Genomic DNA, 54,629 nt, shown 5'->3' on the forward strand with positions numbered 1-54,629 from the left:
AGCCATCTAGCAGAAAATGTCTCAAGGTACAAGAAAATGACCTACCTCTATAGACACTTCTACATCCACAGATCTGATGCAAAAACTCTTTGATCAACTAGGTGATAAAATAGATTCATTTCAAAAGAGAATGGAAGACAATTTTATGATTTTTAAAACTGATTAAACTGAGCAAATTAAAAATATTGAAGGTGCTGTTAACAAAACCTCTGAGGAGGTAAAGAAGTTAAACAATTAAGTGAAGATCCTGGACAGCAGAACAGCAGTGTTTGATAGAGAGTTGAAGAAACATCAAGATAACTTAGCCTTATTGGAACTAAGGGAGAAAGACTACAAGGAGTTAAGGAGACACAAGATGAAGATATTTGATATAGGGTGGTGGAGGCCTTAGCAGAACTCCTCCAGTGGGACATTCCAAGAGCTGACATGGAATTGGATAAAGTATACAGATTTTCCACCAGGTAGGCGACACAGAATAAGCTACCAAAAGATATCATAGTGTATTTTTTCAAAAAGTTGGTAAGAGATCAAATTCTACAACAACATTATTAGAAGAAACTGAAAATACAGGAAGCTGGAGTTACTATTTTAAAGGAGATACCACACTATTTTAAAGGAGATTATGTATTTTTAACTGACAAACTGAAACAGAAGATAATCCCATTTAGATGGGACAAATTGGAAGAAATTATTTTTTACTTTCAAACAACAGAGATTCAGGTTGAATTTGGTTCCAAAAGCAAAAGATTTTTTTGAAAGAGATACAAGAAAGATTTAGAAGAGTTTTCAGAAGAACCACAGTGGCCCTCATTGGAACAGAAAGTCGAGGAAGAACAAGAAGATGTGGACTCAGATAATAATTAAAACCCAAGTATGGATTACAAATGCATAACGTGGAATATAAATGAGGCAAATGCTCCTCAAAAACGACAGAAAATATTTCATTTTTTGAAAAAATTGAGAGCTGATAATGATAACTCATATCAGAAAAAAAGACATCAAGTATTTGGATTACAAAATTTGGGGGGGGGGGAATTGTCTCTTCAGATAATAAAAAGAAAAATGGGGTGGTATTTTATCTAAAACCAGCATTGAAACCAGAACTTGTAATATCTGACAATCATGGTAGATTTGTGGGGATGGTGACGTTAAATGGGATCAAAATTTTGGTGGTGGGAATCTATGCACCAAATGAGAAAAAGGGGAGGTTCTACAAATACTGTTAAAATATGATAGGTGTTGTAGAGAAAAATGGAAAATGAAACATCATTTTTCTTTGTTATTTTTAATCTTTGTTATTATTCTCTCTTTGTATTCTTTTTGCTTTATTTTTTCTTCTATTTCTCTGCCCTTTTTACTGGGCTTTTAATCTTATTAATAAAATAAAAAATATTTTTTTAAAAAAGGTAAGGTGGATGACAGCCAGAGACAGAGCTTTTTCAGTAGTAGCACCTTGCCTTTGGAACACACACACCATTGAGAACCCCCTGGCATGTACCTTCCTGTCCATTAGGTATCAGGCCTTTAATTAGGGACCCTATCTTTTTAAACTGCTTTTATTATCTGCTTCTAGCCTGAGTACAGTTTTATGAATTTCATTCTAGGCTCTTGAATGTTGTTTTACGCTGTTTTTATGGCTCTAGCATGCTTTTGCTTATTCTCATGATTTGCTTTATTATTACTAATTCTTGGTGTTGCTATCATTTTATTTTCTTTTTTAACTTTGGAACCTACTATGAGCAGATTTCTGGAAAGGCTGCATATAAATGTTCTAAATAAAATAACTAGTCCATAATCCATCTTTTCACAGCCTGTGATGATGGCCCCAGGTTAAATTAATTCAAAAGGAGATCAGAAAAATTAAAGGAAGGGAAATTGATCACAGTCTATTAGCCATGAAAGCTAAATGGAACTCCTGAATCTAGAAGCAGATTTTCACAATAGCAGCTGTTGGAGGACAAGGAGAGTTATCCCTGCTTGGCTTGTGGGCTTCCCAAAAGAATCTAGTTGCCCAGTGTGAGAAACAGGAAGCTAAACAAGATAGACCTTGGGTCTGATGAAGCAAGGTCCTTATGATGTTCTAATTATTACATTCTGGCCCAACTGAGCTTGCATTGCCCAGCTAAAGTCTCCCTTTCCTCCTAGCAAACACACACACAACTGCATAGCCTTTGTGGACAAACAAAGACATTGTCCCTCTTTGTTCACAGAACAAGGCAGCAGGTGTGGCCGGAAAACATTTCCTACCCTTTACACAGTATCTTGTCATCCAAAGTAAATATAAGGCTTAATGACATTTTGAGAGAAGAGAGGTGAGATATTTGCTTTCATATTCCATTCCCTTCGAAGCAGCGATAATATTTGATGAGAAACAAAGAATCAAGCAAACTAGATAATAATCACATGCGGTGAACAAATACCAGTCAGATCCTGGATTAAGTGACGTGACAAAAGTCATCAAAAGTAAAGTGATAGAACTTTGGCACTGAGAGTTTTATGCTTTCGGAAACTGGCACAGTGCGTAGCTATTTGACCTGTCTTGAGCTGATGACAGGTATTTTACAGCCCAGAGACAAAACGCAGCAGAAAGCCCTCCTGTGCATAGCCTATTGAAATGCAATAGCAAAGTACTCAAGTGGCTCCTTGTGATGCTGCAATGTTCTTCATGAATAACATTGGGGGGGGGGAATCAATCTCATCCTGCTTGCAACCCTTGTTTTCTTTTCAGTAGTGCACCCAATAGGTTTGCACTGATAATTTGTTTACAAATGAAAACATTTATGCCTGTTATGTTGGAGGCCTTCCTCAATGAGATGGCCAGAAGCCAATGGGAGAGCATGCTCAGAATTTAACGGGTTGCTTAGGTTGGTGGTAATTGTCGTTTTCCCAGGCTTCAGATCCAATGCTCATCAACCCAACAGGAAGTTATGCTGGGGAAGAAGAGCAAAAAGTCCAGTAGCACCTTTAAGACTAACCAACTTTATTTAGGCATAAGCTTTGGAGAACCACAACTCTCTTCATCAGATGCGTCTAACAAAGAGAGCTGTGGTTCATGAAAGCTTATGCCTCAATAAAGTTGGTTAATCTTCAAGGTGCTACCAGACTTTTTGCTGTTCTGCAACTACAGACTAACACCACTAACTCCTCTGGGGAAGAAGAGCAATTTACATGAAGGCTGGGCGCTAACCAGAGCCTCCCGTCTCTTTCATGAGCCATTCTCTGTGGCAAATTCTTTGCCATTCCCTGTTTCAGAAAAGTAAGGTTGGTGCACATCAGCAGTAGGGGTGTGTGTGCAAATGAACAGAAGGAGCTTGAAAGCAGCTGAAAACTGCATGCACACCAGTTTCAAAATTAATTTTACAAATTCTCCTGGTATACCAGGAATTAGGGAGAACTAGAACAGTGTAAAGCAAATTTCTAAAACAATAAAGTAGATTATGATTCATCTCAATACAGTGCTAACCAGCTGGAGATGACTACAGGAATTTGTTGTGGGTGGAAAGCAGAAGGCTTAGGTTTAGAATTTTAGACCTGCTCCTTTAAACAAAGTCATATTTACCCAACTGATGCTCAACTAAGATCCACTGACTACAGGATCCTATGATATGGCTATTACTAGGAAACTTATTCCAGGCACACTAAGTCAAGTAGTTTATTTTCTGCTAACTCCTCAGTACTTTAAGTACAAACTTCCTACAGATTGATAGATAAAATGCCAAAATAAATTATCGCCCTTGAAGGAGCTGTTATGGTCTAATGGACAAATGAAATGCATTTTTAAATAGAAATATATTTATCATTAATGGTTCCAAAGGAGTTATTGTTGACATTAGAGTAAATAAATGCTTTTTGTCAGGAGAGGATTGGGAGACCAAAATAGCCCTGGCGAAAATGCCAGCCTTTTCCTGGTGCCCCATCCCAATCACCTGACGGAGGGCCAAAGAGCTGGCCACATCGTAGTGTGGGGGAGGGAACAGGTAGCCCTCCAAGGCAGTTTCCTGGTGAAGCAAATTGCCAATCCATCTCGGCTTTTCATAATGTCTTTGCAAAATAAAAATCAAATGTATTTACTTTTAAAGGCTTTTGCACATATTTCAGCTACAGACTGCAAAATCTGCCAGGGGAAAAAAACCCCTAAGAGCAGGCACATCATTATTTGAGCAGTGGGGCCTCTCTGGAAGTGTGCTTACCATGTTCAAATGAACAATTTCCTCTGAAGAGTGAAGCTGGACTGGAAAACCAGTTCAGCAGCTTTGTAGCAGATACCAGATGAGTGCAGTACTAATTGGCTTCGTCCAGTACCTTCCATCTCCAGAGAAGTTTTGCAACTCTCTTGTTCTTTTTTATTTTTTTAAATAAATAAGTAAATAATAAGGTGATCAATTAAAATGTAAATGAATAAGATAAAGGATCAACATTTAACAGATTAGATTGAAGAATTTAAAATTTTGATCTATAAAAACATGCCATCTTGATTAGTTGCACAATTTTTTAAAATGTTTATATTTACTTTTTAATCTCATTGTTCTCCCACAGTGTGAACTCAATGGAACTTAAAGGTAAAGGTAGTCCTCTGTGCAAGCACCAAGTCATTACTGACCCATGGGGGGACATCGCATCACATTTTCTTGGCAGACTTTTTATGGGGTGGTTTGCCATTGCCTTCCCCAGTCATCTACGCTTTACCCCCAGGAAACTGAGTACTCATTTTACCGACCTCGGAAGGATGGAAGGCTGAGTCAACCATGAGCTGGCTACTTGAACCCAGCTTCTGCCAGGATCGAACTCAGGTCGTGAGCAGAGCTTGGGCTGCAGTACTGCTGATTACCACTCTGCACCACGGGGCTTACAAAATGAAAAAAAAAATTACATATATAATGTATAAAAATATAAATCACCTAAACAACGATCCATCCACCCCCAAAGACCATCATGAAGCAGCTAATGGGCCACAACATACCCAGACTTTAAATTATCTGCAAAAAGGAATAGAAAAATGTCCAGCCCAGATTTTACTCAGACAGGTTCAATTTCCTTCCTCTATTAAAAGGGGATAATAGATTGGAGGACTGGTCCATTGATGGCTACTAGCCATGAGGACTAAAGGAAACTTCCATATCCAGAAGCAGTAAAACTTTGAATACCAGTGCTAGAAGCAACATCGAGGGAAGACCTTAGCCTCCATGCCCTGTTTGTTGGCCATTCACAGCAACTGGTTGTCCACTGTGTGAACCTGGATCCTGGACTGGATTGACCACTGGCCTGATCCAGCAGAGCACTTCAGATTCAGAAGGTTCCTGGTTCAATCCCCATATCCAGAGACTCAAGAAGCAGGACTCTAGCAACTCTGGAAAGCTTCCTATGTAATTCAACCATCTTATTTAAAAATCAGGTCCTGTGGCCCAGGGATAGGTTAGGCTCTTTACATGCAGAAGGTCCTAAGCAAGCCCCTGCATCTACATTTTAACAGGTTTTGGACAGCAGGTTTTTTTAAAAAAAAGGTATTTAAGATGGTGATGTCTGTGACAAATATCGTGCTAGTACACTGACTAGTACATCCCCTGCTATGTGATAACAACAGTTATAAAATGCCATAATCATTTTAAAATCTTCTCACCCCCAAGATTGTCAGATAAAAAAGCTCTTACTGCATTCCCATACATCTCTCACCTTTTGAGAACTGCACACATATTTATGACAAAGGGGGAGGACGGGGGGAACAAAGGTTAAATATTTATTCATTGCTGAAAACTGAAATGAAAACTTGTTCCGGACATTTTATCAAGCGTACCTAACGTTTTATTGTTCTATCTTTTCTAGGTAAACACATCAATCAAGCAAACCAGTCTAACCTAGATCTCATGACATCAAAACCCCACAGCATCCTTTTGATTTGCTTCTATGCAAATGAGCATCAAAAGGCCTACCTGCACAATACTTATGGTTCCACCCCTTCACGTCCTCTTAGTTTAGAACAAGGTTAAGAAAAGGGAGGCAAGGATCCAGTTCCAGACACACGCAAGCCATTCCACATTACCAATTCAAGCTCCTGATAAATGTGATGTCCTTGGCCCTATCACCACTAAACACTTCCCCCCCACCCAAAAAACCCCACAGTTTTGGGAGGAAATTAAAAGCATAACAATAGTGGACTTGACTGAAGAATCTGAACCATTGCTAGCCAACACTTTTCACCCAGCAAAGTTAGGATCTCAGTAAGACCACATAAAAATAAAATAGGATGATTAACGCAGCAATACAATTACCAGATGAACAAAGCCAGATAGTTTTTGCTATAACAATAATAAACCCTCGAAATGGTCCTAAAAGAGCCATTCTTAACCGTCTCCCTCTCAAACCATTTAGATGTGCAGACTGTCTGAAAGACACTGGAGGGGGGATCTACCGACAGGGAAGGCGATCCTTCTCATATAGAAGTCCTGAGACATTTTAAAGGTAACCTGGAAATACACAGGTAGCCAGACCCAATGTATCTACATGACAAGAGTAGCTTTTTAAAAAATGTGCTTGGGGAGGAAAGAGTAACTGCTTCCCTCCTTTGCAATAAACCTGCCCCCCCCCCTCCAGCATTATAGGGAGCCAACTGCTATACTGTGCACAGTTTTGACTAGAGATGGGCACGAACAGCAATACGAACCAAAAAAAAGCCACAAACAGCCCAATCCACTGTTTGCGAGCAAGCTGTTCCTGAGGCCCCGTTCCCAGCGAACAGGTGTTTGTTCCAAGCCCTCTTCGTGGCATTCGTCAGCCATTCGTAAAGCCAGACAGTCTGGCGCCTCTCCTTTCCCCAGATCAAGTTCAGCTAAGTCCCAAGGGGGCCGTTCTGGCTCCCACAAACCTCTAACTACGAACATGCTCATGAACATGTCATGTCCGCCGATGTTCGTGAATCCCTGTTCATGGATGGCAACGAACAACAAACATCATGTTTGGGGTTTTTTTCCTATTCATGCCCATCTCTAGTTTTGACCTCCTCCACCATGTATCTGAATAAGCTGATCTGGACATAAGCTTTTTTACATCCCATTATCATTTACATCCCAATCTTCTTTTGGGAACAACTTATAATAAGCCTCTCAGGCAGGGACACAATTTCAGTTTTGGGGGAAGGGAAGATTACAAGGTTCTAATTCCCATCAATAGCCATATTCAAGCTTAAAATAAAACAGTATTTGTTTTCAAGCAACTGTGGCAGGCTATTCTGTAAAATAAACCTTACAATAATAAAAATGTAGGTGCTCCCAATGGATAATCACCTCCAGTACCCGCAAATCTCACAAACGTAGGGTGTATATTAAATGATACCATTTGTGTCCAGCAAGTTTGCTCCAAGATTCCCCCCCCCCCATTATAGGTCACTGGTCTTCAAGTGAGAAGGAAGATCTCTCACTGAACAAATCATACCTTGAGCTAAGGGCAGGGGGTCCAACCACCTTTATTTTTGTTTGTTTGGGTCTCTCTCTTAAAAGAACAGAGTTTCTTTAAGGATATAGTCTATAAAGCCCTGCACGAAGAGGGACACCTTCAAAACGCCTTTCTTCTATACAGCTATTAAAATATACGAGTCCTGCCTTCATTGACATAAATGGGCATATCCTATAAAGCATCTGAAAGGTGTTGAGGATTACAGTTTGAGATTTGATGCAAGTCTTGGGTCTGAAACTGAGGACTGCTAGTCGAGGTAAAATTCAATCTCTGCTGCTCCTTGTGTCATATCATAGCACTTCAGAATACCAGTAGAATATCAAGAGTTGGCTGTCACTTCTGTACTTCCTCCCCCTTTTATGTTGTATGTGGTTATAGCCACTGAATTCTGGAACTGCTGACAGGGGCTCTGTCTGTCCAAGATATATCTAAAGTACCTTTGGAGCTAAGGCAACAAAAGTGGTTGCCTGGTTTGCGTTTCTGATTGGGCCAATCTTGGCTCCCAAGCAGTCGCCCTCCCAAGCACTGGCCATTCTGAGAACTGCTTGGCAGTTAACAGTGTACCTTCAGAGCATTCTCTGGACCCAGCTTTCATGTTGTTAATTTCTGCTTACTTTCTCTTAGAAAACAGACTTACCCAGGAAAATCAATGACCACAGATATCTCACTCATCACCTACTGTGCATGAGAGCTCCAGCATGGTTGTGCAACCACCACAAATGTTAATTCCATTCTTCTAGCACTAGTCAAGCTTGTAGTCGTCATGAAAGATAATGCAGCCATGGTGAAGAAGTGCATGTTAAAGGCATTGTTGTACTTGTCGAAGTCACGTGAGCCACAGTTCCAGCAGATATAAGCATACAATTCCCTCCCTGTATTGAGGCATCAAGCACCATGGCATGCTCTACTTTGGACAGCAAGTGCTATGCAAAACATGGTGCAACAAACTGAGGAATTGCACTGGATCCCTTGTAAAGCACATGCAAGAGAATAATCTGATAGATTCAAAAGGCAGCTCCACTTGTGCTCTCATTTTATGCCCATGCTGAAAGGAACGATGGAATGGCAAGAAGAGGTCATTCAATGGTGGAGAGGATTCCTATTCAGCATAAGCAGTTTCAGAGTCTCTGGTTCCTCCTCTTCCTGGCTGCTTTGATACTGCTTACTGATCGTGCAAAACTCCCAGAACAATGTGCCTTCCTGGCGCGTTTTCCTGTCATAACTCCGGTTATTGCGGGAAATCGTGCCAGGAAGGCGCGTCATTCTGGGAGTTTTGCGCGATCGGGTAAGCAGTGTGAAAACAGCCCCTGTCATATGACAGTGTTGTCTTGTGACTCCCTGCCATGTTCTTGTAGCTCAGTGGTTCCCATGCTGCTGCCTGGGGTTAAAAGTTGGTCCTTGGTTTGGAAAAGTTACAGACCACTACTTTTGAAGGGTGGTATAAGAGTGTGATAGGTTTGAAACTGGTTTCAATTTGCAGTCTAGAGATGCCTTGATTATGATGATGTGAATAAATATACCACCAGCATTAGATCCCTTTTATCAATGGATGCCAGCTGTAGAAGCTCTTTGAAATATTAATGGCCACTCACAAAGCAGATATGAACCATTGATACAATAAGGCAATCTCTGCATTCCACTCTAGCATAGCTTACCTTTCAAGATATAGTTTAGTTTGAAGAAGATAACTTTATGGCTGGCATGCAAACCTAGTATTAGCATGTGATACTCAGTTATTATATTCTCTTTGAGTTACAGCTTACATTTAATCTTTATACATACAAATATATATCAACAGGAGATCTTCACATGAAGCATCCCTGCTGTGTACTCTTGGAATAGTTACAAAAACAGCATTAAGAGTCCAGCCAAACCTAACCTACTTAAGAATCAAAGCAGGAATCTACTAACAAAACCTAGTTACCTTATGGCAGTTGCTCAGATGTACTGTAGCCATTTTTTGCTCAATAACTGGCAGAGTCAAGCACTAAATGATTTTTTCCTGGACTGCATCAATCCATGATACACGAGAGAAAGAGGTTGAAGGCTTAAACGGTTCCTCACAAAGAATCTCCCTGCATAGAGAAAACAAGCAACGGCAACCTTTTCAAGCCTCCTCCAAGACACGCTAATTTTCTGACAAAGGAGTTTATTGCCTTAAAAGGAGCAAACATGCAACTTCTCCCCCTCCCCAAATTATAAGTGCTGCAATCTATTCAAAACTTTAGTATCTGATTTTTATATTAAATAACACGCTAAAAGGAAAGGGCAATTTCAAATAATCCATGGTCATATTCCTTGATAGATGCTCAATTAGCACACTAAACAGAAGACTAGGCTGAATCCCTCTCTTCAACATGTTCATTTTATATATGAAGGGAGTTTTATTTTGGAGGATCATTTAAACATGCAGAGCCTGTAGTTTTAAGTGATACAGATTAGGAATAATTTTTGCCAAACCTGTTTAGGATTGTATTATTCAGTCTAAAATGTATAATACATTCAGTGACAATGTAAATGTATAACATTAATAACACTGAACTCTTTAATAACGTTACAGGCATTATAGCAGATTAACTGTGGACATTAGTCATATTTCAAAAAATAGACATATTTAAAATATGTTGTATGTTATAATGTACTGGCCTGCTCACTCCCCCACTGTGAGGCAAATTTTCCCTCCCAAACTGACGAGGTTGTTTGCTGGGACTGGGAAGCCTCTGGTAGCATATATCTGGGTGTAACTTAGAATTCCTTTTGTCCCATGCTTAAAAATGTATATATATATACACGGCTTATAGTGGTAAGCGGCAGTACTGCAGCCCAAGCTCTGCTCATGACCCGAGTTCGATCCTGGCAGAAGCCAGGTTCCAGTCACCAGCTCAAGATTGACTCAGCCTTCCATCCTTCCAAGGTCGGTAAAATGAGAACCCAGTTTCCTGGGGGTAAAGTGTAGATGACTGGGAAAGCCAATGGCAAACCACCCGTAAAAAGTCTGCCAAGAAAACATCATGATGTGATGTCCCCCCTTGGGTCAGTAATGACTTGGTGCTTGCACAGGGAACTACCTTTACCTTTTAAAATATCCCAGCCCAGAATTAAGTAGGGGAAAAGCAGGTGCCCATGTCTTCTTTAAAATGAAATGGCACTCGAGGCTAAGTAAAGTTCAAAAAGAAAACAGCAGGTTTATTTGACAGGCAGTTTTGGTATGTAGGTAGGCAGGGAAAGGAAAGCTGAGGTAAATGTTGTTTGTTGAACAGAATACTTCACAGGCACAATAGCCTTCTTAAAGCTTAGTTTCAGTAGTTACAGATCTTAGAAGTGAAAGGTTGGTAGTTTCAGACTTTTACTTAAACAAAGTTCCTTCATAGATTTCACTTCACAGCTTAGGTGTTCTGATTTCAACACAACACTCGTTTCCTTTTACTCCAGATCTAGGGTACTCTACAGAGCCAAAAAACCCTTTCCAGACACTGGGCAGGAATTATTCTTCTACTAAAGACATAACCCTGTTCTCTTGGCTGAAAGGGAGTCTCCTTTTACTACCCACTTCCTCTGCCAACCACATGCTCCCAGGTCTACCTTGTCTGAGTAAAATTAGTGCTGGCTTCCCCACTTTAGTTCATCAAGTAAAAGCTTTTCATTAATATTAAGCAGTCTCAGTTAGGGCAAATTTTCTCTTTTCCCCTCACACAGAATCTCTGTCTGACCCTCCCTGGTCAGATTCCAAGTTTCGACTCTCTCCTGACAATCCTGTCAGTTCCAATTTGTTACCTTCTCACTGGCCAGTCACAGAGAGGGGGGAAGCAGCATGCCAATCATCCTCCCTTCAGGCAGTTGTTTTAACCCTTTACCTTCCATCTTCTGGATTTAGCATTTAAAACCCATTCCATCACATATGTCTACATACAACAGGAAATTTCATGGATTTTTTTCAGTCCTCTGATTTCCAATTTTTGACACTGGAGATACTAGAAAAACCTCTGAAGAAAAATGATTTTTCCAAAGTTTCTCTGGGCATCTGTGTCTATGAAAACCATAAATTTTAGTAGGGAATGCAGCTACAAAGCTATTGACAAGATAGGAAGGAAAATATCCTCCCAGTACCTAAAATAATTTAATGGTGACTAGTTTGTCTCCCCATGCAATTCAGTAAATTCAGCATATCTTCAAAACTGTCAATGGCCTGGTACTGGGGTATCTGGAGACCTGCCTGTTCCCAGTTTGTTCAAGACACCCTGCCCTGTTTCTCCCAGTTCTATAGGTGAGACGGGAAGGTATCGACATTCTTTTGGAACTCTGTCTCCTTTCTCCTAGTACTAACTATTCCATTTTAGGCACAAGTGAAAGCAGTTTTACTTATCTGGGCTTTTGGTATCTCAGCTTGCTTTTCTGCTGTTTCTAATCTTAAGAAGATCACTACTAGATCAGACCAAGGTCCATCTATAGCAGCACTCTGTTTCCCACCAAGTCCAATTGCAGGATGAACCAGTTGGCCAGACCCTAGAATAACTAGAAAGCAGGACATGGAGACTAAACACTACCCCATTCCTCCCCCCCTCCCCGCCCCCGCACACACACACAAGAACACTGCTCTAAACAGAGGTTCTACTTAGCTATTGGCCATGACTGGAAACATCCTCCATGAAATTGTCTGATGTCCTTTTTAAAGGCCTGGTCTGCCCTTACATCAGAATATGGTGTTAATGAGGTAGCAGAGCGCTGAAGTGATTACATCACTACAGAATGCTGGACAGAGATTTACATTAATTTTCTGAAATTGTCAAACCAGCACAAGTTTGTAGGGGACTACACTAGAACTTCATTATGGTTCCCCCCCCCCAAGATGTTTTTACTTTGGAAGGGAGGCATTAAAAATGTGACTCTCACACCTGCTGTTTGAAGTGGTGCAGCCCATGCTACTACCTTATGCTGCTGTAAGTGTACACCAGGTGTAAGCTAATGGCCATCTCATAGCAGTGAGTTCTACAACTTAATTACTGTGTGTGTGAGATTCTCTCTTTGTTCAGAGTTTGCCAACCATCAACTTCATTGGGAACAAATATTTATAATGACCGAAATAAAATGTTCTGTTTTCTCCATACCATGCACAATTTTAATCTTCATTGATTTTTGCTGTGCTGTTATCTAAGATTTTAGTGATATTTATTATGTTTTTAAAAAATCTTTTAAGTGGCACTAAAGAACCTGTTGGTTAATAGGTGGAGTATAAATATGTTAAGTAATTAAAATAAACCTGCTGGTTCATACCTTAGATATTACAGATGTTGGAATTTAAACACTATTCCAAAACAGATGATGGAATTTAAGTACTATTCCTGATGCAGTTAACACATTGCAGAAATGGAGGGAGAAAAAAAGATGGGAATTATGATCCAACAGAGCTTACAGAACATTTATCCAAGTGAAAATTGCAAAATGTTGGCAACCCTTTCACAGACATAGAAATTTTGTATTCAAACTAGTTTTAGGGGGGCGGGGAGGGAATCCTCGGCTTCCAATACAGAGTAAACCCAGAAAGAATGACTACACCCTGCCACCTTTTGGCAAAATGCAGTAACGTACATTCTTAATAAACAAAGCCAATTGCTACAGATATTGGAAAACCAGACTACAAGCTGCAAAAAGACCCGACACATGCAAAACATATTCTGAGTAATTATAGTCAGCCCTCAAAGTATCCAAAAATGAAGACGGGTTTGTATGGTAAAAGGTGCAATTTCCAGGCAAAGCTGATATGGTAATATTTGTTTCAACAGCATAACCTGAGCAATCAAAAAATAATGGTCCTGAGGCATACTCCCTCAAAAAGTTGGGTAGGTGATTTACAGGAACAGGATGGGCTTGAGCCACTGTACATATTATCTATTTGGTTTATTCAGGGTTTGGTAGACACAGAAAATGTTGCAAACTAGCAATGAAATCTCATGTCACTATTCTCATCCTAACAGAACTCCTGCTTTCCATCTCCCAGTTCATGGCATTTCGCTAGTATTTTCCATACATTTTCAAAACCCAAACTCTTGAAGGCTACCATTTCACTTTTTTAAAATATTTTTTAAAAAATTAAAGTTCTTTGAATGCTGAATTCCTTACCAGTAACAAATTCCGTGTCTCAGTGAATCATGCCATCTTCCACCTGACAATTTTCCATGTAGCTTTCATTTAGCTGAGAATACCTCAGCATGCCGACATGGTGGTTTCCCCTATATTTTCCTTGCCCCTACAGCTGCCATTTCCCTTCCATACCACAGGGAACTTAAGAAAAACCAGCAGTTGCTGCATCACTATAGGGTAGTAGTGTTATAACAATCCACTTCCAAGATATACTTGCTCAGCTGAATCCCCAGCTTCCATTTTTAAAGAACTCCCACCCCACCCCTTTTAGAGGCCAAGTTCCTTCTTTTTCTGAAGATGTAGGTTTGGGTAGCACCTCAAAAACAGCTTGCGTCACTGGGTAAGGTGACGCTCGCAACCACCGCATTAAGAGGTATATGAATTTTGGCAACTGTTTGAAAATGCAATCTCCCTTTTCAGCCCCATCACATTCGGTTCTCAAGATCATTTCACTGAGTACTGTCTGTCCTCTGGGGTGGCTATACAAACATGAAGATTAGCCCTCAAACATGATGGATTGCTCAACTGGCCTTGCTGTGTTTACTGCACATCTGAAGACATGCACCTCCTCTTCACATTACAGCGAACATTTGGTTGGATATAATGCTCTGCACATGGTGGAGTCTTCCGAGAGTGGGTCTGCCACTGGTGTGATAAGAGGATGTGGTGGTCAAATGGAAATCTTTTTCTGTGTGAAGTGGGCCACAGAGAAAATAACCAGTGATCAACTATGTACAGGTGTATACCGCAACCAGGGAACAAATGTGACAGTTGGATAGGGAAAGGAGAGAAATAAAAACAGGCTAAAACCCGACGTGCATATGGACACTCTATATCCAGAGGATAACACCCAACATGATGGGAATTCGCATAATGACAAGTCCATGGGCACTCATTCTCCTTCAGTTGTTGTTGCCTTCTTGAGTATATAGGGCAACAAGCCATACTTGAGCATTCCAACTCCCTGGAGAGTAGCCGTCTTCCTCCTCTCTACTCCCAGGTCTTGTGCAATGCACATCTCTCTTCCATCTTTGGGTAAACACTCTCTCTCACAAAGTGCACGATCTAGCAACTGTCTCTCACCCTGTGCTTGACTTGCCGCCTGTCAGTGCACCTCCAGTAGATTCCATGTGGCCCTCTCACCGCTACGGGCGATAGACTTTTGGCCATCACACATCTCTCTGGTACCATCTTCCCACACCACTAGATGACTTCAAATCTGGTGGCATGCCTTCTTTCTCGTTAATCCGATTGGACAGCACTTTCCCTCATAACAACTGGGAAACATCTGGTTAGCACCAGGGCTGAGCAGCCTCACCAGCGTGTCAGTTTGGTGTAGTGATTATGAGCGCGGGACTCTAATCTGGAGAACCGGGTTTGATTCCCCACTCCTCCACTTGAAGCCAGCTGAGTGACCTTGGGTTAGTCACAGCTCTCTCAGAGTTCTCTCAGCCCCACCCACCTCACAGGGTGTTTTGTTGTGGAGATAATAATAGCATACTTTGTAAACCGCTCTGAGTGGGCGTTAAGTTGTCCTGAAGGGCAGTATATAAATCGAATCTTATTATTATTAAATGAACTTTATCATTTCTTGATGCTTTGTTCCTCGCATGCCAGACCCTGAGAGAGAACAGCTGTGGCACCCCTCCCCCCACTTTCCTTGGAACTACTTAAAGAGCAGAAGGCAAGAGAGCTAATTCAATCCAAGGAACTCTTCCAGCAATTCCTAATACAAACTAATAGCCTGGGACTGTACTGCCTATTGTTTTGTCTACCAAATATTAAAACCGGATGTCTCAGCAGAAAGGCAAATGATGTCATCATTTATAAGCCATTTATAACCCACCTTTCTCACTGGACTACAATAAACGTAAGAAGCAACAGTAATGCATCCATATCTGGAAGTCAAGTGAAACATCTCCAGAGCTGGAGAATTATCCCCTAAGCTACCATTACCCCCACCTTTTCTGCCTCCCAAAATCATTTCTATCGCAAGTGATAAAAACACACCATAAGATTCTGGCAAACAGATCACCTTTTATTTCATAAGCTCCAGTGTTTTAACTGTAGCAGCATTTCAGAAATTCGCCTTTCTGCCAAACATTCTTTGAAGTTTACATTGGTAAATTCATAAAAAGGCAATTTTAAAAACAGCAAACTTAAAAAAAATCCTGATCCAAAAAAAAATGTGCGTTTGCAGCAGACAAAGCAGCCATGCATGTGCTTCCATCTAAGTGTGTTTCCCCCCGCAAAGGACCTTTCAAGTACATTTTATTAAATGGTCTGTTTTCATGTCTTAGCAAAGAATTCCCAGCCAAGACAAGGCGCACCTTGACATGGCTTTAGAAGGTGTGCTTCGAACTGACAATCTAGGAGTTATACATTAATAAGTATCCATTAGAAAGAAACAGAAGTGTCACATATGCAGAGTTAAACTGCAATAATCCACTTTGGACTACTAGAATTCCTCTCCAGGTGCTTCATTAAAAAAATACTAAGAAATCACTAAGATGACAAAAGATCCCAAGATCTAGAAAACAAATCACATTTCCAACCTGGCACATTGTGGGTAAGTATTTCAGGAGACTAAAGGCCTGTTACACTATTTCCTTGCAGAGGCCTGATTCGGACTAGGATGGCAGTGCACGGAGAGGAGGGGTTTAAGAACCAGCACCATTTTCCAGACCTGAAAACTATGAGAAATGTTAGAGAAACTTTTGTATACTGATGGAAGTTTGCCCCAACAGGACAGTGACTCCCTAGGGCTTTTTCAGAACAAGCTATCAGAACAAAAGAGGTTTAAGCCCCTTCCCCACATTCCCAATCTGAACCGAGCCCCCATATGCCTGCAAACTAAATTTCAATAGACTCCCAGCTCACATCTGGTTCAAGAGGACCCAGGGTAGGTAGACCTCTATACAGTGTCGTGCAGTTAAGGCCCCAATTTCTATTCAGCTTCCCATTCTCAGGACCACAGTAGCAGACCCATCTTCAAATGTAGGTCTGTCCCAGGAAAGTGTAAAAACAGCAGTGCGATTTAAATACAAAAGTAGTACATGGGTGAGGATGCTGATTCATCCCTTACCCACCCAACCAGATGAACTTCCAGGATCAAATTCTAATTAAGGAAAAACCACCAAAATAGAGACTGCCAGGTAGTAAAGGGAAGGAAATGGTGAAAATTTTGAATCCCTCGCTCCTTTTTGTGCTGTGTTCTTTTACCAATTTGCAATATTTTCTTTTATGGGACACACATTCCAATCATGAATTAAGTCACTAGCACTTTTTTTTTTAAAGCACTGGGAAACTTTCCGCTCAACTCTAACAAAAGCGCTTTCAATTGCTCACTTTGCAGATGATTTTGGCAGTATGTGTCACAGATCTGTCAGTGTCACGTGACATTCAGCCCTCAGAAGTACTAGACAGAGGTCTTTCAACTGAACAGTTCTGTCCAGCTGCTTTCAGCCAATTTTTGAACTTCTAGTACAATTGTTAGTGCAAGCAACACAGCATAAGGCAATGTCTGCAGATCACCAACACTTACCAGTCTCTTATGGACTTGCACACACATTCGAGGGATTAAACACTTTGACAGCTTGCATCCCAAACAACCAACCTTATGCACTGTTCATGAATCTTATCACCAATGCAAATAAAACCCAGTCTAGCATATAAACTGGCAACAGGAAGATTTTCTGTACAGATTTTTGCATGGGCCTTTTCCCAACCATATAGAAGGCAACTTCATACATGCTAAAACATGTTGTGATTAATAACATAGTACACAATAGCTGCAGTTCCTTACACCATGTACTTCACATGAAGCAGCACTGGGACTTGGGTTGAATGCCAAAGAACCACATAACCAGCTCTGTGCAATGAAGGCAATTTAGGGTTTACATCTGTTCAAGAGCATCTTCCTCCGGTCCCATGCCACTTGGCAAATTGCTACAGAAACTGGTAAGACTTTGAAAAGCAGGTTATGATAAAGCCTCAAGACCACCTGTTCAAAGGCAGACAAAAGGTCTGCTGGGTATGGTCAAGCTCTTGGGCTTTCAAAAACAAAAAACTCCTCACACATGGAAGACTTAGCATGTTAGGGTGATACTCCCTGATGTGCAAGGGTTTTTTTTTAATGTACAAGAATTTTAGTATGTTTCTTGATGGCTAGTTTGTCTATAAAAACAGGCACAAATTCAGTCCTCAAAGCAAGGTATATTTTGAAAACACAAATTCTTGCCTGGATCTTCAGACACATCTTTCTGCCTAGACCCTTTGAAAAGTTACAATACCAAGATCGGCTGGATCTAAAGAGACTGAAAAGTAAATCCCATTTGTCAATTTAATGTCTATTTTAAATTCAATAAAGATGAGGCAGCAGGCCCCAATACACAGACATTCAGATCTCACAGTCATTTCATTTGTGCAGCCAAATGAAATTTCAAAGGCAGGATACTTTGGTAACCCTGTTTATAACCTCACATGGCAACAATTGCTCGTTTAAAAAATCATTCAAGGCCAAGGAATTGTGCGAATGCTAGAGTTCTTTGCTTATAGACTGTATTCTGCATTTACAGGCTGGTGCTCAATGCCAAAGGCAGTATGTCAGAAAATAAATACCTTGCAGAAGAATCTCTGCAGCTAGACTCATGTAGTACCCAGCATAAATAAAATCCTTCAGTTGCATGAAAGCCATTCACTTAAAAAAAACACCATTTTGCCTTAATTTTAGTGCTTGGCAACAATAACCTTTCTGTTCCGTATCTATCTGCTGAAAAAATCAGAAAAAGATATGATAAAATCAGTTAACAATTCAAGTGATACCTTGCAAATTCAAAAATGTCTTTGGAGAGGAGGTGTTGTAAGACTCATGTAAGGAACAGACCTTTCTTTGGACTCGTGTGTGCACACACACCCCTGGAAAACAATTTTGCCAACTGTACACAATCTAAAAATAAAAGATGCAAGTGAGGGGATGGGGGGGGGGAACTGCCTGGTGTACTTTATGAACAAGTTATTAATGGCAAACAGTTTGCAGGTATAATAGTGCTTGCCTGCTTGGCGATAGCAAATTACTCTTTCAGAGTAGAACTCGTCAACGTGGATGTGGAAGCAATAGGTCAATTCATTTTACAATCTCATTAGTGTTAGGATGACTCCAGACAACATTTCCCTTTGTCAATTTAGGATTTTTAGATTAGCAGTAGCCTCAGGGCAGAATTATGTTTTACTCAACCAGTCTTTTTTCTCCCTTAACACAGGATTTCTCTGTAAAGACACCCCTGCCCCCGATCTGTACTGGACTGCTCACCCAATGTTGTTATTACACCATCCATGTCCATCCATAAGCAGCAATCAAGGATGCAGAACTAGGGACTAAACTAGATTTGGTGTCATGATATCACAGTATGGAAAAGTGAACCTACATGGCGGGGGGGGGGGGCACATAATAGCAGGAGTCCTGTATCAGATGCAACCTGAAGCAAACACATTTTGAAAAACAGCACGCTGCAATTTCTCCCACATACATTTGTTTGGTTTAATTCCAGGACTTGCATACATTATCACTCTAGATTTTCATTTTCCTGAAGAATGGGAAATTAGCAAAAAGAGGAGGGGGGCCATGGAAGCATCCAGACCCAATCCCTGCTTGAAGAAAAACATGCATACATACACAGGGTGGAGAGGAAACTGCACTCTAAGTTGATCAGTCCTTCCACGGGACACCACGCAAAGCATAAGGTTTCACAGCAAAGCTATCACACAAGAACTAAAACCCCTTCAACACACCTTCATTTATACAGGTCAGATGGCTAACAGCAAATAGTGCAGACTTTGGGCTTGGAACAGCATTTAATTTTATTTCCTCCTGTTTAAGGCTTCTGTTTCCCAAGGCATGACTGCTGCATTGCTTTGCAGCTAACAGCTGCCTTGCCTGGTCAGTCGATTTTAAAACACACGCGCGCACTCACACACACACACTAAGCAATTCAATTTGAGCTTTCTTCAGAAATGTAAACTGATACCCCGTTCCTGCAAGCACTTGCCAGTCAGTGTTAATTTATACGCACTAGTGCAACGGACCTCTTTGCGCATGCAAGTGAGGCAGGCCTAGGGGCTTAATGAGAAGGAATAAATTAAAAGCCACAGAACCTGCTAAAGAAACAGAGACTTGTTTTTAATGTACCCTTAAGTGTTTTCCTAAAAAAATATGCTTGGAATAATAAGTAGTTCTCTGCTCTGACACGGTAACAGCTGGAAGAGATTTCGAAAAGTGGCTGCTGCTCTTGACACAATTGTAGGAATGAGGTTTTCAGGGTCTTGGTAGCATCAAGATCTCTTAAAGCTGGATGTTATGATTGCGCAACTAAGCACTTTGTGGGATGGAGAACTTCACTGCCACCACCAATACTGAGCTAAAAACCTTGTTCAGAAAAAACAAGCAATGGTGCTACTGATTATGGAAAAATAATCACTTAAAAAACCCTCCATCGTCATCAGCCGCCACATTTCGCAGGTCACCCAGCTAACTACATAGAAAAATAAAGGATAAATATTATCCATCTATTTATATTACACAATTTCTCTATATAAAACTTTGTTCAATTAAAGGCTTTATAATCTTTGTGTGTGTGTGTTTTTTTAAGCAATCCCCCAGAAATCTCTCTCTGGGCACTCAAAAGCATTCCAGTGAAAAAACAACTCTGTATCACAGTTTATCAACTGAAATAAAATTATAAATACTTGTGTTATTTTTTTTAAAATTGTCCTTATACAATTTGGTTTAGCCAAAAAGCCGGGGGGGGGGGGGAGGAGAGAGAAAATGAACTTCCGTAACATCTAAGACAGAACTCAGCGATGAATCTACCAGAAACCTCCTCAATTGACAAGCAGGGCCTGGAGAATCTGCACGCAACATGTCCGTCTTGGCAGTTCTGGGCCAATGCCACAGTGTCAGCTTTGTCAACATGGTGTTTTTTTGTTTGCCTCACGCTTTGTAAGGAAGTACTTGAAGAATTCATACACAGACCAGGCAATGGCAGTCGAAGGAATCTGGTATATCACTCGTGCTTGAACCCCCTTAAAATACCCAGCAACACCTCCCAGTTGGTAAACTGTTCTGAACGCATTGGCCATTCCTGAAAGGTGTCCACTGATGTTCACAGAACTCAAGGCCACGTTTTCCTGAGTGTTGAGGAGAGTCTTGCACACATCCAGAGGAGTTGTGGCTGCTGCGGCAACAGCTCCAGCAACAGCCCCTGAGACAATGTGCGTGTGAGGGTTATACTGCCGCCGGGGGTTGATCTGCTCCTGCATGAACTCATAGGTGATGAAGTGGATGGCTTGGAACGGGATGTTCATGGTGAGCTGGGTGGTGTAGCTACGGTAGAAGGCCCCCAACCCCTCAGTCCTTTTCACTGTCCTGATGCACTCCAAGACGGTCTTGTATGGAGAGTTGTACATCTGCATACGCTGCTTCACCACTGGTCAAAGGGGCAGGTGGTCACAAAAAGAAGTTGGGCCGGTCCCAAGCCAGGTCAGCAGATAAAGTAAAAAAACATAACAGAAGCCAAGTTAGTTTCAAGTCACAAGCTGCATTCAGGCATCAGAACAAACTTTTGTCAACTTACAGCCGGCATGATCAGAGTTTGTTTGCAAACGTCACATGCTCCCTCTGCCTCACCCTTAGGTGCAGAGAATGATCAACCGTTTCCTGGTTTGGGAAGCCTCAAATCCCCATTTGTCAAGGCATACCATGGAGGAAGCAAACTCCAGTTTGCCCAGGCATGTGCATTCAGATGTCATAATAAATTAATTTAATGCTTCTGAAACCAGAAAGCTGTCAATCATGCTCCATGCTTGATGAAGGAAGAGTGCCGGCACAGCAAACAAACTGTGTTCGTGACCAACTTAACCTCTGCACTTGCAGCAAGAAAAGAATGTTGAAACTGACTGCAACAGGGAAAGGAAGATCAGGGAAATTTTTCAGTTGTTTAATCTCTTGGAACAGCAGGATTTGAGTCCAGATTTTCAAGGTATAAGTTTTTGAGAGGCAAAGCTACCTGCTTCAGAACAAACTGCCATTTTTTAAAAAAGCAAATTTTGGAGCTTGTAAAGTCAGGAAGACTTGAGTGGCCATTGCCCTCTAAGCCCAAAGACTCTTCTCTCACTCCCTCAATTCCTGCAATACAGGAAGGTTACAGGTCCAACTCACAATTAGGTTCTCCAGGAGTTAACATATTTGAACACGAAGGAGCTACCCAGATGATTCTTACACAGCTACTGCCCTTTCCTCTGTTCAACCCCACTGGACTATCCGTACCCAACAGTGTTACCTTCAGCTGGATTCATAACAGCATCATGTAGGAGGGTGGCCATGCTCCCTGCTATTCCTGAAAGACAGACAGAGAGTCCCTTTTCACAATGAACTCAGTGATCAACTGGTCCTCAGCCTGACTTTGGAGTGCGAAATTCTAAATGAAAAATCCTTGTTTGCGCAGCCCATAGCGTACTAAGAGTGAAAAAAACACCGTTCTTAAGTCATATGTTCCAAATACAAGACAGTTCACCCTGTGCCACTTCATTCAGCCAATCTTTTACGAGACTACTTATTTTTATTTTGCTTCATTTATACCCCATCTTTCTTCCCAATGGGGATCAAAAAAAGTCTTACATTGTTCTCCCCTTTTCCATTTTATCCTCACAACAACCTTGTAAAGCAGGTCATACTGAGAGTGTGGGACTGACCAAAGGCCACCCAGCAAGCTTCCACAGCTGAGTGGGGATTCGAACCTGGGTCTCCCAGATCCTAGTCCAGCACTCTAACTACTACACCACACTGGCTCTCTTCACAGAGCGCTGAATAGCCTCCTTTCCCCACTTCTCTGGTGGTTCAGTCTATGGCTCTTTTCAGACATTAAATACTAACAGAGTTTGTTTGTGACTAACGCAAAGGTGGGTTTTTTTTAGGGTTCAAGCACTTCCTCCTTACACACGCAGTACCACAACCGAAGACTTCCCACATCAGGCAAGTCTGTAATTTAACTCACAAAGGTCAACTCTAATCAAGAAATTCTAGCTACTGGGAACAAAACAAACCTCAGTTCATAATAGTGCTCATATTCAGAGGTCACAACCAATAGGAGTTTGAAGAAATCTTAAGCTAGGAAGGAGTACATGAGGAGTACATGAGACAGGCTAGGTTTATGAGCCTCAGTAACTAATTCGTGTTTGCTCATGACATCTGAATACAGCCTGAGCCTACACAATTGGTCTTTGAGGTATCCCTGCAGAAGCATACTTGTGAAACAAGGAAAGCAACCTTCTCAAAAGCTGTTAGGCAGAAGGAATCAAACTTCCTTGGACAAACTTCTTCTGAGCTAAAATGAGCAAAGTTTTAAGTTGCACTGAAGCTCCGTGTCAGATGTTCCTACTGTCATGCTTGGAGAGGCAGAGTGCACAAATTTGCAAGCAGATGGCTCAGTCTCCTAATATCTCCAGATCTCAAGTCTGTGGAAGTCCTTCAAGAGCCACTATCAGAACAAATGAAACTGGACTAGCAAAGACTAATGATCTTACTCAGGATAAAGCTGCTTTGTATGTTTCATCATTACCTACAAATGCATAATACCACAGATTATCAGACAGCAAACCTGGGTTTTCCCACCAACAGTACACTCAAAACAGGAAACTGCAGTCAATTCCTGGCTCTTTAACAAGCATCTCATTCAGAATACAATGAAAACAAACATGAGGCTCACAGTCCCACTCCACACCTAGCGCCGTTTTGCAGCAAAAACTATTGCACGCCAACAAGTATTAACTTGTGACAGCACAAATTTATTCAGAGGCCAAACCACCAAATGCCTTTTTCATCCAACACTGCCCTCCACAGCAGGGTATTAATGGAAACCTAAGAAGAGTGACTTCAGCATTTCACCTATTCAAACAAAAAACAAAAAAGGCATCCGTCCTCATTCAAATATTTAAATCATGGTGGACACAGAATGAAAGGCAAGCTCCAAGCAAAGTAACATGACCACTACTGACACGAAATTGTTTACTCCTTTGTCCCAGAAATGCTTTCCATCCCAACTTGGTACATCAACTGGAAAGAGGGGGAGAACAATTTTAACCCCATGCTGGAAGAAGGACTCCTGTCATTGTTAGGGTTCAAAACAAATGAAATCATGAGAGACCCATAAATGCTAATAGTCACAGAGGAGAAGAGGGTAGGGGGGTGTTTACGCCCCTCCCCAGGTACAGGGTTATTGATCATAGTTAATCACTCTCTCATGCTAAAGATCGCTCTAAAAAGAGATCAGATGAGATTTCCCAGTCTCGTCTGCTTTGGCCCTTAAACAACTGTGCAACTATCCTCTAAAGAGATGCATCCTTAAATATATAATGAGACAGAATTCTGCAAGGTCAGTCACACACCTTGTCGTAAGGATTTCATGCATGTAAACTAAACTAACCAACAAACAACTGAAAAAAAAATCTATCCACTCTAATCCCATCCTTTCTCCTAGGAGCTCGGGCTCTCCCCTCCTTCACCACATAATCACAACGAGGCAGGTGAGTTTGGGACAGGTTGGCCCAAGGTCCCCCACTGAGCCTCTTGGCTGAGTGGGGATTTGGATTGGGGACTCCCCAGTCCTAAGTTAACACTTGAACCACTACCCCATACTGACTCTCTACTGAAATGAGACTCAAGTACCTTTGGGAACAAATCCCAATCACATGATGTGTTCCTTACTAAAAGCACAAGGAACACATTGTTCAAATGGGATCTACTCAACACTTGGGGCTGTGCCCATGCACCATCATGTGGTGAAAAGTTGAGGATTTCTTAGACGTGGTTCGCACATGAAGGAGACTAAGGTGGTAGAATGGACTATAGTAACGCAGGACAGTGGTGATAGGTTTAATCTTTCAATGTTCCTTAGCTTTATAGAAAAAATTAAAAGCTCCATGCAGATAGAAGAGTAGCACGTTAAAGACAAAGGTTCTCTCCCTTACCATTGCTTTCCAAGCTAGCTTTCTACTTGCAGGGAATTTTTAATCAAAGGGGAACATTTCAAAATACAATCCTCCACCTGCAGCCTGAAGTGGTGCAGTCCATTCTATCACTTAATTCCCACCCCTCTCTCCTGCATTAACCTGGCCTAACTGCAAGCCACAAACCCTTCCCTGACCCTGCCGCAGAAGGATTCCAGCTACTTGCTCGGCATGCAAATAGTCCCAATTTCAATCACCAATATCTCCAGTTGAAAAAGATCTTGGGGGTTGCAGAAAAGGTCTCTACGCGTTCCATTCCTATATGAAAATTATTGTTCTTCCTCCCTGCACTTGCACACAGTTGAAAAGTAATTAAGCTCCTTGAGAGAAGAACCCTGCTACACAGAGTAGCTGCATAATACAATGGGTTGGATCTTGCAATCAGTCCGCAGAAAGCACTGCTGGTCACCAATCTTCCTGGTTTTCCCCCGACCCCAGAAGTTTCCAACTCTGGGAAAGTTTATTTCCAGGGTTGTGGGACCCCCATGGTCAAACTGCCACATGGGTTGGGAAAGCTACAGTGGGGAAAGGGGTCAAATCATTTCTTCCTGCCTCCACTGTGCAAGAGGAAAAGGGAAAGATTTTGCCCTTCTCCCTCCCCACTGCATTTTCCCAACCCATGCAGCTATTACTCTGATTACCATGAAATCAGAAAAGACTACTAAACCAGGGGAAAGCTGGGAAGATCAGTGGATCTTTGCGTGGCCTTCAAACTGGACCCAACTCAATGTGGTACATGGTTTAATCGTTGAGGCCTTGAAGCCCAAGTCAGGCACTGCAAGAATTCCAATACATATTGCAGTACTGATAGCACATTACATACAGCGCATGTCATTCACACACTGAAAAGGGTGCAAAGCAACCTACCAGATGGATACTACCTTCATTGCCCATGTGAATGCTCATTCAAATCTGCTTTCAACATTTTTCTTCAGACATCTGTTTACACAAAGCATCACTTTGCAGAAGTCACAACAAACTGGAACTCTACTCAAGGCTTCTCATTCTAGGAAGCTTTCAAGCATACTTGATGTGTGAGGGAGGTGCAAGCACAGCAAGCGTTGTTTGTGTCACTCACAGAAATATTTGCCTCTGTTGTGATGCCTCCAACACAATCTTGCTGTAGTTATGGCTTAGATCAGAGTTACTGCTTAGACCAAAGAGGTGCATGGTGAACAGCCTGTAGCAGCCTTAAGGAAACATTCAGCCCATAGCAAATTCTAGGCACATCCAACTGTGATGCAAGGGCAGTAAGAAACCACCTGCACACAGAGAAAACAGCCTACATACAGTTTCTGTCTTGAATGATCAGCAAGGGCTGGCATTTTCTCATGGCTGCCACAGATCCAGTTGATGGAGTACCACTTGCACGATATGTAAGACATGCACACTGTGTTTGTTACATATTTCTGCACATTAAACAATACTATATATATATATATATGTCACCATTCAAAAAGCCAGCACAATGCTACATACAACAAAATATTTGCATTCTTGCATCTAGTCTAACTTTTTAAAGCATTTCAGTCACAGGCTATTTCAATTACATTTACCATTACCAAACTTTTAGGCACAAAATTCAGGAATTGCCAAGTTGGATATTGCAATGGAGACTGTCAAGGTTCACCAGCAGAGGTTAATATCAACATGGACCCCAAACAGAACCTCTGTGTATAGAGACAATATGAATATCAGGTGATGGGACATAAGCAAGGAAAGGCTTGTTAAAGTTTCATAGGCATCTGACCGCCTGGCGCTGGAAACAAGCCACTGAATTAGATAAACTTTTGTTCTGATTTTAAAAGACTGGTCTCGTATTCTCAAAGCTGCGACAGCCGAATTTACTAAGATTTAGAAATAATTTCAGTTCAATAGATTTCAAAAGCAAAAGGCTAAACCTAAGAACCCGTTCTCTTGGAGATCTCATTGTGCTGGGCTTGTTTGATTGGAACACTCTTGCTGAAGTATCTCCTTCCCAGTAACCCCAACTCAAACGTTACTTATGGTCAAATGCTTTGCAATATCTAACTTTTAGGAGGATCTTTAACACTACGTATCTTCCGCATTCTTCAGACACGAGCATCTAAACACTGCAGGCGCCTGTGGGAAAGAGAAGCCTAGGTTGCCAAGGGTAGTCTTTTTCCCAGAGTCTGTTCCTTAGAAGCAGAAATGCAGATTGAAGATGTCAGACCATAAGAAAAGTACGCAGCGAGCAAAGGGCAGGGATTGCAACCAGGGTGCTGTCAATATACCGTTGGCCAGGTGGCTGTTCCCTCCATCATGAATAATGTCACTTAAAGTCCTTTTCATTTTTTCATAACTGGCAAAGTACAGTGCATGGGCAGGGCCTGCTCCCAGCATGGTGACATTGATCCCTCGTAACGGCCTCCAGAAGCCTTCAGTGCGGACGATCTTCTTCAAGGCTTCAAACACGCCGCTGTACTGGGCTTTGGGATCCGGCTGCAAACTCTGCATCCTTGTCTGTAACAAAGAGAGGAAGGAGGCATTAAGGACAAGTGCTCTCATTCATCACTTCTGCCCCACAGTCAAACGCCATTGATGGGGTGGGTCTGGGGAGGAACAGAACAAACTCTCATGATTGAACTGGGACATCCACAAGCAAAGCACATGCTCTATCACTAGTCTATGATCTCTCCTTGATATGTAAAACAAGTGGGATATAGTAGTTAAGCGTGCCAGACTAGGGTGACCAAGGCTCAGATCCTCAACACAGCTATGAAACTCACTTGGTGACTTTGGGCAAGTCATATTTCTCAGACGTATCTATCCTAAGCAGATGGTTGTGAAGATAAAATGGCACACCCACCCCTAGTTCCATGCAGGAAGGATAGGATTAAAAAAAGAGATAGAGATGACTATAAAATGGCCTTATACAACGTACACAAATTCACCATTAATGCCCATTTTACAGATTGCAAGCTCGTTGACCCAAGGCCATGCAAGGAGTCCATGTCTGGAGCACCTGAAACTCAGTCCAAGGAAACTTTTGACTCTTTATGCATAAACTACATTGGCTCTCAAGAATTTAGATCATTTTGAATTTTAAACTGGCAGGTAGCAGTGCAGCTGTCTCCTTCATGGCTCTCATTGGGTGGAGTCCCCAACATGCACTTCATGAGCAAAGGCAGCAGAGGGTGCTACAAGTCAGCCAAATCACAGGTATAGTCTCTTGCACCACGATCCAATAAAGTTGATTTCTAAGGTGCTACTGGACCCAAATCTTACTCACCGAAGAGTGGTTTTCTGGTCTCAGGACCAGCAAAGGTTACAAGACACGGCTCAGTCAAATTACTAAGACTCCACAGACCTAAAAACTGCCAGATTCTTCTACACAATCGAAAGAAGGTACGGAGAAAAGCAGAAATCCTTCTGCATATGCATGTATCCTAGCAAGCATAGAAGTGTATTAAGAGGGAAACAGCCGAACATTCCATCCTAAACACCCATCGTAAGCCTCATCTTTCAATAAGAATCCCTCTTCATTTTTCTTGGGAGGAAAAATCCCTATTCCTGAACCTACATGTCTGAAGGGAAGCCTTCTGAAGATTTAAATCAAAACAGAGATGAGATATTACACACTAGGGCTAAACAAAAATGAAGGGTCAACATCAACAAGTCATTGTGTCTTCACAGCTTATATTCCAGGGTTCCAAAAAAGGATCACATCTGAATTCTGTAACAAAAGTACACCACAAATCACCAATGAAGACAAAATTTACTCAGAAGCAGAGCCTTCTTGGGTGCAGCCCAAGTTGTCAAATGCTCTGCCCCCCCAAGGAAGGTCTGCATGGCTCCATCCCAGTTATCTTTTCCAAATGTAGACTGAAACTTCTTTTTTCAGTACACCTTCAAAGATCAGGAGTCTTATTTCAATGCTTTTCTGTTAAAGGTGATATTTTAATTTGTGGGTTATTGCTTTGACTGGCACCTACATTTAATGGATCTCTTGATAGTGACTAAGCGGTGAGAACTAATTTCTCTGCCTGAGACCTGCTGCCAACGAGGAGACAACAAACAGGGCACGGTAACCAGAGGCATCTCTATTTCCTGCTCCCCTCTATTTCCACTTTCCCTTCCTTGGCAGCTCTCTTAGCCTCTCTCCCTTTCCTGCTTCCTTCTCTCCTTCCCACACACCAGCCAACTTATCTTCATCTGCCCCCACATGTCTTCAGCTTTCCCTTCTGCTCCCATGGCAGCCTTCCCAGGAAAATTCTGGCTCAGTTGCGCAGTGCCTGCTGAGCCAGGCTCAATTGCATGGTAGGGAACCTGCAAGGCCTTTCAGGGAGTATTTCACTTTCCTTTGTATCCCTCTGCCCACATTATTTCCTGCTTCCTTCACCCAGGCTGCTGCCATATCCTCATCTTTTGCTGTTTCCTATTCTCCTTCATACCCACCAACCAAATAACCTTTTATCTGTCCTCACCTGTAGCTATTGCTTCATTTATATCCCACCTTCCTCCACAAGGGGGACCCAAAGCAACTTACATAATTCTCCCCTCCCTCATTTTATTCTCACAACAACCCTGTGAGGTAGGTTAGGTTGAGAGTGTGTGACTGGCCCAAAGTCACCCAGTGAATGAATGGAGATTCAAACCCAGGTTTCCCAGATCCTGTTCTAACTCTAACCACTAGACAACACTGGTTTTCATAGGGTGTCTGCTCCTGCTTGAAGAGTCGCAAGCAGCCAGGAATGAGTGAGTCATGCTAGTCAGTTGGTAGCAAGTTGCCCTCCAAAGCCTGGTCCCCTCTCCCTGCCTTTGCCTGGTAGAAACCAAGCCTAGTTTTACATGTACATTAATGTGATCTGGACAGGCTATCCAGGGAGGAGAACTTGGAATATCATTGGAAGCTTAAGGGGGGGGGGGAAATCAGCTTATTGTAATATACTGGGGGGATCCCACATTTGGGCTTATTAAGAAAGGAAAATATGCCTTCAAATAAATATACCACCCAGCCATATTTGGAATACCATGTCCAGTCATGGACACCCATTTCAAAACGGTACCATAGAGCTGGAAAAAATACAGAGGGAAATAAGCAACGGGATGAAGCATCTCCCACAATGAGAAAAGGCTAGAGCTCAGGTTAGGGCTTTTTAGTTTAAGAAAAACTAAAACTTATCTTGCAAAATTACCATCTCATAATACTGCATCTCAGGCAGTAGATTCAGGACAACCAAGATAAAGAAGTGTTTCCCAACTTGGATAATTTATAGAACTCACTGCCACAAGGTATGATGAAAGCTAGCTGGGATAGCTTTTTAAAGGAAACTAGTCAATTTCATGGAGGACAGGTCTACCAACTGCTGGGAGGCAGGTTTTTAAAAGCTTTCGTTTCTAGGCCTCATGATTATACTGTGGCGTAATTCATAGGCTTTCTCAAGAATCTGATTCAAGCAATGTAATTTATTGGAAATACTTTGCCAGCAAGACTGGATTTGACGAGTCAGCAGGTGTCAACCAGAGCAGGGGTTCTGCTCCTGTGGGCCAGGAGGGCAAAGTTATTGCAAGGAGTCTGAATCAATGCAACTTGGGAAGGTTTCCACCTTCCCTCACCTATATCTTCCCTCTGGGCTCACTTTCATGGCTATGACCCCCAAGCTATGTGGGAAACTGGGGGGAGCACTGAAAAAAGATTTGTTATATAAAGACATATACAACAATCCCCCCAATTAATGTAAATTATTTTTGCAACAACTGATATGATATAATGAGTTTAATGATAATACATCATTAAAGAGTTCAGTGTTTTACCCTGTTAAAGTTTCACTTCATATCCAAACATGCTGGCAGCACTACCAATTGTGACTCTGAGAGATTATAGGTCCAAATATAACATTTTTCTTTGCGTTACTACAGAATTTGTTTTCTACCTTCAACTTTTATTTTTTTCCTACCTCTCAGATAGCAAAAATTAAGAATACATGTGCATATGGCACAACTGATAGCAATATTCTCAAGTATCAGATATGCTTATAATTTTTCTTACAGGAAAAATGGTATTTATACTTTTAAATTCTATAAATATTCTAAACAGTGCAATTTTATTTGCTAAGTAATAAACATGCATTTTATGTTGTCCAATCAGTAAATGTAGCTTAAGCCTGATACAAGAGTATTGCACATATTTTGCATATATTTCAATTTTCCCCCAAATTTCTATTTTTCCCCCCAGAAGGGAAAAAAAAGGGAAAAGGCCCCCTTGCTCCAGTGGCTTCAAAAATTCCAGACATCTTACACCTCTACCTCCATTATAGGAGGATGCTTGCTTGCCAACTCCCACACCTCACAGGGTGTTTTGTTGTGGGGATAATAATAGCATGCTTTGTAAACCGCTCTGAGTGGGCATTAAGTTGTCCTGCAGGATGGGATATAAATTGAATGTTGTTGTTACTGTTATTATTATTGAGACTTCTCTATGCCTTGGAGTCAGCACCCATGGCAGGCAACCATTCTGTGTTTGGCTCCCCAATGGCAAACATTTAGTTGTACCTCACTCATCCTAATATATAAAAGGCTAACTGTGTTCCAGACAACCCACTTCCTACCCTGGTGCGCCTCCAGAGGGTGCTGCCACGGAGGGAAGCCCAGGCTGGGAGCAGGCGCGGAGCAGGCAGCAATGGCCACTTCCCTTTCGCCCAATTGGGATCAGGAGTGGAGCAGTTGGCAATGCCCTTCACTCAGCTAGGATCAGGAGCGGAGCAGGTAGCAATGCCCTTCACTCAGCTAGGATCAGGAGCGGAGCAGGTGCCAATGCCCCCCCCCCGACTTCACCCAGCTGGGATCAGGAGCAGAGCAATTGGCAATGCCCTTCACTCAGCTAGGATCAGGAGCAGAGCAGGTAGCAATGCCCTTCACTCAGCTAGGATCAGGAGTGGAGAAGGTAGCAATGCTGGGCACCCGCCTTCACTCAGCCGGGATCAGACATGGAGCAGGAGGTAATGTCCAACCCCTCTTCATCTGGCTGGGATCAGGAGTGGAGCATGTGGCAATGCCCACCCTCCCCCGCCACTCGGCTGGAATGAGGTGTGGAGCAGGAGGCAATGCCCGCCCCCTGCCCTTCGCCTGGCCAGGATCAATCATGGAGGAGGAGGCAATGCCTGCCTGCCCGCCCATCCTCCCCTTTCTAGAGCCTGCTGTATTTTTTCTCACAACGGGCTTTGTTACTATTTCAACAAGGTTGGTGACTACCGAGCTGCTGTTTCCTTGCTCATTTGGTTATTATAGGGTTTCTGTACTAAACAAGACGCAACATTTTCCTTAAGCCACAGGGTACAGGCCAAGTGATGAAATGTCTGAGGTGGCCCAGCTGAGCTCTCAAGTAGCAAAGTTATTTCTTATCCTCAAGTCTCCAATTTCTGCTTTAATTGTTTAATTAAGCTACCTTAGAGCAGATGCTTCACAGTCCTCAGGATTGTCTCTCATGGTTCAGGTACGGGCTGTTTAACTGGCCATGAAATTCAGGTACGGGCCTTGCAAGTCTACTCAAGCCCAGCGAAGCCACTCGCGTCTGTCTCCTTTGAAGAGCTACACTCCAATTCAAAATGCAAAACCGCTTCGGAGTTGGGCAACTGGCCATACAGGCTTGTGGCCCTGCCTAAGCAACAGGAAGTCCCTCCCTGTGCTCGCGCAGTATTGAACAAAGAGAAACAACAAGGTTTCAAATCTAGGGCTTCTTACCAGCTCGAGTATAGTAAATCCCACTTCGACATAACCATCTATTTCAAAAAGATGAATAGCATGCAAATATAATCCCAGATGATTGCCTTCTTTGCTGAAAATCCCTAGAAAATCTACCAGAGGAAATTACAGTGGATAAACGCTAATTTGCCAGCTTTCAAATCTTTTGTTTAATGGGACCAGCCAAACACAAGCAATCAGCCGCAACACAATTAGGATTACTTGCTTTAAAGTATGATTCCTCAAGAAATTAAATAGCTATGTACATCGGTATGCAGCATTTCATTATTAAACATGCCGGCTTTTGAAATATTTCAGAAAAATACACCTTATTTTACTGGCCAGTCACTCACCATCTTCTGTTCTGTCAAAATGTCCCCTTCAGGAGGTCATAAAACTGCAGGATTTTAAGTTTCTCGTCCTCATAGAGATAATATACAGGGGGACAACTTAGCAATAAGAAAGAATTGCATTTTAACATTCTAACTGAAAAAAATTGGGGGGGGAGTTTTCTATATAAGGTAAACAAATATTTAGACAGGGTTTGTTGCAAAATAAGTTATGCAACAAGAATACTGCCAAGTCATACAAAATATATTAAACATGTCAGCATTATCTAAATACAAAAAACAAGAAGCACACAACTTTTCAGGCACCTAATAATTCTTACTGTCTAGTAACCATATCTGCCCCTGCTCCCTACCATGGACTTTTGAAGTAGGTCTAAAATATCAGGATACTCATTAATCACAGGGGTTCTTATTCTTACAATAACCACTGTTCAATACATCTGGAGAGAGTCAAATGGCCAAACCAAATGAGATATCAGCAGATCTGTGAGCAGATTGTCCTGACATCCTTTACGGACAATTACAGCTGTGTGGGGAGGGGGCTGAAAATTCTACATGCACAAACTGAAACTTGGCTTGCTGCCCTATTATAACTCTTTAAAGAAAAAGGGCAACTATCCGATTGCCTTTAAATACCTAACCACGGGGGGGGGGGGGGGCAGTTTCGACTAGTGAAATCATGCAGGAGTGGAAGGGTTAACACCCTGCTACGTTCCTGCTCAATGCTGCTCTAAAGCCACCCACACTCCACATAATTCACTTTCACAGACTCAGAGACTTGTGATCTCCTGATTTATTCAGAATGCAATCCTATGTAAAATTTATACCAGTCTAAATCCATGGATTTCAATGGACTTAGACTGAAATAACTATGCACAGAATTGCACTGCGTGTGTCCTACTGAGCAGAAACAGTCCTTTACCTACTGGCATCTCAGAAAAAACATTTGACTGAACTGGTATACCTGTAATGACTCTCAAACTTATTATACAAACAAAAGACTAGATTTTTTCCCACTGCTGGACCTATGTCTTTCCCACCCCACCCCTCCTCCCTTCTCATCTACATCACTAACCCTAGCATTCTAAACATGTGTCTTCTAGTATTCCTATTTTACCTACAGAGAACCGAGACTGCGAAAAAGTAAACTTTTCAAGATAAAGCATGATGGATTAAAGGTTGAGCCCTCAAGATCCTCCAGAGCATAGCCACTACACGGAAGTGATGCTGGTTCTGACCTCAGGAGACCCCATGCACCTTCAGGTATGTTTTTCTTGCATGCCCCTCCTGCTTGCTAACCGTGGTCTTGCTCCAAATATGTACAGAAAGAAAGCTGGCAGTTAACAGGATCAGAGCCTTCTTGATGGTCGCCCCCAAATTACGCAAAGTTTGTTCTCCAAGAAACTCATCTCCACACTTCTTTCCCTTTAGGAAGCAAATAAATATTCTCCTATTCTTTCAAAACTGTTGGGAGCATGGTAATATTTGGATTTTTTTAAAAAACAAAAGATCTGATGCTGATGTTTATAAGAGGTTTCTAACAGTAATTTTGTATTTTTAAAAAAATGCTGTATTTAAAATTACATGGAATTGTTTTACTTGTAAACTGGTTTAGCTAAAGAGGTAAATAAATATTGTGAAATAAATAAAAATGGTAAAAAACATACTGTGCCTCTAGCCTGATTGAAACATGGCAAAGCAAAGAGATTCCCCATGTAACTGTACAAGCTCATATAAACAGTTCTGCCACATGTGCAAAGAATATGCACGTTTCGTTTGCATACTATCACAAAGGCCGAGGTCTGCTAGTGTGCAAATTATGAAGGTATAGGTGCTTTGCACAGGTGGGACCAGCGTAAATGAAACACTGCGCCTGTGAAAACTCTCACAGGGAAGTAATTGTGCCCCGCACTGAAAGAAATGAGTTGCCCCTTTGGTCTGCAATAGTTAGTTTTGTGCTCCCTTAGGTGGACTATGAACCATACAGAAAGCTTACATTCCTGGATTACTGCTGAAGTTGGGGGAGGCAGAGAAAGGTGTATGCCAAGTTTAAAAGAATCAGGAAGCAAACTGATCCTCGCATTCCATCTCATACCCAATCTGGGAAGAAGAGAACAAAGAACAAAAATATCAAGCGCGGCAACCCCGAGTCTTCCTTTTCCAACCTTGCTTAATCAAGTGTCTTGTGATCATAATCCACTGTCCTTTACTAATCTGGATTAATGCAACTGTACTATAGGGCAGACATACAGAACACCCACAGCATATTAAAGCAGGAACTCAATCAAGAGACAGAAAAACCAAGGGAATTCCCCCCTGCCACCCTGCATATCTGAGAAACTGAGACGTTATCATCACCAGGTCCATCTCCGTACTGCTCTTCTGTCAAGGAGCTCAGGGCAGGGTACATGGTTCTCCTGCATCTGTTTTAAACTAACACTACCCCTGTGAGGGAGAGGGGGAGAGAGTGTGCCTCAGGCCTAAGGTCACTGAGGCCACAATCTTTAGAACAGTTTCCTAGGAACAGGCCTTATTGAATGAAGCGAGCCTTATTTCTGAACAGATCTGCTCAGACTGTTGCTCCTTCAGTGAGCTTTACGGCAGGGGCGGGAACATCTAAAACCAGGTCTCTTTGATCCTAACCCAATACTACAACCACACTGGCTCTCACATTGGAACTTTATGTCCACAACTATGAGAACTGCAAATATTTTTAATTTATTTCTCTCTCTCTGATCGGGACCCAAAGCGGCTTTACGCATCATTCTTCCCTCCCCTGCTTAATCTTCACAACCACCATCTTGCTGAGAGTAGGTAGGCTGAGAGGTTATGATGACAGGGTCCAAAGTCACACAGCAAGCTTTCACGGTAGAAGAGAGATTCAAACCAAGTCATCCCAGGTCCAAGACTGACACTCTTAATGCTACACCAAAACTTCCTCAACTAATAGTAACTAGTAATGGTCTTGGACAGAGCTCCTTGTGGGGAGCTATCTGTTGCCCACCTACGCTGTAAGATCCAAAACCATGGGAAGATGCGGTGGAGCTCAGTGTCACAGCATGTGTTTCTTATATAGAAGAGCCCGGGTTTAGTTTCTGGTTTTTGGATGGCAGATGGTAAGGAAGACCCTTCTCAGCCCAAGACCCTGACTGGTGCACAGGAAGTTTCATCTTTTATCTCCAGAATAAACTACTGACACAGAATCAAACTACTGAGCTAGATAGCAAAATATGCCAAAAATGTAGGGCAGCTTCATATGGACCAGAGACTGTTTCTTTAGATAAGGGGCTAGAAGCGAAGATCACCAAATTATCACCGTGAGTCAAATGCAAAATATATTTTTAAAATTCAGAGTGCAGCTAAAGTAGATCTTTTAAGTCCCCCCACCCCACCCGCTTACTAGAAACAGAGAGAGCTTCTCCGACAAGTCATGTTACAAAGAAGGCTCAGTTGCCAAGGATAGCCAGTCACAGGAATGAACGGAAACACGTGACTGCTAACAAGGGTAATGCAATCGGCAAGTTTTTGAAATACTTTAGTGCCACACCCAGTTTAGTCATACGCAGGTTTATGGAAATTGCAGAGCTTCAAGCTTGTTGTTTGCACTGTTCGAGAGGGGTGGGGGGAGATAAATTAAACATCACCAAGTGCAGAGAACTCTTCTGCATCAGTTTCTCTCATGAGAATAGTAAGATTCAGGTCCAGTAGCACCTTCATGACCAACTAGGTTATGAGACTATGTCTGTCCGTCGACAAGAGACCAAGGCCTTCCCTCTGATGTTACAACCTAGCACTGGCTGAGTTCAAAGGTTTTTGTCATCTATGCTAGGAGCCATCACTACATTCACTGGCAACGAGTTCCACGATATACTTGTTCAAGTAGTGAAATACTTCCTTTTTGTCCATCCTCAATCTATTGCCCATCAACTTCATTGGGTTCCCTGAACTCCCTTTGACTTTGTCGGGCTCCCTGAAAAGGAAAAACAGATCTATCGCCTTTCTCCACCTCACGCATAATTTTATTAATCTCCACCATGTCACGTCCACTTAGTCATCATTTATTTCTGAACTGAAAAGCCCCAATCCCTTTTATCACATCACAAGCACAATGGCCTTGCTAAACATGGTTCCATGGTTCTATTCTGCGAGACATCCGTTTCCAGCAACAGTCAGCTGGATGCTCACAAGGTAGTTATGAAAGTATTGAGTTTTCTTGGGCAACTTTTTTTTTAAGTAAGGGAAGCAGAGTTCTGGTGATTCACACAAACCATCAGACTCCTACAGTAACAGGAATAGCCGCTTTCCATAAACCATGCATCCATGCAACCATGCTGGGAAAGAGAACAAGATGTGCATCTAAGCGCATGGCCCAGCCTCCAGTTGCATAAACCCATGACTTCAGCCAGCACTGGTGCCTCCAACCTATCCTCGGCTTGTCCATTCAAGTTCATGTCACACACCAGCAATTGCAGGATCTCCCCACATAATCAAGCACAGCGAGAGCCCTGCTAAGACGATGGACAGAAGATACCTTAGAGAGAAGAAAGAGCATGTACACAATTGGTTGCTATCCATACTGCCAATTAAACACACTCACCTCAATCCCAGAATGTAGCAAGCTACCATACATTCCAGACACATCCTACAGCTGCTTGGCAATGTTATGCCTTTGTTTAGGCTGCAAATCACTTCATTACAAGCTCTGGCAGCTGAGGCAGTTTTTATATTAATCAAGGAGAGTTGTGCACTATACATCAGATTTATTGGGAGAGGTTCAGAAACCAACACAGGTCATTTCACACTGCCACCCCTTTCACATAAACACTCATTCTCTATTTTCAGAGAAAAAGCGCACACACACATGCGCGCACATGCATGCTGGGCTGCTTTTGTGAAATCCCAAGAGGTTACTTAACTGTAATCAAATACTTTTAAACCTATCTACATAAGAGTAAACAAACCATGTTGCATAAGGAAAACGTATAACCCTTAAGTTATCCATGAAAGCTGGCTCGAATTTGCCAGCTGAAAAGACACAACTTCACTTCTTAAGTAACAGACACTAAACCCAACCTACAAAACCATGCCATTTTAATAACAATTCTATACAAGGAAGCCTATGGGAAGAAGAGGAGCAGGATAGCCCAAAGGCCTTCTGGCTCATTCTCACACAAATAATGGTTTGTGTGCTGCATCTGAATGTTAAACATTTCCTGCTCCCCTCAGAGAATCACTGCTGGAAACTAAGCAAGCTTTCATGTCTAAAGACTAAAGAGTGAAATCTGCAATCTAACTTATAAGGCAGAACTATACAAACCTGCAGGTTCCTGGTTCAAGTCCTGGCTGCTCTTGAAATAAGTTTTGGGGTAAGGCCCCTGGGTCAATGGTAGGGAATATGCTTTGCTTGAAGGTGGCCCCAAAGGCTGAATCCCAGTTAAGAGATCTCAGGTAGCAAAATGCTTGCTTCAGACTTTGCAGGACTGCACTACAAATAAAGCTGCCCCAGATGGACTAGCAGTTTGACTCTGTGTACAGCAGCTTCATAAGAGCAAAGTAGATTACGGTGGGTAACAATGATAGTCTGCAACGGAACAGGAAGAATCCAGCGGCACTTTAAAGACCAACACAGTTTTCAGGGTACAAGCCTTCCAGAGTCCAAGCTCCCTTCCTACTTGTATCTGGAAAGGCTGCTTTGACTTTTGAAAGGTTATTACCCTGGAAATCTTGTTGGTCTGGAAGGTGCCACTGGGCTCAGATCTTGCTGTTCAGGTGAGCAAGAATTTCATGAACTATTTAGGAAATTAAGACAAGTTTCCCAAAAATTTGGCCTGATTGTTTAAGAACCACCAAAGCAGAGCCCACACAGCTCCCTATGTAAGGAGATGAATATGTGGGTCTCTGCACTGGGGGGGGGGGGGTGTCAGAGCACACACTTTCCTGCACAGGTTGAAACATGAGCTCAACTTTGGAGAAGAGAGAAGCACAAGGCACTTGTAGTCTATATTCATTTGCCTGGAAAGGCTGGAGAAGAGCGTAAGTGCCATGCAGGAAAGTCACCATGGCATAGTGGTTAGAGTGTCAGACTAGGAGACCAATATTTGAATACTCACACTCTGTCATGGCTCACTTCATGACTCTGGGCCAGTTACTCTCTTATGGACTAGTCTACTTCACAGGGTGGTTGTTGTGAGGATAAAATGGAAGAGGGCTAGAATGGATGCTGTAAGCTGCCTGAAAAACAGGCTATAAATAAAAATATTTTCACACACACACACACACACACACACACACACACACACACGCACGCACGCACGCACATAGAGAGAGGAATTATCCATACCCCAGTAGTCTTGCCTTGGCAAATTCACTCAGGATGCTTTTTCCTGGAAACACCAATACTGCTACGCTAATATTTAGGCGGATAGCTGTTCCTCCTTAAGGGTGTAGGGACACTCTTCACGAACTTCTTTCCTTTGTTTCCAACATAATACAGCAACGGTAACCAATACATGAATCCCACTGCCTTTAGTCTTAAAACACTTTCCTCCAACACACCCCGCTGGCACTACAAGACTTCTGCACCTTTTACACCTGTATGTTAAGGAGCTGTTCAGCAGGTATTACTGGTGCCATCACTGCAGAATCTTCCGAGGAGGAATCTTCTGTACCACATTTCGCTTTTGCAGCCAGCTACTGAGAAGGACAAAGGAGGCAAGCCATGACTGGGAAAAACAAAATCCAAGCTTCCTGGCTGGCTATATTTTTCATATTTAAGCCCTCCACTGGTCTGGCACCCAAAAATGTGATGCAGTCTCATAAAACGATCCCGGCACCAACAAGTATGAAAGATCCCTCCAGTTCTGGTGCTGACAATTCCAAACTCTGCAAAAGTCTTTCTGTAGATAAGTAGATTTTAAAAGAATGCATGTAACTTTGCAGAAATGGGCTACCCAAAAGTGTATTTCGAGATCAAAGAGGACAACATGGCAGCCTAGTGCAAAGGAGGAAAGAATCCTCACTCTAGTTTTACAAATGAGAATAAATCACAGATGCAGCAGCTGTCTGTAAAAGACTACTCAGTATGTCTATGAGGATCCCTGATTAGCTAGTCTGGTGCAGCAGCCAAAAGATGGGAGCAAATCCTTGGTTTGAATTTCACCTCTGCCACGAATTCACTAGGTGATCTGAGGCGAGTCATTCTTCCTCAGCCTCAGTTCCCTCTGCAATATGGGCTAGTACTAGTTTCCCTTACAGGGCTGTTGCCAGAATAACAACTATACACAATTGTGAAACACTTTATACATCACTTTGGAAAGGGTTGGCTAATTAGCTGTGATGTCTGCATGTAGGTGGCACAAACTAAGAAGTGTTAATAGGTAACAAATAGGATTTCAAACCAGAGTTTATTAGCCATTGACTGTACTAACTTGCAACATCTGAATTCACAAATCTTAGAGAAACAGTCCTAAACCAGTCTTCTGAGAAGCAAGTCCCATTTTATTCAATGGGTCTTACTCCCAAAAAAGTTATCTTTGAATTATAGCCATAGTTTCTTAAACAGCATGGTGCCTCAATCGCTGCTTGGTCGTAAGGATGGCAGTAAGGGAAGAAGCCCTCCCTGCCAAGAGGCAGAGAAGTGGCATGAAGCAGACAAGTCCAGGTTTATGCATAAGCCAGATTTGTTACTTACACATGACAAGACTAGCCAAGAGTCTGTGGCACAAACTTCTTGCAATATCTGGATGTAAGAATATACTTTCTGCCCATACTTACCCAAATGCCAATTGACATTCTGAAATGGTAAGTTTTTCCTAGCTCAACTTCCCAGCAAAACTGGCAGTCCACAGCTGCTCACAAGAAAAATGTCCACTGGCATCAGAAAAAAGACTATTAACAAAGGGCCCAAATAGAGACACACATGGCAGGCAGTGCTGCAGTGGAGCTTGGCTCCCAAAACAGAAATGTTTCTCTCCAACAGCCAGGGGGGGGGGGGGCGGGGAAACAAAGCATCTTTCAAAAACTAGTGTTATGGCTGAAGGAGGGGAGGGACAGCAACCCGAAAGTCTTCCCAGAAAGACAGCATGCTTCTAGAAAATGTTTAATGTTATTTTCATACTATAATGACATCGCCATACATTCATACATAGCTGAAACAGAAAAAATTGTATGCAGATAGAGGAATAAGTAGCTTTTAAGCAGAGTCATCAAAGCCATGATCATTCAGTAAACTGAAGTAAAACAATAATCCTCTCTCATCTGAATGCTCACTGGTTTGACATTAAAAACCATTTAAAAACTAAGCTCCAAGACCTCATGATTGAAGAAAATCTGGAAAAACAAGAAAGCTTGGCACAACATACACCAAGAATATTGCTAAATACTGCAGGGTTTGCCCAGTAAACCCTTTAGTCCTACAACATCCTCCTGCAGCACTACATATCACTCATCCTGCTTCCCTTATAAGCAGGTCTGGATGTTACAAACACAGGACTGCTGCCCAAAATGGCATCTTGATGCCAAATACCCCTCCTCTGTAAGGGGCAGTGAAACTTACCCATGCCCTGATTTTACCATGCTGCATCTTTCCTTTCTCTACATCATTGGCTGCTGCTAATAGGGACAGGAACCTCTCAGCAAGGTACCAAGAGACGAGTGAACTTCACTATACCTTACAGAGGAAGCACAATCCGCAAGATGCTACCATTTTCAGCAGCAGACCCATACTTACCACAACACGTAGTTCCACCTCCAGAACAGCCATTTCAGGAGAGAGCTACTGTGGTATAGTGTGTGGTGTAGAGTCTAGGGGAGACCTGGGTTCAAATCCCCATCTTGGGTCCTCCTCCATGAGTCTAATCTACCTCACAAGGATGTTCTGAGGACAAAATCGCAGAAGTCGTATACATTACTCTAAGATCCTTTGGGAAAGGCCAGGACAAATATGTGAAAGACTGCAAGGCATTCATTCATCAGTTTAGATGAACCAGGGCACAGAGGAATTCTTGAGATTCTTTACACCTTCAGTTCCCCAGCAAAAACCTGCTTTCTACAGGAGACACACCACTGTCTGGTTAGCATAGATTTCACCACAAAGATTGGACTGTATGGGTTTTCATTACTTATAATTATAATATCCCTATTTTAAAGAAAAATACATCTTCCACATAAAGACTATGCTAGAGATCACTCTGCAAGGCACATGTGTCCATTAAAACATCTCATTGTACTTTAGCACTCCAGAAGAAGCCTTCTCCAGACAATGCTCCAATTCTTGCTGCTAAGCACGAGCTGTCCAGTCAAGTGACAGAAGACACATCTGGTTAACCTAAAATATTCCTTGGGAAATTGTTGGTTCAAGTTGGATCTCCTGATCTCAAGGAAGCAGGGGGAACATCTGCAACAGTGCAGCTCATGAACCCGCGAGTCCTCTTAGGTCTGCTTAATGGCCATTGTGACGATCCCTTTCCTTGCACCTTGTCTGTAAGGAAACTTTGCCTTTGGATGGATGTACCATCACTCTGGAAGGGCTTTTTACAGAACAAGTCAAGCTGCTCTCTCGTTACCCTTTCCAAAGGACTTCTAAGAAACTTCCTCCAGAGGATATTTTGCTAGGAAAAAACCACTGCAATTTTGTTGAAATGGGAAGAACTTGTACGGTTACTGACAAGGCTACTGGTCTTTATTGTAAACTGGGAGCCATTTTTTTAAAAAACAAAACATTCTTCTTTGGTTTTTACTTTTTGTTGTGAGCCACCTAGAACCTTATGGGAATTATGAAATATTCTAAATAAATCAAGCAGATACAGATAGGAAATATCAAACATGGCTAAAACATAAGGGGGAAGAAGATGGGGACTTCATGTAGAGTATTTTGAGAAAAGTTCCCCCGGCAATTCTTTTTAAGAACATGTTTCAAGCTTCCAGCAGGAAGTCAATGCAATACAGGAACCCCCAGTATCTTTCTTCTGACCAATTTGGCTCATTTCCCCTTGCTGCCTCATTCACCTACAAAAGCTAAGCAAACCCCAGAGGAGAAAGAATCAGGGGCACCGCAGAACAGCCAGGTTGATAAGCTCCGAATTCCTGAAGGCTGCTAATTCTGGCAGACAAAAGTGATCCTCTGTTCTTCAGATCCTAGGTATTTGTAGAGCAGGCATAAGCTTACTTAACAAGATGCAGTATGTTTTGTGTTTACAAGAGACAAAAAAACCAAAGAAACAGTCCTATGAATGAGAAAAGCAGGCAACTTCCCAAAAGTGAAGCAAAAGATTTTGCAAAATATTGGAAAGGTTTGGAAGGGCTTGTTTTCAGATCTGCTGCTTTGCAAGAAGGAAAAACAAAATGGAAAACAGATTCCAGGAACTGAAGTTTCCTCTGGCACAGCGTAAGCCTTGCATCCTAATGTTCCCCTCACAAGCAACCCTGGCAATTCTGGTCAATGGGTGTCAGAAACCAGTGGTAAGGTTAGGCAACATATTCACTTGCTTTGCATTTGGCACACTCGATCTTCCAAGAAGGGGAAGAAAGTTAGGCAGAGATTGGAGGGAAGCAAGCAGCCGGAAGGAGTGTCTAGGCAAACAAACTCGGCTTCCCCTAAATTATGCAAGCTGCTGCAACCCTGTTCAGGAAACATCATTTGGTCACTGAAAGAAAACCAAAAGTGCTCTGTTCCAGAAAAGTGTGAACGGATCTCCTCCCTTCTTTGCGGTCATCTCTGCTGCTGAAATTTCAGAGTCCAGCCCATTGCAGCAGAACCCTTTATATTCATATTACCTTGTAAAATGTCAAGTTCCAAAGCGTTGGGTTCTATTCAGAAGTAACGAACAAAACGAATTTTGGCTGTACCTGGTCTGGGCCCAGCTGTTAGGCTTACCCACTCCATCCCTTTCTCCCTTGGATAGCGTGACAAGATTGGAAACAGAGGACTTCAACCAACTCTAATCTGTACTAATGCCCACATGCAGATGCCGGAACAAACTGGTTAACTATCCCAGTCATTGGGAAAGGCACCAACCCTCATTTGTTCAAGGAACATCTGGACATCACAACAATCTGCAGTTCGAACACACACATCACTCACCTACAAAGTAGGCTCTAGACTCAGTATCGGCAGAAGTAAAAACGGGGTCTTTCCAACATGCTACAGGTGGTTCTTTTTTTAAGAAAAATATTATTTGGCCTCCTCAGACCCCTGTTCCACCTGTGACCCCTGCAGCACGGGAGCTCTTTCTGGAGCAAGTTGTTCCCTGCTGTTTATTCTTATATACATATTGCCTACAGTCTTTTCCAGTACAAATCTCTAGTTAAAATATGAATGTGGTTATGAGAAGCATACATTTCTATTTATTTTTTTAAGCTAGGATGGTTATCAATCTGCCAAGAGTAATGTTATATTTAACGTCAGAACTAAATTTAAAAACGGAGTTTTAACTTGCTCACCCTTAAGATGGTATACAAAACTAAAGTGCATTTTAGTGTGTCTGTGAATTATTTCAGTGTGCTGATAATGGAATTCGTTGCTGTTTTATTTGCCATTTCCATGAGAGCACGATATAAACTATGTGTAACTTGTTTTTCCATGAATTATTTAGGTCAGACCTCTGATGAAAAGCTAATCACTCAAAATACATTTGGAGCCACACGCTGGAGTAATTTGGCTTCTGCATCTGTTAAGATGCTCAGGTGTTTCACTCTGACTATGGTGCTGCCCATGGTGATACATTTTCATAATAAAAGCTTATGGCAGAGTAAATTCACTAGTCTTTAAGGGGTCTCAATACCTTGTTCTGTAGTGTGCCACATACATCAATCACATTAGTTAAGCAGTTTTAGGTGGGTGGCCATGTTGTCTGCAGTAGAACAGCAGGATTTGGGACCAGTGACACCTCGGAGACCAAGAAGGTTTTCAGGGTTATAAGCTTTGGAGAGTCAGAGTACCCTTCTTCAGATACCATTATTGTAAGCAATACAACAGCTGCAACATACTTAGAAGACACGGATCATTATGCTAAATGTACTTGAGCCTCAGCATAGTTCCTAGTTCACTTTTATCATTATCCAATAAAAAGGACATTTAAGGCTTTGTATTTGTTTGAAGACTTATTTTATGCTTCGAAATCCATTGCAATGGGGGATGGAGAACTTCCTTTGTGACTGACCCAAGGATCAGCCAATCAATGCTGCACACACCCTGCTTCAGGAAAGAGGGAGGCATTTTCACAAGATGGCTGGCTCTGCTATTGAACCAGCACTATGCAAAGTCAGCTTCTCCTCAAAACAAGAAACGGATCCCATACACCCACACTCAATTCCACAGAAAAGATCTTACTTGGGGTATGAATGCAAAAAGTGAGCTCCAAAGCAGGATTGCTGTTGAAGAGGTTGTTACGTGTTTTACACAGCCCAAGGAGGTTCACTGGATTACACCAAGATTCACGGTTGAAGATTCTGTGCAAGAATACTGGCAACCAGGAAGCACCAGGTGGGGCCCAGATGCTGGCTAGCTGTCCACTGTCAAACTACCTGCTACCCACCCTACAAATGCACAAATGCAGCAAGGCAAGGGAGACTTCATGACCCCAATGAATTATTGTTTGGGACTACCAGAATTAACAGTCACAGGAGAGTTCTTATTCAAAAGCATGCCAGTGTGGATCATCTGGCTAATCCAAGACACACTCAGGCCAGATGTCATGCTAGTTAACACATCACCCAATATCAGAGAAGTCGCCACATTTCATCTCTGCTGCCTTCAATGAATCCCACTTGAGGCAGCCTCTTCAACTTATTTCACGTAGGCATTAACTATGGATAAGATGCATACACTGCCCAGCCACGTGCTGGTTAAGGGCATGCTTCTGTGCACAGCTGCTCAGAGGAAAGCACACTGTAGGGGTCAAAAATGCACAAACGAGGATGAGTAGATGTCACCCATTCTATAATTGTTCTTCAGGATGGCTTTGCCACCTTGCTGTATTTTGCCCACCTTCTGGTTCTGCTTAGAGGATTTCTCTAGTTTTGGAAGTGGCTCGCCTGCCATTTGCCACAGTCTTCAGTCCATGTCTTCTCCTTACAAGCTACTGATGTATACTCATGCACATGAGTAACCTGTATGGACTGCACAACAATCTGAACATGCATGAAAAATTAAACACACAAACAGACTAGCTCACTGGTGTCATTCAACAAACTAGGTAAGATAATTAGGAATCCTCCCAAATCAAGTGAAAAATGAGATGGGAAGAATTTAAAATATACTATGTAATGCTTTTAATATTCAAAGCATTTCACATGTTGCCTGCTGCAACTCTTACAACTGCCCTTTGGGGTAGGCCAGTATTATCCCCATATTACAGAGAGGAGATGGGGCTGAGGCTGCTAGCTAAGGCCAGATAATAAGTCTGTGGCAGAGGAAAAATTTGAACCAGGCTCCTCCCAATCACAGCTCATTCTTTAAGCTGCAATGCTAGACCAAATCGCATAATTCTCATCTGCAAGTCCCTGGAATCACATTCAGAATGGCAGACCACTAATCCCGCTCCAGTTATACTGATTGCACAACAAGGCGACCTTTTATTACAGCTGCTGCCTTGAATGAATCACATTCCTTGCCCCAGTCGGCTTGAAAGGTCTTCCTGGGAAAAGTGCTACATCATTGCCCACACGAGGCTCTGATGCAATTCTGGACTTTCATTCTTACCTTTAAAAGTTATTTCATTCCTGTTTGCCAGGTAAGAAAGAGGAATAGAACACACTGCTTTCGTTTCCTCACTATCCTAACTGGGTTTTCAATGAAGGGAAAAAAACCTTCTTCAAACCATAGAAGTGCTACCTAGCCTGAACAGCAAGCCCAGTGCAGGCTTCCAAAATCATGTACTCATGCAGCAATTCAAGGAGTTACAGAGCCAACAAATTCCTAGCCATGTTCCACAAAACAACAGGCTCCCTTTTGCAGCTCAGCAAGCTTTAACTTTCCTACCCTTTCACCATCAACTTGCCTGCCAAGGAACTCCAGTATGCCACAGAACCTTTGTGTGTCTCAGCAGATTCCAAACTGTTCTGAGGTAGACACACTCTGCTGAAATACCGCACTGGACAGCCCCAGTGACCTTACCATCACACTGTGTAACCTGAGCATGCCTTTTACAACATGCCTTGGCAGCTGCACATGGCTGGGGAAGAAGAGGAGTAGGGGAATAACACATCTTTCTGGGAACTCTTGCCAACTCCTCGCCATCTTCTCAATGAAGAACTCCACGGATTCACAGGCCTGTCTGAAACCCCACCAGCCTAGGTGGTACATTCAATCTCTGTTGGAACCACATACGCCTAGTTTGAAAAGCCACTAACCTACATGAAAGGTGAGTTCCCCAACATTCTTTAGTGGGGAATTACTTTAACACAAAAATTAGAAACCATGGGGAAGGCTTCGCTCACAGCACTGACTCTCTTTCTTATATTATACCTGTATAAAATTGTTTTCACCAGGAGCAAAATTCTGGTTAAACTGGTGAAACGACTCTAGGAGCACTTAATTCCACCAAGCAAAACCGAGACGCTGGAAAAGCACACCAAAGCATTTTTTAAGCCAGCGTGTAGCTTATTCAATCAGCACAGCCCAACATGGCTGCAGGGCGCCCCGCCCCCTTTGGCTTGTCATGTTCATGAGGCTAATATTACTGGAAGAAGAGAAGGAAAGGGAACAAGCAGAAGAAACACTTCCCCGGGCCCAGGGCTTGTGTGTGTGTGTGATGGTAGTGAGAACCGGCACTTGCTTTTAGGGCTCTCCCAAGTCCTCGTGCCCTCGCCTACCCCACTCCGCCAGAGAAAGAGAGAGCGAACCCTCAGAAACGGCCTAGTGAAGAGGAAGTGGGGACTTGGGGGAAGGCACAAGCTTATATACGAGTACAAGGGGGAAAAAAGCAATGCCCATATAACTGGAAAGGACATGTCTCCTGCAGAAGAGAAAGACGGGCATTCCTTCCATCTCTTTAAATGCCCCAGAGAATGTAGGATCCCATTTTAGATAATAACTTGCATAATACTTTCAGTATTCAAAATGAACAAGTCGAGTGGCGTCTTAAAAGACTAACAAATTTGCCATAGCATAAGCTTTCATCAGTTAGAGCTCACTTCATCAGATACACTGGAGGATAACTCCAAAGGCTGATATAATGCACAAACACACCCAACAGAAAGCAGGGCGTGCTTAGGAATTGTACAAAGCGAGGCCAAAGAATCGATCCAAAGGGCAAGTGGTTCACTCACCATGGGTGGGAGATGCTCCCAACTACAATTTGCAAGGTAGGCTGGTATTATCACCAAGTTGCAGAAGGGGGTGAAATCAAAAGACCACCAAGAGGCATAGTTGCAGAGATGTCCTCCTGGATTTGGGTCTAGTATACTGGCTAAGAAAATGAGCCATGGTCTGGGAGATCCTTTCTGCCACAAGCTCCCTAGGAGGCCATAGGCAAACCATTCTTTCCTAGACCACCTCCTCCCTAAAACTGCAATATGAAAATAATAGCAGCCTACCTTACAGGACTGTTGTATGGATTACAATAGGATAATGTGAGTGAAGTTTTATATACTGAAAGCACTATATACATCCACAGCATTATTATTATTCTCATAGCCACTGGATAAGCATGGGAAGAGGTGAGGAAGAACTTACCTGCAGATATACCATATGGCTGGCACCTTGTTTAAGCCTACAGCTGCTCTGCTTGCAGTGCTTGTATGCTAGGAAAGGCATTGCACCAGCATACAAATATCACAAGCAAAGCAATCAAGGTAAAGGTGCAAACACTGAGTCATTACTGATCCATGGGAAACGTCGCATCACGACGTTTTCTTGGCAGACTTTTGTTACGGGGTGGTTTGCCATTGCCTTCCCCAGTCATCTACACTTTACCCCCACAAAACTGGGTACTCATTTTACCAACCTTGGAAGGACGGAAGGCTGAGTCAACCTTGAGTCGGCTACCTGAACCTGGCTTCCACCAGGCTCAAATTCAGGTTGTGAGCAGAGCTTGGGCTGCAGTACTGCAGCGTACCACTCTGTGCCATGGGGCTCTTAAAGCAATCAAAGGCCCAGCTTAATTGTAGTACCCACCTGATCCATGGGTCCCTGGCATGTTAACATATGCACAGAAAACCTGATTGCAACATGTTGCCAGGTACAAGGAATGCTGCACAGGTAAGATTTTCTTCCATTTCCCAAAGGCCAGACTACAAAGTGTTAGTTACCAAGACAACTAGTATAGTGTTATATTAGGACCTGAGAGACCCAGGTTTGAATCCCTGTTCTGTAACCGGGTGACCTTGGGCTAGTCACTTTCTCTCAAACTAACCTAACTCCCAGGGCTGTTGTGAGGATGAAATGGAGGAGGGGAGAATAATATTGTAAGTCAATGTTTCCAAACTTGTAGGTCCAGACCCAAACCCAAGCCACAAAGCCTGTGAAAGTGGGTCCCAGGTTTTTGCAGTTTTATTGATTTGTGTATGCTGTTTTTAAGTGGGGCACCACCCCAAGTAAATTTGGACTTGCGAGTAACATACAAAAAAAAGCTTGGGAACCACCACTGTAAGGCAAAATATCTAGACTATTTAATTTATTTAATATACTGACCCAACATGAGTCTTCATGTTAACCAGCCATTTCATCTAAGCAACCTATCCCCCAAATAGTTGCAACTTTCCTATGATGATGCCATACGAATCATCCCTAGTTTTTCTATCCCGATGCATAAGAACATAAGAATTGTCCTGAAGGATGAGGCTGAAGTCCACCCAGATCAGCAACTTGTTTCCAACCACGATCAGCCCCAGATGCCTTCAAGAAGCTAAAAAGTAAGGTACAAAGAGAAATCCTCCCTCCTTTTTCAATATCAGTCTGATAAACTCTTACTCACCACCTTCTAAGGTGTGCACTACACTTATCAGAAGATGCATAATGGAACACACCGGCTCCAGAGGAAGTGGGGGGGGGCGGTGAGCAGGACAAACCAAGGGGCCTTAGTGCCATTCCATTTTTAAGACATGGCAGTCCCTCTCTTGGGGAAGCTACCAATGATGAAAAACAACATCTCATAAACAGCATGATGGCACAGGAGATCTAAGGCCATCATCTACTCAGTTCATATGAGCAGAATTTCATGCACTAGAAAGTTTGGAAACCTTTCCGCAAGCTACTGTGGTTTAAGTTGCAGGTGTTGGGGAGGGGGGAAAATTGTACACCAAATATTTCCATCCGTCCAGATGCTCCCTGAAAATAGAAAGCTAGCATATCGGGGAGAAGGATTTAGTTAAGACTGACACACTATGTATCTAGAAGCACCAGAAGTCCTGTTCCACACATGCAACATCCCACCTAGATCAGCATGATGCAGCCAGAATAAAGTACAAAAGGTAGGCACCAATACCCAGAGGGGCTTAACAAGGAAAGAGGAGAGAAAAAGAGGGAAATACTACACTCTTGGCAGAAGCTTCACAAACAACAGAGTTAAACTCTACAACTGCAAGCTGACTGAGCTGGCATTTGTAGCCTAACCAAACAGCAAAGGAACTCTCTCCTGCCTATTTATTGCATTTAATCTTTTAAGTCAGCCAAATTACCAAGCTGGAAATATTAAAGGTAGCATTTAAAGATTGTTCCTGCCAACTCCCAAAACAGTTGGCAGTGGCCTTCCAAAAGCAAGTCTCTCACTTCTGTCTGAAAGGAAAAAAATTTGCTTCTATAAAGGAGCAGAGAGAGAAAGAAACCAAGCTCCTTGTTTCCTCCATGACACCTCTCCATTCATTAGATAGGCTTACAACAACTGCATCATTATGATTACTAGGCCTCTTCAAATACACTCACTTGTAACCTTGGAAACTCATTGGTGGGCCAGTCACTCTCAGCCTAGCCTACCTCTTGGGGTTATTATGAGGATAAAATGGAGCTGCGAAGCATGTTGTTGTAAGCGGCTTTTTTGTTGTATGCTACTGTGAGAAAAGCAAGAGAAGGGGAGAACCATGTAAAAGTCACTCTGGTCTCACTAAACAGACAGGATCCTACTCAGCACAGGAAACCCCACTCTTAAGTAATCCTGGAAAAAGGAGCTCCAAATCTTAACTGAACAAAAAACTCTCCTATTGCTTCTTTTTATCAAATGGAGCAGACCTATGCTGAGCTTTGGAACAAGATTCTCCCTGCTTTAAAAGCCAGGATAAGAAGAAAAGGCATTGTTTTTTTATTGCCCTGCATGACAGAAAAGACTGCATGACAGACACCACCTCAAGTTTCAGCAAACAGGAGGTCTGGGGGAGGGTAAGGGTCAACATGAACCACAAACTTCGGCAGATCAATAAGCCACACCACAGTTTGTGGAACTACATTAATTACTGACTGGAGCTCCTACTGCATACAAGAATGCCTACAATTTCAAATGGCGGGAAAAGGCAAAGGATGCGGAAAACATTATGGGCCTTCACATCTCCACAGCCATCACAAGCCCCAACTAGAAGAGTCGATTAATGACAGTGCCGAAATCTACATTACTCACCTTTTCTTAGCGTCTACCTTCCTCTGACATCGAGGTGATTTGTTACTGAAAACACTTTAGTCAACTGTGTTTTGGTGTTAATGGTGGCATTACACCATGCCAAGAAAGAAAGAAAAGATTCTCCCTTCTGTTTACAACATTAATCATTTCACACTCTGAGGTTCACCAGTATCTCATTCACCCTGGCACTCTAATCAAGACATCCTGCCGAGAGGCACACCAAGAGCTGCTTAGACTGGCACCGTTTCCAGGGTTCCTCTCCGTAACAGAATGCTTAACTTGTCCAATCTGCATCGCAAAGGGGTCCAACAGGTTCATCTCAGGGTTGCACAATCTCGGTTATTAACGTGACACCTGAGCAAGCAAACAGGCTCTTTCCTTGCAGCAAAGGAAGCAGTTAGCAGGATGGCACCAGGCAGACTTTGAACTTTCAAGCTCCAAGGCTGCACGTTATCTATGCCGCCTGGTCCGCAGGAATAGTGCCGCCACCACGTGTGCCCCCTTCCTATCTCAAGTCAGGAATTCCCTTCTTGTTGCCAACTGTGACTGCTGAGTCCAGAAGGCAAAGGAGAAATTCCTTCCCAAGCCCTCTACCAAACTCTGTTGGCTGTGCTAGTTTATAAACTTCTCTCAATCACTTTAAGAGCCATTTTTGTGCCTAAAGAGCAGAATAAAAGAAAACATGAAGAACCCGAGAACACAAAGGAAGCTTTGCACTTCTCGAACAGCAGACACTATAGCTACGTGTACACTAGAGTTTCTCTCCCGCAATGTGGATGACGCTGACATACAAGAATTGCACTGTACAATGGTTAGAGTGCCAGACTAGCATCTGGGAGACCCAGGTTTAAATCTCCACTCTGCCACAGAAGTTTGCTGGGTGACCTTGCATGAGTCACACACACTCAGCCTAACCTACTTCACAGGGTTGTTGTTATGTGGGTAAAAATGGAGAAGTCCTTTGGGTCTTCAGTGGGTAGAAAGGTGTGGTATAAATGAAATAAACATTATGCCGCTTGAATTGCCTTAGAAAGCACCAGTGCAACATCAACGCAAATGCAGCAATTACATCTGTCACACAAGGCACAGAGCCGACTGAGGAGGCAGTTGCTGTGAGATTGAGCAATCCTATGAGAAAGTCCTTGAATGTCCAGCACAAAAAACAGCCAAACCAACATCTAGGACTGCCACCCCCTTGCTGTGGGCTTCTCCTTTCTTGAGTTCCTACACACATCCTGTGGAAGATTGCTCTTCCTCAACACAAACAGGCTGTGCATATTAATTACATTCTGTTAATGAAAGCACTAGGACCAGACCCATTCCCATCATATTACCAGCATCACAAAAGGCCCCGGTTCACTGCACTACCTGTCTACAACAGCAACCAAGCAGTGGGAGGAAGAAAGCAAGTTTCCACACCCCTCTAAACATTGCTGGAGAAGTCTGAGAAAGTGGCCTTGATGACAGTATCACGGGTAGGGGGAGCATGTCATATGCTGCCCCTTTAAGACAGCATTGTGACAGAGACCCAGTGTGGTACAGGGGTTAAGGTGTCTGCCAAGGTCCCCGGTTACCCTGGTTTAAATGCCATGAAAGCTCATTGGATAACACACTTTTGGCTTAACCTACCTAACAGGGTTGTTGTGCTGGTAAGTGGAGGAGAGGAGAATGATGCTGTAAGCTGGTTCAGCTCCCTAGTGGGGAAAAAGCAAGGTATAAAAAACTAAAGTGTTGGCTGGGCACAACAGTCTACCTTGCAATGCCCCCTGGGCAGAGAGGTAGAAAAGTAACTGCAAGGGAGTGGAAAATTAATACATGTGTTCCCTCCACCGCCACAAGAAGGGAGGGAAGGGTGTCATTCCTGCTGGAGGATTACTTTAAAGTTTTAAATGTTTACTTTAAAGTTTTAAATGTTTAGCAGTGACAGAATGCTGGGGGCTGTCACTGTCGCCCTTCCTCCAATCACAACCACCCCCACTACCATTCACGACAGGCGGAAGGGAAGAACATCTTTCTTACTGCCCTGATGTTGATAATGAGGAATTTGTTTTAAAACAGGCTAAGAAACGGAGGTCTCAACGTTTAGGTCCATCCCCTGCCAGGATTCCTCGTGCTCTCTTGGGCACACCATCTCTAGCCAGGGCAGTTTTGTGGCAATTCAAGAAAAAGCAGTGAAGCACTGAACAGCGAAATAGTACTGGGTAATAACACTATAGCAACGCCAGTATAGCGAGATAGCAGCCACACTCCTCGTGGGTTCAGCGGAAGGGCGAAGCAGATACTACCCCCCAAACCGTTCCGGAACAGCAATCCCAAGCTCCCCCTCCTGCAAGCGATGGCAGCAGCCCGTCTGCAAACCTGCTGCGTGGACTCTGACTTGGCAGTTCTTGGCTTCGCAGGACCGATTCTTGCAGGAACGGAGGAATGCACGGCGGAAACCAGCGCTGGATGAGTACAATGCCCAGGGGAGGGGGGCAGGCAGGCAGAAGGGCGCCTAGTAACAGTCTGCTCGACTTGCCCGTTGAAAATGATGAATGCTCCGGATGGCAAGGCAAACAGCTCCTTGCAAAGAATGGAGGGAACTCACAAGGCTACTCGGACAGACGAGGCAGAAAAATCGTCGTTGCATTCGGCAGCAGCCGAGAAGGAGGCCCCCCGATGCCACTGCAGAGGAGCTCCCATGCCATTCCTCCACCACCCCTTCCCAGCCCCTCACCTTGACGGAGTCCATGGGGTACATGACCGTGTGCTCCAGGATGCCGGCCACCGCCCCGGCCGTCATGTGCGTGTAAAGGGAGGCTCCTGTGGGCAGACTTTCGTAATCCTCCTCTCCGGGACTCTCGCCGTCCATCAGGAACCCGGGCCCCGGCGGAGGCCCAGGGGGCGGCAGCGCCGTCGCAGCAGCCGCCGTCTGGCTCGTTCTCCCACCGACGCCGCAGCTCAGCTCCATCCGCTCCAAGCAGAGCAGCAGCAGCTGCGAGAGGTTTGTAAGGGGGGGAGGGGAGAAAGTTCACTTCTTAAAGTAACACCCTCCCACCTTCGGCCTCCCCCTCCTGGCACGCCCCCCCGGGCAGGATCCGGCCAATGGGAACCTGCAATAGCAGCGGGGCTGGCCCCGGATTGGCAAGAGCCTCTCCGCGCCCCAGCCTGCTGGCAGCTGCGTAATGCAATCGCGCGGGGAGGCTTCGCTGATTTACAGACCGGCCAGCAAATCCTAAAGGGAAAGAAAAAGGGATCGGGATCTCGCCCACTAGGCGGGAGCTGGGCCTGTCAGTTCCCCCTACCAACCCTTCCCCCCTCCCCCAGCAATGCCAAGGGAGGGCCCTGGAAGGGAGCGGGACTGTTCGTTGCCAGACCGTGCGGGTTTGGAAGCGTTGGGGGAGGA

General features: G+C 43.0%; 1 protein-coding gene across 3 annotated transcripts; it reads right to left on the reverse strand.

Annotated features, from left to right (window-relative positions):
- Positions 1–15,601: 15,601 nt before the first annotated feature.
- Positions 15,602–54,219, reverse strand: SLC25A37 (solute carrier family 25 member 37). 3 transcript variants are annotated; one of them, XM_054997134.1, is made up of 4 exons: positions 53,961–54,219; positions 26,901–27,129; positions 21,921–21,977; positions 15,602–21,068 (listed from the first exon to the last, which is right to left on the reverse strand). In XM_054997134.1, the coding sequence occupies exons 1-4, from the start codon at positions 54,192–54,194 to the stop codon at positions 20,548–20,550; spliced, it is 1,041 nt and encodes a 346-aa protein (XP_054853109.1). In that variant the 5' UTR covers positions 54,195–54,219; the 3' UTR covers positions 15,602–20,547. The 3 variants fall into 3 exon arrangements, with proteins under 3 accessions (XP_054853109.1, XP_054853110.1, XP_054853111.1); XM_054997135.1 differs by lacking the exons at positions 26,901–27,129; positions 53,961–54,219 and adding an exon at positions 26,678–26,813; XM_054997136.1 differs by lacking the exons at positions 26,901–27,129; positions 53,961–54,219 and adding an exon at positions 25,513–26,770.
- Positions 54,220–54,629: the final 410 nt, after the last annotated feature.

The sequence above is a fragment of the Eublepharis macularius genome, chromosome 14, assembly GCF_028583425.1.
Source record: "Eublepharis macularius isolate TG4126 chromosome 14, MPM_Emac_v1.0, whole genome shotgun sequence".
NCBI lineage: Eukaryota > Metazoa > Chordata > Lepidosauria > Squamata > Eublepharidae > Eublepharis > Eublepharis macularius.

Bases quoted from the DNA above. Each gene is read 5' to 3' on its own strand.
- SLC25A37 (XM_054997134.1), bottom strand. From the start codon at position 54,194: ATGGAGCTGAGCTGCGGCGTCGGTGGGAGAACGAGCCAGACGGCGGCT. The intron at 21,978-26,900 runs GTATATTGACAG...TCTGTCTTTCAG, and splicing joins GAACAGCCACCTGGCCAACG to GAATAGCAGGGAGCATGGCC. The intron at 21,069-21,920 runs GTAACACTGTTG...CCCTTTGACCAG, and splicing joins TGTTATGAATCCAGCTGAAG to TGGTGAAGCAGCGTATGCAG.